Source organism: Athene cunicularia, assembly GCF_003259725.1.
Source record: "Athene cunicularia isolate RWA chromosome 2 unlocalized genomic scaffold, athCun1 chr2_part1, whole genome shotgun sequence".
NCBI classification, from domain to species: Eukaryota; Metazoa; Chordata; class Aves; order Strigiformes; family Strigidae; genus Athene; species Athene cunicularia.
The window spans coordinates 134,788,291-134,860,379 of record NW_020799095.1 but is presented as its reverse complement, the minus strand read 5'-3'; the positions used below and the strand labels follow the sequence as shown (position 1 = coordinate 134,860,379).

At 40.6% G+C, this 72,089-nt stretch overlaps 1 protein-coding gene across 1 annotated transcript; it reads right to left on the bottom strand.

Annotated features, from left to right (window-relative positions):
* Positions 1-20,975: 20,975 nt before the first annotated feature.
* On the bottom strand, positions 20,976-38,998 carry TRHR (thyrotropin releasing hormone receptor). Its single transcript, XM_026843473.1, has 3 exons — positions 37,916-38,998; positions 24,968-25,354; positions 20,976-24,131 (listed from the first exon to the last, which is right to left on the bottom strand). Exons 1-3 carry the CDS (start codon positions 38,714-38,716, stop codon positions 24,126-24,128), a joined length of 1,194 nt encoding a protein of 397 aa, XP_026699274.1. The 5' UTR covers positions 38,717-38,998; the 3' UTR covers positions 20,976-24,125.
* Positions 38,999-72,089: the final 33,091 nt, after the last annotated feature.

The following is a 72,089-nucleotide window of genomic DNA, read 5'->3' as shown; positions in this document are numbered from 1 at the left end:
TTTATACTGGAGGAGAGTTCTAAAAGGGTGATAATGCAGTTTAGCTATAACTGGTCTTGAATATCAGCCTGTAATGTGGAAATCTTAGAAACTCAAGATTTGATAAGATATCCTGAGGCCCAGCCTAGCCTGGGAGGTGGATCTCCCTGCATGAAATGCACCGTTCGTGCCCATGTGTGAGCACACGGGAGAGAATGCAGCCGGGCAGGGGTGTTACAGAGCACATGCTCTGTAACACTGAACACAAAAAGGAGAATAACTCGCATGGGCAGAAACACCATCATACAGATGTAACTCTGTCCCCGCTTTGCATATGCTGGCACATCTGAAATGCAAGAGGATTTTTCAGATTAAATGAGGACTAGAAAACAAGAGCACCTCTGCTTTGATTAGTGCTTGGCTAAACGTAATGAAGAGAAAATGCACACTGAAGTGCCCAAGCATTTAGGTGGTGTGCCTTTATTTACTGAGTAAGGGAGTGGGATTGTTCAGGCTCACTTTCAGTGGTGATGACAGAAAGACATAAATTACACTTTAAATTATTATGGCTAAAAATCTAGCTAATTACCTAGGTCTGAAATTAATTAAACCTCTGCCTTTTCTGGTCCTAACCCAGTTGCCTGTTGGGTTTTATTTATTTTAAATCCCTTTCCTGCTGCGTATATCAGTTCTGGATATTGTCTGCTTTCCCCTGCAAGTCTTGGATGATGCATCAAACTACTTTAAATCTGGTCTTTCCTGGAGGTCCCCTTCCCCATGCATCTCCACCCTGCCTGACAAGCCTGTTTAGAAGCTGAAATGCCTAAGAGTCACGGGTAAATTGCAAATCACAAAGCTGCCTTAACACATCCAGAGATAACAGAAAATTTTTCAGGACTATTTCCTTGTTGCCCAGTACAAGGTTGGTCACCATGACAAACAAAGTTTGCGCTGTGGCTGGGAACACTAACCTCATGTCACTCCTGTGCGTTTATTCACTCCTGTGTGTTTATTCTGTCCCGTGAAGGAATGCAGTAATGAAACTGGCACAGACACGGTGCTAGTGTCCCTAAGCCTGCTCTCAGGGACAGGTCTTACCCCTCAGGAGAAACACCGGGAGCCCAGGCTGGCTGCCCCAGCCCTCCGCCTCTGAGCCACTGGACACCAGGGAGCTGGCACCCGGCTGCTGCCCAGGGATGCACACAAGGGCTGCAGGTCCTGAGGGCTACCCAAAATGTAGGGCCTTGGAGACAGTTGTGAGCATCAGTTTCATCCTGAAACAACAGTGTTACAGATTGCGGGATTGAGCTCCTTTGACTTCTAGAGCCTTCTACTGTCAGAGAGCGAAGCTGCATGGTCCTGAAGTCCTGACACAGTCACCACCAAGGGACCTACACTTCAGTGGTGGGTGAAGCAACTGTTGTGCAATATAACATACATACCGTGTTCGTAGGGCACCTGAGGGCAGAGTAGCCGAACGGATTTAAGGCTGAAGAGTAGTTGTGCAATATCAGTTATAAAGCCAAGCTTCTTGTTTTCATTAGATATTCCCATCTATATTATGAAGAGGAAAAAGCTCTTAATTGTTTTTGTTTTCTCTGTTGTTTTTGCGTTCCTTGTGTAATGTGAAGGAAAGGAGGAGAAATCCCTTTGAAGAGAGAACAGACATTTGATAACAAAAATTCCAGCTTGAAAGCAAGCTACCAGGGAAACAATTGTCTTAAGTAATAGTGTCAGGTAACAGAATGTATTTTAAACTAAAATTTATTAAAGATGTGTAATTTTGTCTTCCAAAGTTAAAATGTGGTGCTGCCTATTTCAGAAAAGATTGCTGCTGAGAGTTTTAGAAAGACATTTGACAGTGGAGGTACAGCTACATAGTGGAAGCACTGCTAATACCTTCCCGAGCTGGAAGACAGAGAAGCATGCCAAATAGCTGACTGTTATGCACAAATTTAACTTTAAGTCAAATGGAAAGCAAACTCCTCCTTCTGTGAAGCAAATGGCATTTGGGTTAGGAAATCTAAAGACCTATCATACATCTGGTTTAAAATGTTTCTACTATTTTCAATTGTAAGTGCTTCAAAGAAGAAATATTCCAGTTTTATTAATACAATAAGATTGGTTTTCAAGCTTTAGATATGGAAAAGTATCTAAAATTTTAGGCAGATGTTAAATTTCTCCATGTACATTCTCCCTGGGCAATATCCTCTTTAGTAATCCTGGGTCGATGTGTCCCTGTCCTAGGTGAGAAGATATTTCAGATTTCTGTGGAAGTAAATTTGGCCCTGTCATGGTTTGAGCCCAGAGGGCAACTCAGCACCATGCAGTCATTCACTCACCCCTTTCCCCTCAGGAATGGGAAGGAGAAAAATAAAGTGGAAGGCTTCGGAATTGAGATAAGGATAAGGAGGGATGAATCAGCCATTATAGTTGAGGGCAAAAGACAGATTAATTAGGGGAAGAAAAAATGAACATCAATTTAATTCAGACAAAGTAGGACAGTGAAAAGCCTTGCCACATCTTAAAAATACTTTCCCTCACTGCTCCCTTCTTCTCCGACTCAGCTTTGCTCCCAGTTTCTCTACCTCCTTCACCTCAGCAGTGCAGGGGGCAGGGAATGGGGGGTGCAGTCAGTCCCACTGCTCCTTCCTCCTTAGGAGGACTCCTCGCGCTCTTCCCCTGCCCCAGTGTGGGGTCCTTCTCACAGGAGACAGTCCACAAACTTTTTCCAATGTGAGTCCTTCCCACAGGCTGCAACTCTTTCTGAGATGCTCTGGTGTGGGACCCCCCAGAGTGTTGAAGTCCTCACAGTGCCAAACTACAACAGTGGGGGCTTCTCCCCACAGCGTCCCAGCCTTCTTTGTGTGCAGCCACCTGCTCCCAGGTGGGGTCCTCCACAGGCTGCAGTTGGCATCTGCTCCACTGTGAACCTCCCTGGGTGAAAGGGGGTGACCCTGCCCTCTCACCACAGGCTTCAAAGAGATTATCTGCACTGGTGCATCTCCCCCCCTCCTCCTCCCAGGTTCCCCTTCCTAAATACGTTATCGCAGAGGTGCAGCTGCCATCATTAATTGGCCTCTCCTTGGTGCAGAGGTGGGTCCGACTTGGAGCTGGAGCAGCTTAGAGAAGCTTCTCCGGGGGGGGCCACCACTGTAGCCTCTTCCCCTGCTACTACAAACCCTGCCACACACACAAACCCAGCACAGGCTTCTGCTGCTCAGGCAACTGGAGTGCTCCCTTACAAACTGCATAACGCTCCCTAACAAAACCAAAAAAGTATTTTGAAATAATGGGCAACTGTCACACCTTGGGATGTTTGATGGAACTGGGATTTAGTATCCAGCTGTGTTCTTCTCCTGTGTCTTCTATCAGCAGCACATTTCAATGAGCACCCCAGCATGCAGAATACTTGGAAGTGAGGTGCCAAGATGATGAATGTGGCCCAGGTAATAAAGGACTTTGTAGAGCGCAATTCCTGTTAAGACACCAATGGAAGTGGTAAAATTCTGTGCAGATTAGACAGATCTAAATTAGTTCTTCAGACATGCTATTTTATGATTATTTCTGCTAATGTGAGAGGTCCTTTTGGTATTGAAAAGGACTCATTTGGACTTAAATTTATTTATTTATTTATTTATTCTTTTATTTTGGACTAGCATTCTTGGCTGCCTTGGGTCAGCCCAGTAGTGACTGCAGTTAATTGGGATTGCTACTGGGGCAGTTTCCAGCTTAGTTCTATCCAAAAGGGATCTATACTGCGTGTTCCAGAACTTTCAGTATGCAAGCGGTTATGAATGCAATTGAGAGATTTAACTCTAAGGTAACTTCTGATCCAAACTAAAACTCTTTTAGCAACTCCCTTTGTTTTTTGAAATGCCTGAGTTAACGTCTATATTTGAGATGAGTACCTGTGGGTTTCTCTTTTTACAGTGTAATTGAAATGTAACTGAAAATTCATTTATATTTGCTTTTGTTTATACTTACTTTCTGTCTAAGGAGACCAAATACATGTTTACCAATGACATGTTGAACCCAAAGGGATAAGTCTGATCTTGTGATATTTATTAGTAGTGTATTAGTAATCTTTTTGCTGTCTTTGATGATTTGTCTTCTTTGAAAACAATGTTATCAAATGAGGGGGTTATAGTCGGTAAATTTTGGTGCCAGCCAAGCAAATATTACTTCTACTTTTAGCTGGGTTATTGTGGTCATACTCATGGTCACAGTATTAATTAAAGTGATTTGGGGAATAACCTTAATGTCAAACACATGCATGTCAAATATGTGCATCAATCCAATGTGGAGCAGTTTCAAAGCTCGCAGATCTCATGAATTTTTATTGGTGTCTGTATAGTATAGAGATTCACAGACTAGAACAAGCCTGAATTAACAAATGTGAAACTACATTAATGTTCTGGGTGTTCTGAAGTGAATCTCTTGACTAACCCCATTTATTGCAGTCTGGTTTGCACAATGGAGGGATCTCAGAAAGGGAAAATTGGTTTCTTTTGGATCCATAGCACATCCGTGTTAACAGGAATTCATTCAGTCCGTGACACCAGACTAGAGCTAGTCCAAAGGAAGCTGTATGAACATCAGGTGTTCAGGAGCTCCTGTTATAACATAGCACTTAATAATGTAGGCATGAAGTCAGCTCTGTGCATTATAGCTAGACAGATTCCCAAGCCAAATAAAGCTTCTTGGTACCACATGTGAAGGAACAAGAATGATTGAAAAAAAAAAATGTAAATGCAAACAGCCTTCCCTCAGAGTAGCTTGGTCTGCTTTAATAAATTCTCTGGAGCTCATGCTGCAGGATATCAGATTATGCCTACAGCTGAAAATCCCAAGACTGAACATAGCTACTCCTGAGTAGCCATATGTACAGTCTCCTGCAAATGCATATTTAATCTCTGGTGAGGAAGATTTAAAAACCTCCTTGCTGGTCTGTTCCAGCATTTTGTCGACTTAAAAAATATGCTCCAAAATAGCTAGTTTAGAGCATCTGTGATGCAAATTAGGATATTTTTTGTCATGTTCAGCACCCTCTGACTCATAGATGGGGATCAGATCCCTGTAGATAGAAAGATAATTATAATGTCATCCTGCAATCTAACTTTTCCTACATCAAAACTCAAATCCTTCAACCTCTCCTTTATGGGTCACTGGCTTTTAAGCTCTTATAATTTCTAACAATTTACTTCGGGTTCTTAGTTTGTCTACACCTTTCTTAAAGCTCGGCATTCAGAAACAGACAAAGTGTTTTAGCTGAGGCATTTCTAATGTCAATGAGACACTGAAGGTTGCTCGCTAGGAAAGATGCTTTTCAATGAATTTTGTATTACATTATGTTGTTTCTTCTTGAATGTGATTTCTTGGGTGGCTGATGAGGACATCATCCCATACAGTGTCAAAACCCCCTCTGAATTCCAGATATAAGTGTAGCTGGTTTTGTTTCTCATTATTGACTTTTAACAAGAACATTATGGCTCCTGTTTTGTTATCTGGCTAGATCTACAGTTTCCAATGCTGCCTTCTTCCCTTCTAGATAGGCATAAGATAAAAGATAGGCATTGTATCTAGTTTTCTGTATTCTTCCTGGACCTTAGTACAGTAGAAGTTCTTAACAAAGGTCGAAACAGAGAGGAAGCAGTAAAAAAAGCTAACTTTTAAAAGTTCTGAACTGTTGCAAAGTAACCAACCACAGTTGTCTATAGAGGGATCCTTGTAACTAACTGCATTGGATTAAAATCTACATTTATAGTCGCAAATTCTACTACCTTGGTATTCATTTGTAAACCCGTAGAGCCTGTGGTTCTCATTCCAGTGAAAATCAAATGACACTGCCATGGGAAAATTCCTTGTCCCGTTAACATCTGTGGGGATTCTGCCACATATGTGAGGATTTTACTCGCTCTGTTTAATGAAGATACATCCAGCATCTACATTTCTTCTTGTGCCTAAAGATCCATATGTTTAGCTCTGACAATGCTTGGTCTGCAGTCAGCTTTTTCTGACTTTCAGAAATACTAATTGGTAGGACACTTTTCTCTAAAGGATTGGAATTTGAAGAGGAAGTGTCTTAATTTATCTTGGTCCAGCAAATTGACTTGGAATTTTTTTTTAATCTCTGCATGCTGCACACAGAAAGTGTATAAGGGATTAATAATGCACTGGGATAAGAATACCCTGTTCTTCTATAATTCTGAGAGAAATGCTTTTGATTTAAATTATTGTCTTTATGTCAACATAGAGACAAGTGCCAGGGATAGATAGCCAAGCTAACTTCAAACAACCAGCTCTAGAACTGAAAGTAGCATACATATACCCATGGTGTGACATCGACATTAGTCTACATGCAATTCTTCCAAAAGAACCTTCCTGAAACTACTGTATCTGAATGGCATTTGCCACCAGTTTGGGTATTTTAGTGCCATACCTTAGTATGATTTGACTCCATGCAGCCTATGAATGTTTAGATTACATTGAAATATTAAATGGTAGCATGACAGATTTCCCTGTGTAGTCTTGGGAGTCAGACATTTTGGGTATCTACTGCTGACTTTAAATCTTACTCAATTTTTTGATCTGAACATGTCAATCAAAATTCTTGTATTTAAAGGTGGAGAATCACAGGGAGAATCACTCTGGAGTCATATATGCACAGACTTTATAAAGAAGCCACTTTTAGAGACCAGTCTATAGCATAACCTTAATACCTCCCAGTGAGGATTAATTAGTCTTGCAAAAGACAGAATTGAAAAGCGCTCCACAAGTACCAGGCACTGATGATAAAAATTGACAAGTCCCCCATTATCCTGCTATTTACTGTGACTGAAGCAGGTGCACCTGATCATATAGAATTTTTTTTAATCTTTTCTGTCTGAAACAGATGGAATCTCTGAGGAGCACAGCCACTGTTTAAGAGGCATCTTCCCCCAACTTTGATTACTTTGAAAAGCTAAACTTCTGATGAGGAAAACAAACCCTAATTTAAAGCTTAGATACTTATGAGGCCCTTTAGTTCTTTCTCTCTATCTTGACAGAGTCTTCAAACTGCTAATACTTAAATATTTTGCAAATTAGGCCCTGAGTATCTCATTTTCTACAGGAAAACATTCAATTTTAATTATTCAGTTGGACATGAAAGCATGTCTAGCTCTAAGCAACCAGGCAGTCTGTAGCTCTGATTAGCCACCCAAGCGTAAGCGCTTTGCAGCTTTGATTACTCATCCAGATAGGAAGAGTTTCTAGTCCTAATATGGAAAGATGATATTTACAGTAAAATTAAAGCAAAACTTTGATTTGAAAATGACAGAGATGAAGGTTTATTTCTTCCTCTCCAGAGACTTGATGTGCTCTGGCACATTTGATATTACAACATAGAGAATGAAATATATTGGCTCTATTGTAGAGAAAGCTACAGTATTTTTTGCTGTAGGAGATTCATCTGATGAGGTGAAATTCTAAAAATTACACCAGAAATTCTAGCTGGCACTTAGTGCTGCTGAGACCTGCCTCCATTAAGGCTCTTCAAAATTTCATATTTAGTTCAAGAGATTTTTGTTTTGAATATGGTTTGGACTCTGTGTATTGAAAACAAGCTTCTACTTTTCTGTGGGTGGATCTGGGATGCGATCTCTTGAGCTCCATGACTGGTGGTTTGGGATCCCTCACATCACCTTGTGTTTCCTTTGCAAAAACTAAATGAGGCAGGTACCTTCCCTGCTTTGTACTAGTCACCTCTCTATGGTACCCTTCTCTTCTACCTACAGCAAAATACAACATGTCTACTTGCCCAGGTACTTCAGTGTCTACCCTTTGGATCAGTGAGGCTGTCTTTTTTGAATCTGCACTTTCATCCAAGATGAGGCTACTAAAGGGATGAAAAATTGTCCTCAAACTTAATTTGTTCTTGAGTCAGTGCCAGTTGCAGTTGTCAAACCCAGAATATTCCCAGAATATTCACATATTGATCTTATTTACAAAGAAACAAAATCAGTCCAAATCTCCTTCAGCAAGACTACCCATTATTGATATCTCATGAAAAGTGAGTTGTCACTCATTCAAAGTGGATAGTTTGGCTCTCCATAATAAGATATTTCCTCTAATTTCTTAAGTACTTAAAGGGTTATCAAATTAATTGACAAAGCTGGCATTTAACAATATTATCATTGTCACCTTAATTTTAACTCAGTAAAAAGAAGGGTTAGGTGTTGGCAATTTGAAGCTGCTGGTTTTTTCTGTCTGAAAAATCAGATAAACACTGATGCCTTTATAATTAATGAATGTGTTCCTCAAAACCAGAAAATCAAGGCTTATGTTTTCATCTATAAAACCTTGTGTGTCAGAGAGAAATTGAGATGTCTGGGACTCCTTGTTAGTGCTCCACATTACCAACAGGGTATGCTCCTCTACCACTGGGAAGGTACTGATGTAGTTGACAGATTCCCTCTCCTCTAATTTAAAATTGATTAAACTAGAGATCCTTTGCAATTTCCAGAATTCAGTCCTTCTTCATGAAGTTCTGTTGGGCCTGCTTGAACCTCCCAGCTTCTCCATCTTGGGATACAGCAGGGAAACGTGTGCAGCTCCACATGCCAGGCCCCCAGTCCTGCAGAAACATACAGGTGAGTCTCAAGATGTCCCATCTGAGTCTCCATCGGGAGGAAGGTCCACACAATTAGACTATGTCTTCTTTGGTAGCATAGCTTCTCTGAGAGCCTCCTTACTGAAAGGCAAGCCTCATAGCCAGATGACACTTCGGTGTCTCTGCTGCATAACTTCATATACTGGAACAAGCTCACCATCTGTAGGTGACTGTAAGTCACCACAGCTGGGAAAAGTCCAGGTACCTTGAGTGGAGTGGATAGGCAAGAAAGATGAACTGAATTAATTTCGTGTGTCGTATGTAAGACTTAATATAGCTTTATTGCATCCTCAGGGCTTGCAGTACCAGAAGGTGACTGTTTCAAATAAGTGATATGCTTTTTATATTAATCGTCTTTCTATTCCATTCTATTTAAAAGCAAAATACTTTGCTGTGTTGGGTTTGGGTGTGGTGGGGGTTTGTTAGTGGGGAGGGGCTACAGAGGCAGCTCCTGTGAGAACTTTCTCACAGTACCACTGACTCCAAGTCGAACCCCCCTCTGGCCAAGGCCGAGCCAATTAGAGACAGTGGCTGCACCTCTGTGATAACTTATTTAAGAAGGGGAACCTGAGAAGAAGAGGGGTTGTGAGGGAAATATCTATGCAAACACTGAGACAAGTTGAAGAAAGGAGGCGGAGGTGTGCCAGAGCAGAGACCCCCCGCAGCCTGTGGCAGAGGGCGGGCTGTGCCCCCGCAGCCCGTGGAGGTCACCAGTGGGGCAGAGCCTGACCTGCAGCCCATGGAGGACCCCACACCGGAGCAGGTGTCTGCGCCCGAGGAAGGCCGGGACTCTGAGGGAAGCCTGTGCTGGCCTGTGCCCCGTCTGTTGCTGGGAGAACTGCAGTTCATGGACGGGACCCAGGCTGGAGCAGTTTGTAAAGAGCTGTAGCCCATGGGAAGGACTCATGTGGGAGAAGTTCATGGAGGACTGTCTCCGGTGAGAGGAACCCCACTCTGGAGCAGGGGAAGAGTGTGAAGAGTCCTCCCATGAGGAGGAAAGGGCAGCAGAAACAATGTGTGATGAGGGAGGAGGTAGACAAATTGGACCGAAGTTGAGCCCAGGAAGAAGGGAGGGGTGGGTGGAAGGTGTTTTTAAGATGTGGTTCTATTTCTTGCTATCCCACTCTGACTGGCAAATTAAGTAGTGATGGTGGTGTTCAAATGTTCTTTTTCCTTCCCCAGTTGAGTCTGTCTTTTGCTTGTGACCATAAAGGGTGAGTCATTCCTCTCTGTTTTTGTGTCAAGCACCAAGCCTTTTGTTTTATTTTCTCCTCCTCATCATGAGAGGGAAGGAGTGAGTGAACAGCTGCTTGATGCTCAGTTCCCTTCTAACATTAACTTAAAGTACCCAACAACTCACAGGTCTTTACCCACAACAGCTTTCAGTGAGCACTGAAACTGCCACATAGACTCAGATCTGAAATGTAACCATGAGGTGTAATTAGCATATGAAGTGTGGCGTCAAGCATACAATATCCCCCTCCTCAGAACAACTGCAAAAACTTGATGGCTTTCTCCACTCACGTAGTATTGTCTTTATTTTATTACTTACTGAGAGTTATTCTCTAGTAGTGAGTAATACTTTTAGGTCCTGAGGCTAAAACCACCTGCTAGCAGGTCTAATGCTCACTCCCTAGCTACATCTGTTTAGTTATCTGGGAAAACTCACCACTGCACTGCACTTGAAGGCAAATATAAGATCTGATATTGCAGACTGTAATAACAGCACTAAATTTTCAATTTTGCTATTTTATATTTTTGAGATGCTCAAATGTGTTATCTGAAGAAAGTAATTTCTGAACTATCAAGATGTTTTGCTCAGAGCACATCTGCTATTTATCTGTTGTGAAAGAGTCTGCAACAGAAACAGCCTGTGTATAATCAAGGATGCTCCTTGACCAATCCTCGTGTTGAACTATTAAAGAAGCAGTGGCAACTGAAGGAAGAGAAAGGTAGCTGGAAGTGGTGCATGTTGTGATAAACCCTGATGCCTTTAAGGCCTTGGGGAGCTAGGTCTAGAGACTCTTTTTTCTTCAGAGTCAGTTTGCAAGTTCTGAACCATGTTCTTTATATAAAATTCAAATTAAAAAATATTTCCTATTGAGCTTTATCCTCTGGTTTCCTCTGGCATTATTAAAGGACACATACTGTAGTGCAATCTTGTTGTTTCTCTTGCTCCAGCCCTTTGCATTTCTGAAACTATTCATCCTGAAAGGCAAATGCTATGCTATACAAACTTGCACTGTTTTATTTTATTGCTACTATCAGCTGGATCAACTGTAGGAATAATTGCTCTGTGTAGAAGTAATTAATACTGCATCTTTCAATCAAGTTCTGAAACTCAGATCTCAAGCCAATTTTTGATCTATTTATTGATGGAATTGATGGTAACAGATGTAGAATCAGAAGGTGGTTCTGCCTTGCCCTTCCATTCCTAATCAGTACAACATGCTTCTAATTTTCATTTAATTTCGATTTTCAGTTAATTTGCTCAAATGAGGGACTATGAAAAGTGACATTCTGAAGACTGTAGCAATAACGGATTAGAGTTGTACAGCTCCTAGTCATGCTGGCAAGGAATAATTCATTTGACATTCCCTCTTCATGTCACAAAAATTCGGTTTTAAATTCCTTGGTCACTCTGTAAAAGAGGACATGGTAATAGAACCCTTTGACCTTTACAGTGGTCTATAATTTAGAGAGAAAATTTCCCCCCCTCCCTCACAATACTTGTTTATCTTTTACAGACTTGCTACCCAGGGAAAATAAGCAGCAGGGGTAGCTGTACTGATATCAGCACCTCTATTACTCCTTTCTCAAAGGAGCTTTTCAAACTTTAAGTACGTAAACATCATAAAGACACAGTCCCTGTTAATGCAAAACACCTGTTGATTAGCCATATGCTTTGTAATTCATACCTTAGCCTGTCCCAGCCACATTATTGAGGAAACAACAAAACAACATCTCAAGAAAATAAGTGAAATAATGCCCAGGACATAAATAAACACTCCACATGGTCTCTTTAAGTATTGGAAACTTTCCTGAAAATTAATATGCAAACTGGGAGAAATTTTCTGTTGGAATTAATCCAAAGGCACGAAGAAGACTGAAAACTTTAACTGCAAGAAGAATTTGTATGTAAATACAACTGCCTCATCTGCCTCATCTGAAGGCAGGAAAATCCGCTGAGAAGTTGATTTTTTCAGTGTCTTTGCACAGACAGGGTTCCCCTGCTTCCCCCAGCCCAGGTACCTGTGGTGATGCCTCCGACCCTGCCCTGTGGCTTGGGGCCAAGGGACGTGGCCAGCCTAGCCACCACAGCCCTCCTAGTGCGGGCAGCACCAACATGGGGTCAAGGGTGGATGCAGCAAGCTGCCTACATGTCTGGTGATAAACATGTTGTGTGCCTTCATCACAGGCGCAGCCTCAGCCTCTCTCTGCCTGTGCTGTGGTAGTAAGTGCTGTCAAGACCAGGAGCTGGTCAGAGACTGCAATAACCGGAATATAGAACAGCAGAGAGATAAGTGGCACTCGTGGGAATAAATGTTCAAAGACATTTTTTGTATGAAGGGTCCCATAAAGACTCGCTGATTCTTATAAGCATAGTGGTAGAAAGCACATGCCATGGGTAACGCCCTGCAACGTCCTTACTGATACCAAGATCAAGAGATGCATGAAAATGAGGCATACAATTCATGAAAATGAGGCATACAATTTATCAGAGGCATCCACCTGCCAAGTGTAAGCCTTGTACAAAGTCAGTCTCTTAAAACAACAGTTTCACAAAGGAGCAATGTTCTAGAGAGTAGAAGGGACACTTGGCTTGTGGGGGCTTGTACTACTTTTTATGTGCTCAAAGACTTTCACTATTTCATCTTAGTGACCTACGGAAATGAACCAAAGTCAGAAATCAAACTCCAACCCCCTCCCAGCCTCAAACCATCAAATGGGATTTGCAGCTTGAACAGCACAGTTAGGAGATAATAAATGGCCTAGAGCAAAAGGGAAAGGATGCATCAATAGCATCCTTTGGGGGAAAACAAAATTAAAAAAAAATCCTTCTGACAACAGACTAAAGGAAAAAACATCTTCACTCAGAAGTCTGGAGACTGAATCCCTGCTGCAGAGCTCAGAGGTTACCTGTTCTTCATTTCTCTTGCAGATGTCAGTGTCCACTGTTAATAAGGATAGGTTTTAGTGGTTAGCCTTAAGAGATAAACATTATATACTTACATTTAGCTACCTCACTGATGGTAGGTCTCCTACACATCCAGACTGTTCATTTGGGTTTACTTCAAAGGGTGTCTTTTGAGTACTGAAAGAGAAAGAATTAGAAGAACATATTTCCCATTTGAGATATTTTTTGATACAGTCTTTTATTTCCTACTGTGTATCTAATATGTTCATGTAAAATTGCTGCTTCTGGCACAGTCTTAGAGATTAGATTTCTGAAATACTGACAGAAATCCAGTTGGGTTTTTTTTTTGTAAAATTATCATCAGAAAAATCTGAATTCTGACAGCTCTCATTAAGTGCGAAGAGATACTTCATCCCAGTGTCTTCTCTTGCTGTGATAGTTGTCCCCGGAATAAGATTAGTGTTTAGGACTAAGATCCCATCAGGCTTGAAAAGTCTATGATGTCTTATTATTGGAGTAAGGCAGAAAAAAAACCCCAAACCTATTCCAGATTTAGTCTTACATTTTAACAAAAGACGGAGTTTATCTGTTGTTTGCTATAAGCATCTGATGAATGGTGCTACAGTTTCTGGTAGCATCACAACTCATCTTTTATCCAGGGACGCTGCAGTATACTCGTGACAACCAGGAAGGGGGAGTGGGAGGAAGGGGGACATGTTCTCTGCAAAGGTGCTGTCTCCATGTAGGCAGTGGTGATGCCCCACTGTGCTGTGAGGGGTCTCGGGCAGAGGTCATGGTCTTGAGAACTGATGTGCATGGTCAGGGTGGAGTTGTGCTGTGGCTTCCTTGGCAGAAAGCGAGACATCAGTAGTAGGTTTTTGTGCCAGAGGCAGCAATGGAGTTGTGAGCTTGACCTATGGGTTGCAAAGGGAAGGGGATTCATCTCATTGAAATGAGAGTACTTATATGTACTTTCTTATTTAAAAATAAAGTTCTAATTCATTAGCCAGTGCTGTTCTGCAAAGCTTTTAGGCACATAGAGGTCACCAAGCATATGTTTGTGTTTGATGAAATTTGCGGTAGGAAGAATTTTGATAGCACTTCAGCACAAACTTGGAATCTTTGAGAAAGGCACTTACAAAGCTGTAATTAGTTACTGGCATAATTGGATGGCATTTATCCCTTCTATAGTGGTTTTTTAACTGTGTTCAGTTGGTCTTTCTTTGCATTGTACTGCTTATTTCTCTTGTCCTTTTATTAACTCCTGGTGAACAGCACAATCTACGAACAGTATAAAAGATTTATTCTATGAAATATATAATTCCATATTATACTAAAGTTTTTTTTCTTCTTGTTGTTTATATCAGGATGATATTTTTTAGGGACAAGTAATTTTTTTGTTAGTCCAACTACCATCATTCAAGAAAGATGACAAACATTCTAGTACAGAAGTCTAACTTCAGATCTGAATGCGCAGGACCAAACTGCCGGCAGAGAACAAGTGCTATGAGTTTAACTTCTTTATGGAGACAGGGTACAAAGGTGAATTACTTCCTTTGGAGAAGAGAAAATATAAATCAAAGACTTTAAAGTCATTTAGTTCCTATAAAATAGAGCAGCTGTGCCTATGCTGACACTCAAAACTAGACTACCATCTGCTTGCTAGCTTCAGACCCAACAGGCACCGCACAGTCCGTGTCCGTACCGTGTAAATTCTATTGCCCTTGCAAAGAGGGTGGCAACACCCAGAGTCCTTACTGGGAATACTACCAGGCCAGGCTAACTCCTGACCTTTCCCTGTGAGATTGTTACTTTCCATGGGGTCAGGCATGCTCCAGAGACTGTACAACAGCTTAACAGTGTTGATGGCAGCAGAACAGTGCCTATGCCAAGCTGCCGCTTAATTCATTACTATTCGTATGCAATTATCACCTACAAAACAGTTTTCCTTAGCACCAAAATATTTAATTTAAGAAGTCAAAATAACAAGTAGCCTATTGAACTTCAGTCTGACACTCCAGAATGTCATATCACTGGGGAAATTAAACTAGAGTTTGTAATTTAGAAAAATATGAACTTACTGTCTGAGCTCACTCTATACTCCCTTATGTTTTTTAGTACATCAGACACAGTAGTCTCTTTCAAGCATCTTGTCACATCCTATTTTAGTGTAACAGCAACAGCTTTTGAAGTTTGTATGGTGTGCAACTTGTTACTAGACATGACCTCTACAAACTTCGACTAAACTTTTTCCACTGCAGTAGAGATATTGCCATCTGCCTCTTCCACATGTCTATCGTATGTTCTCACCGTCTTTCTTGCTCTTTTAATTGTTGTTCTGCATAAACAGGGTAGGGCCCAGTATTAAATTTTTAAATTTCATGTTTACATTATAAAGAGTCAACTTTTGAAGAGGCTCCCACACAACAGAGCTGTCTTTTCCAATTTAGTCTCTAAACATGCATCTTATGTGCTGAATAACTCACTGACCCTATGTAATTTTTGCTCATTGTCCTGCTGAATTACAATGTCTGCTTGAACACAGTACATTCTGCCTTTCAAGAAACCATAAATCTTTCCATAATCTCCTTCTAGATGTGCTTGCTGTATTTCAAATATAGACTCTACCTGTTTTCTATACTTTTTTTATTGGAAACTATGAGTCAAGTGAAGTTTTGGGTGAAACCCCCTGATTATAATCTTTATTTTAACTGTTGGACTAGATGATCTTCAAGGTCCTTTCCAACCTAGTTGATTCTGTGATTTTCATGTTTCCTTGTTTAAATATATCCAAACTATAGGATGCAAATAGTTGTTAACAATGAGAAGGAACATTTATCTACTTTACACTCAATCTAAATTTATAATATGAGGTTGTTATTATTTTCCGTGGTTTCTTGCATTCTGTCTGTTTGCCCCATGCTTTGGCTTTGGCAGACCGAGAGCTTTTCTCTCCATTTGGATCAGAAGTGTGTGCAGAGCAGAAATATCTTGCTGTCTGATGGAATTCCGTTCACTCAGGGTACAGCTCTGTCAGCGCAGATGAAGCTTTGCTTTCCCTTATTTTTTCCTTGCTAAAAATTTAGAACTTCTCTCAGCTCATTTATTTTTCTATGTAAAATGTGTAACATATATTTAACTTCCTAATGAAGCAGCAAAGACCTCTAATTAATACTAGTTATTGTCATTAATTAATAATTATTAATTAATTAAAATGTAATGTTATTTAGCTACTTATTCTTTTGGACATGAACAGTGAAGAAGAGGTTGTGATTGAGGAGCTTTCCTGTGTGCACATAGGCACATACCTTAATTACAAGTCTAAAGGACTTTAAATATGAGTGATAGCTGGAGAGGTGAAAAGATAGCTAGTACTAAGGCTTCACATGGATGAGGCTGGGTGTAGTAGTGGCAGTGGCTTCAAGGCACCATAAGGACATGTGGCCCAGCCCCAGTGGGTCATCTGAGCCTGGAGGGGTACAAGGGTGACCACTGCTGAGCAGGACCATCTGGGAGCCCCGAGGCTTTGTACAGAGATGCAGCCAGGTGGCCCGACCACAGTTACAGGACACTGACTGACCCAGGAAGCACAACATCCCTCCGGTGCGGCTAGTGGGCCAGTCAGGCCCTGAGCGAGTGTGAACATGGGGGATGTCTCTGAGCATGTTTGCAGTCGAGTTTCTTCCCTCCATCAGCTACTCTGAATAAAACTGCACAAGATTCAGCTTGCATCTGTTAGATGTTCCTTTGGAAAATATCTCCCCAGGTGTTTACTTCCAGTGAATCAATGTCAGAAATCTCTGCTGCTTGTCCTACTAGAAGCAGCAGATTTCCCTGAAGATGTGTCTCTGCACAGGCCCTGTTCATTCTCAGCAGATTCTCACAGGAACTTAGCAGGGTCGACTAACCTCTGGATGACACCTCATCTGGTGCTAAATCTGGTTTTGTACCATAGCACTAAACATGTCTACTTACCAAAAGAAAATCTTAATATATTAGGCATTTTTAAGAAATAATAACTATATAAATGTATGAACTGGTCTGGCTAGGATGGAATCAACCTTCTCTACAGCAGCACATATGGTGCTGTGTGGCTAAACGTGTGTTAGTAACACACCAGTACTTTGGCCTGTTGCTGAGCAGTGCTCCCACAGCATCAAGGATTTCTCCTTTTTCCAGCTCTGGCACATAGCAACTAAGCCAGGGACTGGTAAATGCTGGGAGGGGACACAGCCAGGAGAACTGACCGGAATTGGCCAAAGGGATGTCCATAACAAATAACATCATGCCCAGCAATAAAGACAAGTGGTACAGAAGAGTGTGAGGTTTTTTGCTTCCAAGGTGGCTGTGGCTCAGAGACTAGCTGGACATTGGTCTGCTTGTGGGAGGTGGGGAGTTGTTGGGATTCTAGAGGGCTTTCTGCGAGAGAATGGCCATGTGAGCAATCCTGCATGAGAACAAGAGTGATAAGAGCCTCAGCCGAGCAAGAATGCGATAAGGATGTGACCCTGAATGAGGGGGGAGAAACTCGAGGAGACAAACAACCCCCGGAAGGGGTTGGGACAGAAGAGGAAGTTCCACAAGGCAGGAAGCCTGGCAAGGCTGATGTGGCACCTTTTATCCAATCATAAGAAGGTTTAAAGCGCGGGCTAAGTTAACTGTCCAATCTTGAGGACTTGTACTGCATGTTACTCACGCGTGCAGGAGAACATTATAAAAGGGCTTTCTAGTTGTAATAAACGGGCATTGCTTGATCACATTGGTCGTGTGTGTGCTCAGCTCTCCCACAAGCAGTGACTGCCTTTTCATTGCTTAGTTTTTCCAACCTCTTTCCTTCACCTAATGAATTGTCTTTATCTCAACCTGCAGTTTTCTTGCTTTTGCTCTTCACATTCTCTTGATCCTGCTGCTGTTGTAGAGGGGAGTAAGCAAGAAGCTCTGGGGGCTTAGCTGCTTGCTGGGTGCACCCACCATGGTGCACCATCAGCACATACAGGGAACATGTAGTGCATTGGGGAATCAACCCATCTTTATGGTCAATCCAGAGAAATTGGTTTTGGTAGTGTGAAGTTTACTTCTGGATCTCTACATTTGCACAGAACAATGCCATCACAGGTTAATATGTCAAGTTACATATGGCTCCTCATTCAGACATTCACTGAAACTTTTTTTTCTCACTGTGGTCTTATTCACCAGGTGAGTTTGGTTAGAGCAGATTTACAGTTTGAACATCTCTGTATCCTTTACAAGTCCATCCATGCTCATTGTCTCCTCCAGTCTGAAAAAAATCTATCTGCCTTCTCAGGCAATTATTTGAGAAAGTCATATCAATGACCTTCAGCTGGCAGAAGGGACTTGCCTACAGTATATATAGATGCATTTCAAAACTTATTTCTATGCCTGTTTGGGAAGAGGTTATAATAGTATTTGGGTTTTTCTTTCAACCAAGTGTTTGACGAGGCACAACCTGGTGATGGGGCTATGCAAGTTTGTCCCTAGTGGTGGATCTTGTGACCAGAAGCTGCATTCTTGCACCTGTGCCACTTTCTTGAAAGACTTTTCAAGTTATCGATATCTCTCCATCTTCCTGCACAATCCACAAGCTCTGTAAGGTCTTACCAATACTTTTTCTTCAGATGAGAGTCATCATATGAATAATACTAACATATGACCAGCAGGTACTTTCTGTAAGTACATCCCTTTTCTTAAAACTGTCATGGTTTATTGGGGGTTATGTGTATGGTTTTTGGTTTTGGTTGGTCGGTTAGTTTTGTTTGCTTTTTAATTTATTTTGGTAATTTATTGCTTTTGTAGAGGTCCATTCCTCTACCTCATATGATTTTATTAAGTCATGACAAAATCCAGATGGCTAGCTGGCCTGTCACCAGCCTGTTAAGATCTATCTGATTATCCCTCAGGAGATTTACCCAGGTTTTTTTAAAACACTCTAAGCAATGATTCTATTTCTTGTTCTTTCTTGAATACCAGCTTTAAACTGAGAGCTCAAAAAATCCACCATGCTCATACAAATATGTGCAATAATTGCAGATTTGAAAAGATGTAATTTGACAAATGGTAATAGCATTTTCTATTTCAGAAGATGTTGGAGCAACACCACTGGTATCAGTCTTTGGTGTTGGTGGCTTTAGCATCCTCACATCTGTGTGAGCAGTAATAGCTTCAATATCATAAATCTTGGCTGCCACAGTCTGACAAGAGCATCTGTGTCGTTGTCCTGTTTCCTTACAGCACTTCACTATGGCATGTTGGCAAGCAGTGTGTTGGAGGCAGACAGTGCTTCACTAGTTCTTTATCTTTTCAAGCACTTGTTTTTAGCATGAGAGGAGACCCTCTCTCAGGTATGATTCCCCTACCCAGATGAGTCCATTCCATGACTTCTAAGAAGTCTGAGAGACATGTAGACATATGCTTTTGACACAAAAGGATACAAAGCAAGCTATAATATCAAATATTGTGGTATCTTTCTCTTACTCAAAACTGTGGCAACATCTAATACTGAAATTAAACTGAAGCAGCTCTCAGAAAAAAAAAATATTTCATAGATTTATGTGCAGAACTGGCAATAAATGGGAACTTGTATCTTTTGAAGCAGCACAAATCTATTATACCTTTAATACTAACAACATGTACCAAATGCCTTTTTTGTCCCTGTTTATGCATCAAAGCATCAACAGAAGTACATGTGTGGAAAGCATCACAAAGTCTCAAAGCAATTAGAAAAATTACCTCTTACACTTGCAATAAAAGAAAGAGAAATGCAATGTACTGCAGAGGAATAGGACAATTTTGCATCTCCACCAAATAACAAAGTTTATCTGAATGGGAACAAATAAACATTCAATTGATATAATCTGAAAGCTCAGAGTGAGGTTTGTAACCCTAACTTGATAAACTCTCTGGGAAAATTGCTCCAGTGTTTGGCCACCCTCAGAGTAGAAGGTTTTTTTTCTAATATTTAAGTGGAATTTGCTGTGTTTTGATTTGTGCTCATTGCCTTTTGTCCTGTCACTGAGCAACTGAGAAGAGCCTGGGTCCAGCTTCTCTCCCATCAAGTATTTATACATGCTGGTAAGATCCCCCTGAGCCTGCCCTTCTCCAAGTTGAACCATTCCAGCTCTCTCAGCCTCTCCTCATATGTCAGATGCTCCACTTCCTTCATCATCTCTGCAGACCTTCACTGGATTAACTCTAGAATGTCCATGTCTCTCTTGCACTGAGAAGCCCAGCACTGGACACAGTCCCGCAGATGTGTCTCTCCAATGCTAAACAGAGGGGAAGGATCATCTCCCCTGATCTGCTGGCAATGCTGTCTAGTGCAGCCCAGGAGGTTTATGGCCTTCTTTGCTGCAAGGGCTTATCGCTGCCTCATGGTCAACTTGTTCACCAGGATCCACAGTGCTTCATATCTGCAGATCTGCTCTCCAGCATGTCAATCTCTACTATGTACTAACGTATAGGGTTAATCATCCCCATGTAGACAACTTGAGTTGAGTACCAAGTAAAAAGATTAAGACATTTACTACCTGGACTTCACAAAAGTCAACTTGATTTTATGGGACAATGAGCCATCTGTCTTTAGTACTAGTGATAGTGCATTTACCCAAGAAATGGGAGATGTGCTTTAGTCTGGCCTCTAGGGAATTCTGCCTTTGTGTATATGCTGCTCGCCGGGGGAGTGAATCTCCTATGCATTGCCTGGAGGCAAATCAGAGCAGGCCACTCATCCTCTTAAGGCTGGGTCCACCAGAAAAGCAAGGCAGTACTCATCAAGTAGGTAATCAACAAAGTTGATTGTGGGGACCAAAGAACAAAGTGACTTCTAGTTTCTGTCCCTACTCCCGGAATTTTTTTTTCTCCTTTTTTTTTTTTTTTTTCCCCCCTTTTTTTTTTTCTTGTTTAATGCTGTGCTGTGCAATGCAAAATGCATAAATAATCATTGTAGGAAGGATTCACATGAATCCCCTCCCACTTAAGCACTGTAACTTCTAGGCTACTGGCAAACTGCTCTTCCTTCAGGAAGCAAAACTTGCTTTTTTAGGACGCTCATTCCCCTAGAGATGACAAAAAATATTGTTACATTATCTGTCCAATTCCAAGGGCAGCAAGGCAAAAGGTATTCAAGTGGTTGTTAAAAAATTAAAGTTGTAGTAAAATTATCTTGCTCAACATTTTATTATAGTAGCAACAAAATCGATCACAAATTAATTTCCACAGTGGCATGCATCAAAGAATTACAAAATGCTTCTTTTGAACAAAAAATGTTCTTCATTTTTAGAAGGATTACAGTTACCAGCAGTACATTTCTCTGAACAATTTCACGATCATATTAATAAACAAATTCATAAACCACATGCAGTGAATGAATGAGATCAGAAAAAGAAATTCCTTCTAAATCAGCTGTTCTTGAGTAGTTTGTGTGAATTCAAATTACCAGGTCAGCTCCAAAATTAAGGAATTCTGGACTCCCAATCACTTTGCCTGAACCAATTCACGAGCGTTTCTGTATCACTGTATCCCAGTAGTAAAGAATGAGGAGAAAACAATCTCTTATTGAAAAGAACAAAACAGCAAAGAAACATTTCTGTCTGAAGAAGAGATAACAAAATACTGAAAGATCGTTTTGAAATTTCACTACAGTTTGTAACAAATAAAACAACTGTACACAGTAGAGTTCATACAATAGTGGAGAAATAAATAAGCATATGCAACATTACTGAAAGCACAATTTAGCTTTGCACATTGTTGAAATAATGTTTTTTTCCATGGTGACAATGCTTAGATCTGATTGCTTTTTAAAAAACAACCCAGAAATATTTGACTGCTTCCAAATGCCAAGTGACTGATCCAAGCATTCACTGTGTAGTAGGGCAGCAACTCCTGAAGCAGTATCAGTCCTTCAGTCGGTTGTACGGGATAATTGTTTTTGAAGGGAAGCTAGTGAGACTTTCACCATTTGACTTGTGCCATTCCCTTCCGCAGGAGAATCATAAACCCCTTCAAAATACATCGGAGCTGCTTTGATATATCCTTAACTCTGACCACAAAGAGGTCACGCACTAATTTGAACCCAAGTGTGTTTTCAATACACCTAACCATTCTCAGCTGCACAATTTACCAACACTGAAACTTCCAACACCTTGGTATTTCACACGGGAAGCTGTGTAGCTCCAAAAGTCAGATGCTACAGCAGCATCTCTTCTGTTACAAATAAAAATGCAATCAGAATGCAATCTCTTACATCAAAGCCATTAAATGAGGATATAGACATGGATTTCAATATTAGTAGCAATCAGACAATTCTTTCAGACTAAATGTTGCAAAGGAATTTGTTATCTGCAAAATAAGTATATAAAGATAGTTACATTACTGCAGTCAGTAATTGTGACATCCAGTTACTTTTGCTTCTAGCAAAAAAGTTTGCTATAATATTAATAAAATCACACAAATTTTTAAGTAAATACATGCCCATATATCCAATCTACAACATCTAGGTACAAAAAAAGAGGTTGGTTGCTGTTAGAAGAGCAAACACAGAAAAAGATCTAAAATCATATTATCAAGATATCTAGTAAAGTTTCGTAGTGTTAGGTGTAGGAATCACTAAAAAAATTAGCATGGATTTCATGAATAACATCCTTAAAGCCATAGTCACAGCACATTATGAGTTAAAATCACACCTTAACTTAAATCTGCAATTTTAGGTACTGTAGTTGTGCACACAGTTTTGTGTGGATAATAACTTCTGTTTGCACAAATAAACATCAGCATGAAATAATTCCTTAATTCCTTTTCATTTGTTATTCCAAGTGATGGTGCATATAAAATCATCTACGTAGATTTTAGCCCTTGATGAAACCTCACTAAGAATATGGGCTTAAATGCCTCACCTGAGCATCTAAAAAAAAAAAAAAAAGAACTATGGAGACAGAGACTGAGAAAGGAGAAAATTACTTTTTGAGCAAAAAGGCAAATAAGGTGAGAATTTACTTGTGATATTCTCAGTCTGTAGGAGTTGTGGTTCAGTCTGTACTCTGAAAAGGGTAAAGATAAAAGTGTATATTCATGTTACTGTTATTACACAAATATTTAGCTCAGTTCTTATCCCAGCCAATTGTGTTTCTGAGAGTATAACCAGGTTTGCATGGTACACATGATCTTTGCCTGCTGCTTGTCCTGGAGGTCTGATCACTTTTTAAGTAAGAAAAGAAATGGGAGCTAGGGCCTGGTCTGAAAGCACTGAATAGATGCCTAACTGATATCTCTCCTTGACTTTCCCTTATGGTGGCAAACTGTAGCTTTAAGGAAGTGTGAGCCATACAATGCCATAGAACTCTGTAATTTCACATCAAACTCTACAAAGCAAAGGCTTGTTCAAAGTGTATGTCACTGTTATAGTACTGTATCTATGAGATGCGACTGTTAGGTACTAACTCTACGATAACGTTGATATTCTTCTCTTTTGAATCTTGAACTGCAGTCAGCTTTGCCTGCTTATCTGCCATGTGACTTTGTCATTATATTTTTTCCTTATTATTTTAAAAGCAGCAAAGAGTCTGGACATTTCCCTTCCAGTTGTCTGGGTGTTCAGACACCATGGTGATGGAGCATCTGCACAGACACAAACCCCACTGCACGTATCTGATGGCCTGTGCTGCTCAGGCAGATGCTGGCAAGCCTCAGGCCCCAGGTAAATAGGGAAGAGCCCCAGTGCAGAGGACTTAGAAAACACTGCAACACCACCTGCATGGGTTCAGCTGCTGGCTCTGCTCCAGCCAAAGCTCTGCCAGCTCCTGTGCTTCATAGGCCAGGCTTCAGGGGCCAGCCTGCCCCCGGCCAATGCCCACAGGTATCGCATTCTGCCTGGTTTTAAAACACTCCCCATAATTTGAGGTAGAAGTCCTCAAGAAGAAGGATACCCCTGTGGTCTTGCTCCCTCTTCTTGCTAAAATGAAAAGGCAAGTGCTTTTCATTCGTAATGTGGGACATCATCCACTGCCCCGCTCTGCATCCATGGAGGCGTCCTCGGCAGCCTTGCTCTTTCTGAGAACGCAGACCACACCAATACATGAGACAAAGGATTTGGGTATTCCTCTGAAGTCAACTCACCTGTTTAAAGTTATGTTGTGTTATGTGCTTTGTTCAGTTAGACTCAGCAGTATATTCTTTTCACTTCCCAAGAGGCTGCATTTTCATGTAGGACACAGACAAGTGTGTAGAGATATATGGTAACTCCTGCAATTCTGTGAGCAGAAATGCCTTTACATTTCATACAGGTTGGTGGAAACAGAGCATCCAAAGGTTTTACATGACTGTGTACTCAGAACAAGGTGGGCTTCAGGCCTGAAAATGAGGAGAGAAGAAGTAAACTGAGAAAAAATATTTTTCCATTCTCATATAATCTCCAAAATGAAATAAAAACCTCAGTCTCTCTGTGGAGCATTTGTACGTAAGATCTAAAGTATACAGGTTTACAGACAGCATTTAAGTAGTGTTGTGTAGGAAATCATCATGAAAACAGTAACATACATCATCATGTAGAAGAGAGCTGGGTTAAACAAATGTGCTAAATACAGGGATGGTGCAGGCAGCATGGAAACAGATGTGACTTTCAGCACTCTCAGGACTAGAGTGCTGGTGTGGGGGACATCCATGTCTTCTCTTAGCACCAGCTGCATGGTGTCACCAGGCTAGTTAACCCCCAGCTGGAGCCAGGGGGTGAGGCACAAGAAAATATCTCATTGACCTCCTGCAGGTAGCCAGAGCATGCCTAGGAGGAATCGCTCAGCTCAGGCACCACTGCCCACCCTCCTGCCAGACATTTACATGAGGCACCATGCCTGAGTACCACTGTCTGATGCTCCACCATTGCCCTCTGCTCCTCAGGGAGAAAGGCTCAACATACATGCTTCTCCTCATCCTTCCCCATACCCTGGATCCTCCCAGACACATCATGCTCTGCACAAGGCTCTTTGAGAGCATCACTTTCTAGAGCCGGGCAGTTCTCCCTCCCCACCATGCCCTGTTTGGTGGTGCATCATCTGTCATCACCAGCCTTCCCTGGTCCTTTGCTGTGCTGTCCCGGCTGAAAGCTAGCCCAGCACAGCCCCATGCACGTGAACATGGTCTGGTTCATGAGGACCTTACCCTTGTAAACATTAAAATGTATTAACTGTTACCTCAGATGACAAACATCTATCACCAAGGGACAATTTTGCCGAGGACAGATAGGTATTGGTGACAGTAATATCTTCTAGTTCAGTGCTGAAATGATCAGACTCTTTGATGACATTATAATTTAGGGCTACACTGTAATTGGCCGGTTTCTTCTCCCGTTTCTGCTGGCAGTTGCAGAGTTTCTTGAAGGCTGCTCGGAATTTCTGGGACATGAGATTGTAAATTACAGGATTGATAGCACTATTTAAATAAATACAGATTCTGCAGAATAGCAGGAACCAGTTTTCTTGGAAAGGGCTGGAGAGAAAGGAATTAACCACGACCAGTGTGCGGTAGGGCATCCACAGAAATGCAAATAGGATAACAACCACAGCCAACATCTTGGTAACCTGAGGGAACACAGAGGTAGACAGAAGAAGGGCAGAAAGTTAGTACTCATCTTGGAAGGAGCATGTGCATTCCTACAACTCTAGGACCAAAGCAAAACTATGGACAGAGTCTTCATCTGGGAATTTCTGATATTTGATTCAGAAAGGTTTTCTATGGTAAGAAGGACAAAAAAAAAAAAAAAAAAAAAAAAAAAAAAAAAAAAAAGGTCCAAATTCCTCCTAGTTTTTGTTAAATGACTCTTTCCAGGTGATATCCCAGTAAGCTAATTGTTGTAGACCTTAGACTTTGGAACTTCTCAAGCTGGAAGAATGTGTTGATTCAAATGGGGATTTAAGTAATTTTTTCCAACAACATTAATCTCCTCCTTTAGACTAGTATAATTCATAGAGTAATTGAACCTGAAGCCATTAATTTCATTATTTGAGGTTTACTCTGAAATGACAAAGTTTACAGAACCAGGAAGAAAAAAAAAGTATTATCAACAAAACTTCATTATAATAAGAACTTTCTTCTATTGTGTAAATTCATTTTGAATAGAGAAAAAACATCCTTTGAGGATACCCAGGATAGCTGAAAGGAAATGAACAAGAAATAATTAAAAAATTAGGAAAAAAACCTCACTGTAAAAAGTCTTTCTCTTGTAAATAATTTAATTCTCGTATGTATGGTATTCTCTAATCTCTACATTAAAGAATGTTTGAAATATGTTAATAAACATAGAAAGCACAGTGAGAGGTGACAGTGGGATAGCATGGTGTCACAGCCTCATGTACATCAGGAGATGACTTGGTTAACTTGGTGAGTTACAACTGCTTCTTTTGATTCTGTTTTTTCTTTTTTTACTGTTTTCTTCTTGACATGAAACTGTTGTTTTCTATTGAGAGATTAGTTTAAAGTACTTCTTTTTATCTTTGCTTCATTCCTTCTTTCTGAGTACCTGAAGCTATGCTTCAGTAAAACAGAAACTCCTGTAACCACAGGATACATTCTGACTGTATGGGTTATAATTTCATTGCTTGCAGAAAGGATAGATGTAGATCAATAAGAGTTTCAGTTGTTTCCAGGGGGACAGACAGATAACTCTGCTAAAATCACTTATAAATACATGCTAGTTTTAGGTGTCTTTTTGAGTTTGAAGTTATAGGAGAGTATGCAATTCTCTTGTCTTCTGATCAGATAGCTGGTTATATAGAAAGTGCCATCTCATTGCTTAAGGGATGTATTTTAACTATCCATAAAGACACATATACATATAACCCAGTTTGTTGGGTTTTGTTACAGATAACGAATGAGATGAAGAGCAAAGTTATGCTACAAAATAATGCATCTTTGTCTACTTATCTTTAAATGTACATATTAAAAGGCTATAATTTTGTCCTATAGTTCTCTTCCTTTCACCCTCACTTTTGATTACCCTATATCTGTATTCAGTAGAAGTAAAAAAGGAGGCTGAGAAATATTATCTCCTTTTTTTGTCATTTGACTCATACATTTCCTTACAACTCATAGACTACTTTTCTTGGGTTTTTTGCACAGTCATTGTAATAGAGCAATATGTGAATGTGAATGTCTCAGGTAGCCGAAAGGATGATTTTTCCTCATTTCTGAACCAATTCTGAAACAACCAGTCCCATCAACATGGCTTCAAAGAGTGAGGTGACCCAGTACTGACCCACTCTGGCTGAGGAAGACACAGGACTGCTCACCTGCTGCTTCTCCTCCCTCCAGCTCCACTCCAGCCTATGCCTCCAAACTGAGCATATCCATTCAACTGAGAATAATCATTCATAATGGAAAAGAATTCACATTTAAAGGAAGAAAGTAACCATTTGTGGAGCTTGGATTAACAATGGGACTGAGCCCAACTAACAGATGTGTTGCATGAGCTCAGACATTCAGAAGGCAAGTGGATAATTGTCTACACCGGCATCAAAGTACTTCGCTACCAGAAGATCAGCAGGGAACTCTATTATTATACCTACTGATCATTGGCAATTTAAATTTCTTCTGAGCATGTCTTTAATGAACAATTGCCCGGAGAATCACTTACAATGGTGCAGCTGCTAGTTTGAATCCTGGGTTGAGCTAGAATTAAATTGATCGTACTATCAGGAACGGGATATTTTAGTCACACAACTAATACTTTACAGCAATGAAGAAATGCTGTTACTCTTCAAGTGACTGTGTTCTATATGCCTAAAAGACATATATGTATGCAGTGTGCAAACTATTAGCTAAATTTATGTATACTGGCAGCTTGATATGCATTTTCCTACTATCTAACACCACTCGCTTGTACTGCTGCCATGTTCATCCTACTGAGGCTGTGATTTGACAACGTATTAGAACTGTCTCTTAACACCAGATAAAAAATATCATGATCACAACACAAAGTGCCCTGAGCTGAAATCAATTCAGTCTTCAGATCTGAATGTGATTTAAAATGCCAGGAGGTTAGCTTCTCACTGTCAGGTTTTATGCCAGGAAAGACACTGTCTTGCAGCACTCAGAGTCCACAATTTCCTGGTCTTGACATAAACTGAACCCCAAGTAAGCCGTGACTGCAGCGAAAAAAGCATCCTGCTCTCACCTCCCTCCTTGTGCTGGCCCCAGAAATGAGGGTGTGGGTCAGGTCAGACTGCTGGTTCAACTTGAAATTAAGCACCTCTCTGTTGAGCTGGCTTTTGGTTTGCTCAGGTCAGTGATCCAATTCATGTAGCCATAAGCTGCCACAGAGTCTACAGTCAGTGCAAGAGAAGAGGCAGAAACATGTGGCCATGGATGACACCTCTTTGGTGGCACCTCTTGGTGGTTCAGTCAGTGCAGGGCAGGGAGGAGAACTCACCATAATTTTAAACTGGCTGCAATGCATATCCTTCCAAAGCTGCCACAAATCACAAATCTGACACAAGCTCTCAACTGCCAGGCAGAAATTCCACTGTCTGATCTATCTGATCACTAGCAGTCGTTTCTCTGGGACCCATTGTGAGGCTGAGTTCAGATAATTATTTGCTCATTGGTAAATCCTCCCTAAGCTGGCTCTGGAGGCAGTGGCTTTGCATGCTTAGCTACATCACAGCATGACCTATGTGCAAATGGCAGCAGCTCCTAGGTGTTCTGGCACCATTCACTTTGTCCCCAGTGTGGTCAGAGGGCTTGTCACCCCACTGCAGGATGAGGCTTCTGATCCAAAGATTCTGCAAGCATGTCCTGGACTTTTTTCACACCTGAATTTGCCTTTATAGATGAACCCAGCTTCTAAACACATGATTTAGGCCAAATCTACTTTCTTATCCACACCAGAAATCTTCACTGGGGTGGATGGAGCTGCACAGAAATAGCTTAGGGAAAGTTTCGTCCACTTTGCTTAAGTAATCCTTTTTCAAATCACTTCATACGAAACATAACAAAACATCATTTAGGGGGAGCTAATTATGTGACGTCAGTGGAGTGCTAAGAGGATAAACTTTTTTAAGAACCTGCTTTTTATTACCTGTAAGGATACACCAAATCTCCCTGAAAACAGTGGCATTAGCATCCTCATTCATTACTCAGGTGAAGGCAAGCATACACTGATTGCTCTTTTCTTGTGGATGTCCACTGCATATTCTATACTCAGAGTACAAATTATTCTCAGTTAAAGAGACCGAAAACATGATTAAAAGGTTTTGAGCAAATCCATTTTAGTCCAAATTTCAAGTGTACTTTGAATGATAGTGAAGTGCTTGAGATTGTGTGTGTTCCTGGCCACATGAAACTGTTCTTCAAGCCCTATCTTTTGTTTTCTGAGAATTTTCTGAAAAATATTTAAAATGTTTTTTTACTAAACAGATTCCCAATATTTTAATTCTGAACCAATATTCTCCTTTTCCTTCCTGTTCCAAAACCTTGTCATTCTAATGGAGTGTTTTTATGAGACATTTTCATTACTCACAGTTTGGTAGTTGCCTCCTTCTCCTTTGAACACTAATCTTTCTTACAGTCTTACATAGGTAAAAGTAATAGTCATATTTACTAATTTACTGTGCCATAGAGTCACTTTGGTGTTTTAAAGGCATGTAATATTATCTTTCTTTCTTTTCCTTGGTGGTGTTCATTACAATGCACAGAGATTGTATATGCCAGTATGTGATTTTGTGATCCAAAAGAAGTTGTACAATGAGGAGGAGGATTAAATAAATAACAGAAGTGAGGTTTTGATATAATAACACTGCAAATGAAAACATGCAATATGATTGAGGATTTCATGGAAGCCACAGAAAATTTATCTTGCATTGTAAACTGTAATCTGTGCTTGCTCTGCTGTGAGAGAACAGAGGGATTTCTCTGGGGGACAGGTCATCATGTACTGCATCAATGTCTAAGAGAGGACTTTCTCTAGAATCACAGAATCATTCAGGTTGGAAAAGACCCTTGGGATCATCGAGTCCAACCATCAGCCCTACTCTACAAAGTTCTCCCCTACACCACATGCCCCAACATCTCATCTAAATGACCCTTAAACACATCCAGGGATGGTGACTCCACCACCTCCCTGGGCAGCCTATTCCACTCTCTGACCACTTTTTCTGTGAAAAACTTTTTCCTAATGTCCAGCCTGAACCTCCTCTGTTGCAGTTTAAAGCCGTTCCCTCTTGTTCTGTCACTAATCAGCTGTGAGAAGAGACCAGCACCAACCTCTCTACAATGTCCTTTCAGGGAGCTGTGGAGAGTGATGAGGTCTCCCCTCAGCCTTCTCTTCCTCAAACTGAACAGTCCCAGCTCCTTCAATCGCTCCTCACAGGATCTGTTCTCCAGGCCCTTCACCAGCTTTGTTGCCCTCCTCTGCACTCGCTCCAGCACCTCGATATCTCTCTCGTATTGAGGTGCCCAAAACTGGACACAATACTCCAGGTGTGGCCTCACCAGTGCAGAGTACAGGGGGACTATCACCTCCCTACTTCTGCTGGTCACACCATTTCTGACAAGCCAGGATGCCGTGGGCTTTAATCAACCAGGGAGGGACCTTAGATGATTTGTTTGGACTAAGCAATTAACTTTGTGACATGTGCATAGGGTTAAGTGATTGGATCCCATCTCAAGTATAAACAAACACATTTGCGATCTAAGGATATATTTATTTTTCACAGTCCCCTTGATACCAGACGAAACTAGGAATTCCTTTGGGGAAAGTATGAAATCTACCTGCAAATATGTAATTCAGAGTTCATATTATGGATGGACAAGAAAAAAATTTGGGATCCATTGGCTGAGCTACATGAGATAAAATGGAAGTGTGGGAGAGATCAATACAGCCAGAACTGGGATCTGATGTGGAGGACCAAACAGATGAGGAGCATATGTGAAAGAGAAAAGGAAGCACACAGCTCAGGTTGTGATTTCATGAGCATATCAGCTGCTATAAAAAGGGGACTAGGTTGCCTCCTTGTTTCCTATCTGCTTCCCCTGGCCTCTTGCCCTATTTTAAAAGGTAATGAGCTGCTTGACAAGGTAGCTCACACAACAGGTACTCTTAGAAAAAGGATTTAATTTTCCTCACATTTTCAAAGATTTCCTGTATAACAGACAAAACCCTTTTCTATCCTTCAGTTTTAAGTTCTCTCACTCTTTTATTCCTTCCCACAATGCCTAGGTCTTCAGGACATTTTCATGCTTCTGAGCAGGACAAAATGATTCAGATCTTCATAATAAAAAACATTAATGTTTAAGAAATGCTGAGGGATCCTATTACCTGTTCTGCTAGAAAACAAAACAAAACAAAACAAAACAAAAAAAACTGTTAGCAAAATTAAGCACCCACAGGAAAAAAAAAAAAACAAAAACAAAAAACAAAAACGGCGGCAGAAATACCTTTTCTCTCTTGTACTGTATGCTGTAATGAAACATCTAATGTTGGCTGGTGTTACTTATTAGTGAACCTTTGTATTCTCTGAATACTTTGACTAACACATTTTCTAGTCATTAAATGAAACTTTTCTCCCCCTGCTTTTTTTAATAAAAAGTTTGGGAATAGAATGCCTAAAATGGACAGGAGGGGAAACTCTGATTAGCCTTCAACTATTACCAACACAGGTACACGTCTGCTCTGCATTAATTCTCCTAAACAGTAACTATAAGTGTCTAAATCTTCCAAAGTTCAAATAGGAATATTTATTTCTTTTATTTCTTCAAGCAAAGACTGTTTAGAAGTAAGTGGAAATGTGGGGAGCTGTATATAAAAAAGCAATGAAAAAGAAGTGTTGGGATTTATTTTGATACTTACAGTACTTTATGGTGCAAAGATACAGAAAGGAAGACTATGGATAAAGACTATAGAATTATTAAGTTGAATTTCAGGCATATGTAAAGTTGAAGCTGTAATGTGTGTGAATGTAAGTTGAATATGAACTGCTTGATAGAGGCAATGAGCTGATTATATTGAATTTGGTTTGTCTGCAATTTTTGGTAATGGACAATCTGGTCAAGTCTTTGGTACAGGCACTTGTATTCTTTCCAGATTGAATTTATGCACACACATTCCTATTTATGTGTAATAAAAGACTGTAACTGCAGTTAATATTTTCTTGATTGAGATTCATTTTGATTAGGATACAGTCAGTGAATGTGTTTTCTGGATACTTAACAATATGGATGGTTTGCAAGTACCAATAACAGGCCGTTTTGGAAGTGCAAAGACAAGAATTGGTAGGCTAATACAATTATAATGCATACCTGATAAATGAAATATCTAACTGTTGCATCTGTCTTTGCAACTTCAGTGAAGAAACTAAAGCAAAGTGGCAGAAGAACGGCTAACAAGCCAGATGTCTTCAGCCTACCACAGCATCACTACCATTGGGGTTGGACTAGATGATCTCCAGAGACGCCTGCCAGCCTCAGTGATTCTGTTAATTTATAACAAAGTATTGGAGGGAAATTTCTTTAATCTAAGGTCCTGAGGGATCTGGAACAAAGTCCCTTGATGGCTCACGATCCTTTGTATCATGTTCAATCTTTCTTGCCACTGCATGCAGTTTTTACCGTAGTTCTATGACAACAACTACAGTCTCCCAGTGCTTCATGAGGTCCAGGATTCCTTACACGTTTGAATTTTGTCTTTAATTGGACAGCTCCAAATTAATAGTCTGTATTTTCTGGTGAGTGAGTAGAAATCAACTTCAGTTCACCTCCTTGGGACCTGTGATCATCTGTCCAAATGATCACATGATGTTAAATAAATCTTAATATTGAATTTGCATTGAAGTTCCATCTTGGGCTCTGAATCAAGCAAATAGGACTTTGAACTGTCTGGCATTAAGAGATATTCTTTGTCATGGCATCATCTTCTAATCATATTGATCTTCCCTTTGTCAAGCTTTGAAGTTTCATCTACCGTGACCTAGATTAAACTGAAGGGTACTTGAAAATTTTGGTTTCTCAATTTCCCTCCCATTTAATTTGAGTAAATGTGTACACCAGAATTATTTCATTGTTTTCTCAGGTTCAAATTATGCAAAACACTCAGCAGAAATATTCTACAGTTTCTCTGTGGTCAAAAAGAACTCATCTTACTCTTAGTCACCTTTTCATCTGCTAGTAATCTTAGTGTTGGAAAAAACACTATGTCACTGTTTATTACTGAGCCCCCCTGTTAGAGTCAAATGCTTTGGTATTGTTCAGCTATATATGAACTTCTGTCTAGCAAGGTTATTTTCTTTGCAAAGCATAGCTGAAAGCCCATTCAACACAGTGATCACCAGCTCCATCAGACCTAATAGGTGTTTAAGATTTTTCTTTAGTCACAAACTAAACACAGGCTTGACGTTTTACCTGCATGTTTCAATACTAAATCGAAGTGTAACACTAATTGATTCCTCACAGCTTAATGCCACATAACCTTGAGCACAAACTGATTCCTCTGAAAATGGAGCATCTCCCCTTCTTCTGGCAGAGATCTTTCCTCAGGAGAAAGTCAGATGTTGCCTACCGACTTTTAGTGGCTGATCAAAAGCTCTGAAAAGGCAATAAATGACTTTTATGGGTTTCCCTAAAGAGATGATCAGCTGGATTTAGTTTCTGATAAAGAAGAGGCAGAATGAACTGTTTCCTATTCCTTCTGGGACACCAGGAGCCTGATGTACAAAATGAATTAGAAAGGTACTCCCATGTGTGGAGCGCCTGACTGTCAAATGAAACTCTATCACACCCTGCTATCCAGTACAGTTCTTCAAAACAGAAGAAATATTGCAAGAGTGGGATTGATTTAGGTCATCAGAAGTGGATGTAAGAATGGAGTTTGACACATCCTATGAACATGTATTGGTGCTCCTTTCCTTGGTAGAACTTTTGTCTGAAGTGTAAACAACATGTGATTTCAGTAATTGTCCAACATCAGCAGATGTTGTTCAGTGAAACAAATATGTCTTGGAAATGGAGATACTTTAAGAGAAAGAAAATCTTATTTTGTGTCTTTCCTTCTCTTTGAACATTTAAAAAAAAAGGACTGATTTTTATACCTGGGTTTTTTTGCTTGTCTTCCCTGTTCAGTATTTTCTTGCAGTGCTTTGAATGAAAACTTCAGGGTATCCTGAAGAGTACTTTGAAGGCTTTGTCCATTGGTGGTTGTTGATATGGGGGTACTGATCATTTAGTAAACAGATTTTGTTCCTGTTAGCTTTCCAAACATCGGAATGAAGTAAATATTTACTAAAGCTAACATAGTGCAGTAGCTTTTATATCATGTGGGTGGAAGGGTGAATGCAGGGAATGGAATGAGTAAGCAGAGGACCACTTTATACCTGGAAGAGCTGATTTTTGTTCAGTGGAGATGTACTACGGCTTCACTCTGAGCTCATTCCTACGCACCTCACATGGAAATTATGTTAAAATAGGCTTAACTCACCATTCTAAAATATATTTCAGGCCTTCCTTCTAAATTACAGAATATTATTTTGTAAATGGAACAGAAATCCTCTGACCACTTGTCAACTTTTTTCCACTTCAGTGATGGTGTTAAGTCTGTTTACATCAGAGACTGAAAATATCTCTTCTAATGAAACTGAACATGGTCTATCCTCCTTCAGAAATAGTCACCTCCCTCCCACCTTGTTTACCTCACTGCTGAGCTTCCCACTCCTCCCTTGCTTCAGCTTAGATAGCTGTCCTCCATAGTTGTAAGGGAATGGTTATTTTACTCTATATTTGCTTTTTTTTTGTGAGCACAGAGCTATTCTAAATGCCATATCAGGGTTGTTCCTCCCTTGCTCTATTCTTTCCATTGGTGCTAGGTGTGAGGAAGCATCCTAGCTGTTTAATCAAGGATGGCTTCCAAGCTGCTCTTTGCATTTTTAGTCTGTCAGCTTCTAATTCTGGGCTAAATCTCATACCAGAAACCTAAGTGATATATTGTCATTTTTGAGGAAAACAATTGTCATTGCAGAACTGTATGACTCACAATAGAAAGTATTGACTGTATATAGAAAACTAATTCTTAGAAGTAGACATAGAGATGCAAAACTGACAGCACATATATAGTTATATGCTCACAAATTAATACAAGTTTTTTTTAAAAAAAGTCAAAAACCCAACAGGACTATACAGTCTACTTCTGCTGTGAAACAGCTTCAGGTAGTGATCTTCTGCTAAAGCATGGCCACTGTGTGACAAAATAGGGGAGAAAATGCTTTCTTGGCCAGGCAAAAAGCAAGTTTTGACCTTTTTTTTTAACAATGAAACACTTTCCAAACATAGATGAGATAATGCGAAGTCCCACAAAAATTATAGACAATGGTATGACCTGGCAGTCTGGGTCAAGTTAAATCCAGATTAGTCAAGCAATCCAGGACAGACTAAGTGGGGAAATCAATTTACATACTGTCATGTTGGATTAATTGTCAAAAATGGTTATGAAATTCCTAAGCTAAATCTTCGTGAAGGTTGAGGAAACCTATCTAACTTACTGTTTCATTCTGGTATATTATATAAATGTGAGCTCAAAATAGGTTAATTATAATAACAATTAATCACAATCACTCAGTGGAACTATACTGAATTTCCATGTCCAGGTTTTTACAGTTGGGAGGTTGCAGGTGTGGCCTCTTGGAGAAGAGGCCTGGGACTGCCCTGTGCTGGACACAAGTGGTTCTATCTAGTTCCAGCTGACCTACCGCAAGACACAGATGAGCTGGAAGTGCCTCTGAAAATATATTTAAGAAATGACAAAAGTGCCAGAAAGAGAAAGAGAGGGGAAAACAAAACAAGAGTGAGAAACAGTAGAGGGAACATCAAAGTCAGAGGAGGAGGCGCTCTTTGGCAAAGCAGGCACCACCTGAAGGGACTGCAGCCCATGGAGGACCCACACTGAAAGAGTGGAAAGGAGTGAGAAGGAAGGAGTGACAGAGACAAACCTCTGCAACCCGACTGCAACTCACCCTGCACTGCCAGTTGCCTCATGGAAGGGACTGAATGTAACTTGTGGCAATAAACTGGCAATAAATTAAGCTCATCTTCCCCAGCTCAAGTCTGCATTGTCCATGACAATAACTGATAAATTATCTTTTTGTCCTTATTTGGACCCAGGAGCTTTCTTGCTCCTGTTCTTCCCATTTTTTCCCCTGTTCTGCTATGGAAGGGAATGACCAAGTGGCTGGCTGGGTGTTTGTCTGCCAGCCGGAGCCAAACCACTACAGGAACCTCCACAAATTTCAATTTGTAGAAATGTTGTTGGATAAATATGAGAAATGCCACGGAAGTACAAAGTGTACACTACATTTTCAGTCACTTTTTCTACAGATCACAGGCTGGACATCCTATGCAAGTCCATCACTGCAGTGCAAGCACAGTTCTGAGAAGGTATATGGACAGTTCACATGACGGCAGAACTCACTATGAGACCAAACTATTCTGTCAACTATACATGCCTTTGCCAGTGCAGCAGGAAATTTACACTTGTGTGTTTTATTAACTGTTGAGATTTTAGATTTTTCTGAATATGGACTTGTGTTTCCCCATTTGATGCCACTGGCTACATTTTACATGCTGCCATTACATAAAAATTATTACTAACAATACCACACTAACTTTGCTTTCCTTCCTATGTTGTACTATATGCAAATGCTAACTTTACTCATAATGGTACTTTAAACAATCAAGTTACTTAGGCTTTTAGAAAAAGGTTTTCTGTCTTTACAAGACATAAACCACATCACATTATAATCCTCACGTTTTGGTTTCAGAATATAACAGTATCCACATTCAGCAAAGTTCAGTGTAAAAAGCATGTATACTAAAGTGATACTGAGAACTTAAAAGCAGGTTATCTTCTTCTACTAATTAATGGACAAAGAAAACCAAAATTAAACACCTCTAATCTATTACCTATAATTGGAGACACATAATGAAATATAACCTAGCCCATGTTTCTGCTGTACGTTTCAAAGCACGGTTTTAGGGCTCTGCGAGCATTCGGTGGTCTAGCAGGCAGCTCAGTTAACTTCTGAGGCCAGTGTCGTCTCTAATAAGGGAAAACAGTCCCTCTCATTAAACAGTAGAAATCTAGACAAAATAAGAATATAAAGTTGACCCATCACCCAAGGGGGATACTCAGCTTGTCTGAAAAGGTGTGCACAGCTCAGCTTTGCATCCTGAGGGAACTGTACAGTGCCGGGAGGTAGAAGCACACTGCTTGGCAGAGCAATGTTCTAGTGTGCCGTGCAGCAGCTGCCAGGCGATGTGAGCGAGTCACTGAGCATAGAGCATCACTTGCCCACGCTCGCATCAGGCTGCCTGACCCAACTGGAGCCTGCTCCTGAAAGCCAGCTGAGAAGTGATGTGCCCTGCATTTCTCAACGCTGCACCTGACTGCGCTACCTGCTGCACGCTGTGTGAGTATGAGGCAGTATGTTTTATTGCAAATATCAAAAAATTAATATACTAACTATATTCTACTTGTATAAATACACACTGCAGCATACATATCTAACAATATAAAAAGAAGCTAGTCAAACCTATGCCTCAGTTTTGAGACATCAATACATAAAAATGTTTTATGACAATGAGACAGAATGAGAAAGATACTTAGGATTTACAAATCACTTTTATATACAGACTTGCTTACGTAGACTTTTCATAGGAGAGTTAGGAAAAGTAACAACTTGACTGCGTTTGTAGAGTGACACAGTGCCTTAGCTGGGACAAAACCTCAAGTCTCCTAAACTCCCAGGCTAGTTCCTTTTCTTCAGATCTCAAAAATAACTCAAGAGTCATTTGAGTATTTTGCAGGATTACTAACAGGCTGTCATATAAAGAAACTACTATTACAAAGATTTCATTCTTTATTGACACTTCCTAATTGTTTTTTGATATAGGAAATTAAATACTATTTGTTTTTCAGTCCTCCTTGCAGTAGGTAATAATGACTAGGCAAGAAAAAAATACATATGTATATGTATCACAGAATTTCAGCTTGATTACTTAGTGAAGAGGGAGAATATATTTTACACCCTTTCACAGGTTTAGACTAGTGATCTCTAAAACAAGTGGGTTGTAGGTTTCAGAAAGTTGTTACAAAGTGCTGTTCCTACCTGCCTTCGAGAAGCAATAGTGCTATTGAAACTCCTGTTAGTCATCTTGGAATTCACAGGCTTGCTTTGGTGAGCCACATCATTCCTCCATGTCTTAGAGTTTTCTTTTGGGTCCGAAGGGATGGGGTTCAGGAACAGTATTCTAGCAATCAGGCCATAGAGGACAGTCGCCAATACCATTGGTACAACATAAAATATACCAAAGTCCATCATATAGATAGGAGAGTAATAGCTCCTGGACACCTTGTAGCCACAGGACACAACAGTAGTGTCTTTGTAGACCACTGTATTAAGGTCTAGCAGAAAAAACCAGAGCATACAGTATATGGAGGTGAAAGCCCAGACAAAAATAATTATCTTTTTGGCTCTTGAAAAAGTACATAGGAATTGAGCTTTGATTGGGTGGCAGATGGCTATATATCTCTCAATGGTAAAGGCAGTGATGGAAAAGGAAGAGGCATTGATCCCTAGGTACTGGAGGTAAGTGATGCAGAGACACCCCACGTATCCATACACCCAGGATCTATACAGGCTTTCCGTGATGTTGGGTAGTCCTGCAGCCACAAGCACCATGAGATCTGCCACAGCCAGACTCACCAGATAGCAGTTTGTGGGAGTTCTCATGTGCTTGGTTCTGAGGACCACCAAAACCACCATGATGTTGCCCACGATGCCCAGTCCACAGATGAGGAGGACCAAGAGGATGGTAACCACTTGGTATCCAGCTGTAATGATCTCCTGGCTTGACAGAGGTAGCCCAGTTTGGTTCTGCTCATTCCCTGTGTCATTCTCCATCTTCATCAGCCCACTGCCGCTTCTGCCCCACACTCGGTCTCAGCACGTGTTCTGCACGGTGCCGTGCCAAAGGGTGAGTGGAGCGGAGTGTGGGAGAGCCGTAGCCCCAGAGGACATTCTCCATGTAGTCACAGTCCCATTCCTGTCCCGTCCTCCACTCCCCCGACAGCACCTGGACTTTCAATCTTTGTAAATTCAATTACCAGACAGGTTAATCCCTCCAAGACTCCAGCTCATTCGCACAGGCTAAAAAGCTATCTTCTCTGGTTTGAGGCACTGATGAAAACACAGCGTTTTCACGGGAGATGGGAGCTCCCCGCTGCCAGGGAGGCGGCGACAGGGAGGCAGCGCGCTGCCCGGGCTGGGCTGATGCACCCCCGGCGGGTTCAGCATCACCGCTCCCCAGGAGGAGCCACAGCGTACCGAGGGTGGAGACAACGGCCGGAGATGAAAGGAGGGGGGAGTTGTAAAGCCCCGCAGGTTTGCTGCTTCGCGCTGCTTTCGCTCTCTGCTCTCGGACGGCTGTCTCACCTATCGATCATATTGATCCGCCCGGGCAAACAAAGGGGAGACTGACTGTTAACGAAAATAACACCAGTCTCTAAAATTCTTACTTCCCCCGAGTCCTTGTCCTTGTGAAAGTGATGGTAATTTACACTTGACTCCTGCTTTGCAGGGAGCTGAAAGAGTCCTGAAAGAACAAAACGTATCCCCGTTTTTGAAAACAGCAGGAAAAATTGGGTTTCTTTACGCTATAGACAATTATTTTAAAACCCTCTATTGCTACTGCTGTCATCACCCCTGAGCTCTTTCAGCTCCTTTCTGGATTGTAGCACAGCAACAATAAAACCATCAGAGCACAAACAGCTTCTTAATGAGATCAGTCACACACATGTGCACACACACACTCACAGTGTTACTAATCCACCTCCATTTCCTCAATGAAGAGTCTCCTCTGGTTGAATAAACTCCTCCTTGTTCAGTCAGGTTGTGTAAAACCACAGGCATATCAAAGACAGGTGGAAACAACTGCTTTGAGACATGTTGATGAAAGCCCTACAGATGCTGTGGCAGTATTCACGAGCTCAGCTGCACCTAGATTGATGCAGAGCTTTCCTGGCTCACTTGCTGGCAACCTTAATGCCTCAGTGAGAGAGACAATAGCAAACCCTTCTGCAGAGTCTGTGAATGAGCCCTTGTCAACTCCCCACCACAGTCCTTCAGTCCATTGTTTCTCCTTATACTATTGGTTTAGAAGGTTGAAGATTAAATCTGCCTTAAAATCCCATTTTTTTCTCCTTTCAGGGCAATTATTTTTGCTCTTTGCTCAGGAAGGGTTCAAAAAAATAAAATGTTGCACAATTGGGGAAAGGCAACTTGGATTTCAAAACAGGTTTTAGTGTTAAGAGAGAAGGATTAGCACAGGCACATAGTGTATTGTTTCCAAAACTAGGATTTGAAATAGACTAAAACAACAGGTGGTGACAAAGAGAGAATGCCTGAATGAGAGCTGGAAATTAGACTCAAACAGTTTCAGAGGTTTGAAGCCACTCAGTTAAGTTTTCCAGTCATTTTTTCCATTTGCTTGTTCACACTTCAGCTGTGATCATATGCTTTTCTTCTGTACATCCCAAAGTACTTAACAAAGTAAAGCAAATATCATTACTCCTATTTAATGAAGAATCAGGGGCGAAAAGAATCAGATTTGTTGTCAGTGGCCCAGCATAGTCTGTGGGAAAATTCAAGTTACTAGTTACTTGGTCAATGGTATATCAACAGAATTATATCATTGAGATTCTGCTCCATACAATCTTCAGATCCTGTTACTCTGGACACAGCTGAAAAAACAAGGTCATCACTAGTGTAATGCCTGCGTGTTAGAAAAAGGATTCCTTCCAGCCCCCTTCACACTCCACAACATTTTATCCTTCAAACTGGACAGATTGCCCCTTAGCAATCTATGCTTTTAAAGCTATGTGGCTATAACAGGTGTAGCCCCAGACACTCAGCCCCATTGCATGAAACACACCGTGAGGGAGCCCAGGCATGACCTGTCACAGATTTAGTGTCACTAATCAGGGACCCAGCAGGGGCATTGAACCAGAGTTCCTTGACAGCCTGGATAAACCCCTAACCCTCATTGATTTCAACTGAATTGGAAGGTTCTGGCACCTCCATAGACTGATTTTTCTTTCAGGGGTGACTGATGCCTCTCTGCCACACCATCCCACCATGAGGTCTTGTTCCTCATGTTTCCACTTATTCTGCTATTGTTTATGTAGGCAATGTGAATGGTCTGAGTTGGGGCTGAGGAACTAGTGCATCTGAGAATGTGTAAGTGCTTGCAGTGCCAGAAGTAATGGCTGAGGACACAGGATGCAGAGAATTTTGAGAATATTTAAAAACCCACATGACTTTGAAGTGAACATGGGATGTCTGGAGGATTTGCAAGAAATGTATTATCTATCTGATGCTTGCTTCACTCCTCTGCATCTGCTACTGGTCTGTATAGAGATGGAATAGGCCATCTTGTCTCAGCCACTAGTTCACTTTTTTACGGCTTTTTGCCAAGTGTTGCATTCTGGAAAAGAAAAAATAAGTATAGTTGTCACTATATGGCTATAGGGAAGTATATCTATGGAGATTTTCAGAGGATTTTGATAGTATTGATTAACATCCTCTACGGAGCATTTCCATTTTCTTTCTACACAGTATTTCCCCAATCTACAATTTTTGTACAAAATTTGCAGTAATTGCAGAAGAAATTTCAAGATTATAAATATATGTTCCATGTAATTAAAGCATCTGGCAAAATGGATTTGACTCAAATATTGTATGATGTGCATTGCCTGATACATTCGGCATCCATTTAACATGATCATCGGTCAGAGATCAGATACTGAATTTGAGAATCAGTAAAAGACCAGCTTTTCTCCCAGTTAATGCTGTGATAATGAAACTGTCAAAATACACTGTCTGGTTTCAAAAGCAGTTCAGCATTAATACATGCAAGTCCAGCAGCTCTGCCAGAGAAATTTTGAGAGCAGATGGACCAGAGATCACAGTGAAACTTTTACTGCATATCTATTACTCCATTATATACACATACCTGTTGGTCCAGGCATCAACTGACATTACATGTACAAATGAGAACAGATGCAGTTAGCAAGTCAACAACAATAGGTAGAAAAACAGGTCCCTGAAATGTGCTGACTTTTGCTAATACATTTCTGTTGGTACAACCCTTCGGGTAGGAGGGAGAGGGGAAGGCATCATGGTGATACACTCTGTGCTGTATACTGTTTAGCCAACAATATTCTTGTCCAATTTTTTTTCCCATTTGTCTCAATTAAAATGCATCTCTGCTCAACTGAGGCACAACAAACCCATAACAAAATGTCTCATAACATTAAGCACATGCTGAGCGGGAACAACGAATCACTGTAAACACTTTACCCCACTAGCTATAAATTATTCTTAATTCTGTTTCTCTGACTCAGATCACTTCTCCAGCTGGCCTTTTCTGTTCTGAAAACGGTTCTGCAAAAATGGCAATTTCATACTCTATTACTTGTCTGTACTTAGGGTTCAGAAAAAATCATAACTAACTTGGATTCTTTACTCTGTGTCCACCTCCGAGGGAGTGCCAAGCACTTAGTGCTGTACAAATATCTCAAAGGCTGCAGTCTGTAGAGAACAAAAGTCGCCATCAGTGATGTAACTTCAGTACCATCCAAAGGCTGGCTTTTAAAGTTCGTAATTAGCTACCGGCATGATCAGCTCCAAATGTGTTTTGGATTTACACTTGACATGGTTAAATATTGTAGTAACTGTGGTCAACTAGAATTTATTCTCCTACATCTGCTGTACCACATAGCTGTGTTTTTGTGCTTTTGAGCCTGTGGCAAAGTGTTTGGTTTGTGGAACAAATCTGCACCTGGAAAAGCCTTTTATGAGTAAAGATTGTGAGGGGACCACGCACTTTTTCTGTCAGATAAATCTCATTACCCAAGGCGATGATCCATCTTTCTGACTAATTTTTTGCTGCCTGTCACTGGAGAACACCTCCACTGAAGTACTGTTAAAATCCTGGGTGGGTATTCCAGAAGTGCCTAAGTGATTTAGGACTTACGATGATTCGGGGATTCCTAAATGTATCTGACAAATTCTATCTGATTTAGGGGCTTTTAATCTGCATGTGAGTGCAAATCCTGTTTCAAAGGTGAGGGGTTTTGTATCATTATTTTCATTTAATCTGCATGTTGAACTGATGTTGGCTCAAGGCAAGTAATAAGAAATTTTTAACTTAATTGTTCTGAAAAAGCAATTGTCACAAAAGGAAGAAAAATGGATTTAAACAGTCAGTTGGCTCACATAGGAAATTTGGTTTATCTCTTGCTGATCAGCAAGGGTCACTGGAAATTGGCTAGTTGAAACAGATCTGAGATCACATGGCAAAGGAGACTGGAAGGACTTTAAAAGGTCTACTTTTTGCTTTACTAATTTCTTTCAACTCAGGTGGAGATAAGCTGTACAAGAGCCTGATGAAGCAGAAGGAATTTTGCCAGAGTAAGTATAGAAATATCACACAAAAAAATGGGTGAGGAAGATTGCTTTCATGAAATGTTTTGATTTGCTGAATTATCTGCACTCTTTTGGACTTTACCTCTTAAGAGACTATCAGCTAAGTCAAAATGAGGGGGTGCTCATCTGATAGCTCATCTGATCCCAAACTGTACATCCATCAGTACAAAGAATTAATGAGAAGATGGTGTGAAATCAAACTTTCATCTGAAGTGTATCAGCAGGAGCATATGCAACATGATATATGAACTCATCGCACACTGGACTGTGTCCAGGTTTGTGAGACACCTTCTGAAATATGGAAACAACTCAGAGAAGAGCTAGAGGCAAGATCTATGACATCAAAACCCTTGAGAAAATAATGAACAAGTGTAGGTCATCTGCCCTTCAGGAGATAAGACTGACACTGCAGAATAAAAAAAGAATAATCTGTTTTCCACATTCATGATGGAAATAGTAATCTGAAACAGCATCAGGGAAGATTCAGGATGGAAAAACCTTTTACCAGTAAAGACTGAATAATTTACCATTAAAGAGGCTTTGGAATAGACTGTGTTGAAAAGCTAGAGACTTCAGCATTAGGGATGAGTAAAAAGTCACCTGTCGTAGATGTGGTTGATTCTGCCTGGGAGCAGCAGGGTGGACTGGGTGCCCTCTGATTCTGTGACTGTAATCCCTGGGTATGTCTGTGTACGCTTGCCTTGTGCCTTCATAAAGAAGAAAAGTGGGACACAGAAACTCAGATTTTAAATGGGATTTGGAAGATCCTCAGGTGAAGGTTGGGAAAGACTGAACTAATCTCAGAACTCCAGTAACTCTAAAAACGTCCCTGCATTCTCCTGGCAAAACTGGCTGTTCACAGCTTGGATGGGCATACATTTTGATGGGTAAAAAACTGTCTGGATGGCCAGGCCCACAGAATTGTGGTTAATGGAGTTAAATCTCGTTGGTGGTCACGAGTGTTGTCCCCCAGGGCTCGGTGTTGGGGCCACTCCTGTTTAACATCTTTATTGATGATCTAGACGAGGGGATCGAGTGCACCCTCAGTCAGTTTGCAGATGACACCCAGTTGGGTGGGAGTGTTGATCTGCTCGAGGGTAGGGAGGCTCTGCAGAGAGACCTGGACAGGCTGGAGCCATGGGCTGAGCCCAACTGCAGGAGTTTCACTAAGGGCAAATGCCGGGGGCTGCCCTTGGGCCACAACAACCCCCAGCAGCGCTACAGGCTTGGGGAGCAGTGGCTGGAGAGCTGCCAGTCAGAGAGGGACCTGGGGGGTTGATTGACAGCCGGCTGAACAGGAGCCAGCAGTGTGCCCAGGGGGCCAAGAAGGCCAATGGCATCCTGGCTTGTGTCAGCACTAGCGTGGCCAGCAGGGACAGGGAAGGGATCTGAGCCCTGTACTCGGCACTGGTGAGGCCGCCCCTCGATTCCTGTGTTCAGTTTTGGGCCCCTCACTACAAAAAGGACATTGAATGACTCGAGCCTGTCCAGAGAAGGGCAACGGAGCTGGTGCAGGGTCTGGAGCACAGGTCGTACGGGGAGCGGCTGAGGGAACTGGGGGGGTTTAGTCTGGAGAAGAGGAGGCTGAGGGGAGACCTCATCGCCCTCTACAGCTGCCTGAAAGGAGGGTGCAGAGAGCTGGGGATGAGTCTCTTTAACCAAGTCACAAGCGATAGGACAAGAGGGAATGGCCTCAAGTTGCACCAGGGAAGGTTTAGACTGGATATTAGGAATCATTTCTTTCCAGAACAGGTTGTTAGGCGTTGGGGAGAACAGAGGAGAAATGCCTAAACCTTGGCAAATTATGGGTATGTTACTCTTAAAACTGAGGTTCCCTGTGCTCTGAATTTCAGTCCTGGGAAATTCAGTCCTGAGAAATTCAGTCCTTTCCCGGTGAGCTGGAAAGCATCCAAAAGGGAAGGTTGGACAGCTTTCTGACAAGGACCACAGGGCCTCTACTGAGATCTCTGCTCTACCACAGCACAGTGATATGCACATCTACATTTCACTGACATAGATATAAAGCAGAGCAGGTGCAGAAAAATAGCAGAAGAGTCATGGTATGGTAAATTTACCAGCCTCCTAAGGGATTAGTGTTTTCCAGACTTTCCTGCAAAGCTCTGTACCCAGTGATGTTGAATGCAAGTTACAAATAAATTTTAGAATCAAGAATAATTGATTTTTTATAGATCATATTTTTTATCTCGCCTTTTCAAGTCCAGGCCTCTTGTCTGAGTATGGTCATTAAAAGACTTGTCTAAGAAAGCACCCACCAAAACAATCAAAACTACTTCTGCCACTTGAATACTGGCTACACGGCTCTAGGAGAGAATTTAATGCAGAGAGATCATCCATCAATTAATTTCAATAGGGCTATGTTCACTTGAACAGTCTAAGGAGCTGAACATGCCTGTTTTCCTATTTTAAAAAGTGTTTATTATCTGAAAAGTGACAATAGGTATCAAAATAATATTGCAATTCTCAATAAGGAGTGCACTAGAAACATAAAGAAATTGTCGGTTTATAACAGTGAAAAGGAAAAAAAGAATACCTGCCTGGACATCAATTATATAAAGGATAATACTTTAGAATGTAACAGAAAATATTTTCTTCTAATATCTTTAATATACCGAGTAGAGATAATTTTTTTTTCACCAGGAAATAAAAAATCTGATTGATAATATTTCTATAAAGTTGTTCAGTTGTGCTTTGCATGGAAATAAATGCTGCAAGCTTCAGTGGTCATTTAATACTATTGTAGACTAAAGAGGATGTTTAGATTTTCCCTAATATATCTGCCACATGTGTTTAAGAGAGCTGTTAGCTATATAGGGTCGGCATACTGAATGCTGATAAAAAGGATTCTGGCACTACTAAATGACCCCAGTACACTGGCTTTAACCTTCACTTGTCTTGAGCACTACAAAATAGTATTCATTGCTAAAATGATAGGATATTTCTGAACATAAAGTACGATTCCAAGTATTTCATGTACAGATGATCATTGTCTTTAATACTTTAATGACATATAAAGAGAGCATGAAAATTGCTTATTAGTTTGGATTTTACTGTTTCTGTATTGGAAGCACTGTCTCATAATACATTTCAACAAAATGCCTTGCACAGCTGTCAAGACAGGCATCTTCGTGCAAAAATAATATTTTCAGTCTGAAGCAATTTGTTGAAGGGATTAATTGGAAGATAACGAGCCACGCTATGAACAAGGCATGACTTATAATGTATAAAATGTGCACATGTCAAATACTGTAGACAAAGCTCTCTAATTGTGTAATTTCATGCTCTTTGGGGTCTCAATTTCTTTTATTACAACTGAGATGAGGTTAGCAGCCATCAATGAAATTTACACTCAGTGGAACACGTACTCGGAGCTCATTGTTATATCGATAAGCAGCCGCTCTTCTCATATTAATAGTTCCTTCAGAAATCAGTAAACTCTATATATACATGGTGTAGCTGGATTATCTTTTTAAGACTCAAGCAGGTATATAATAATGATTATGTTTTGAATAATGCCTTATCTGCTCCATTTTCCTTCCTATGTACTCACATGCACCTGAGAATCAGGATACAGACAGGAAAACCAACAGTACCTGCCCCCCTCTTAACAAAGCGACAGTGAATAACTAACTACAGGGTGGGTTTAAATTTTAACTCACACGTTTCTAGAAAAGGAGAAGAAAAGGAAAGAAAATAGAAACTGAAAACACATGCAATTGACAGCAAAAAGTTGCAGAAGGAAAAACAAAGAAGAAAATACTTGTCAGTTTTGAAGCAAACAGAAAAAAAAAAAAAAAGGATCCTTTTTTATTTTGTGTTTTCAGCAGTGCATCACAAAGGCTTATGATAGAAGAAAAACACCAAAGGAGTTGAGGGACAAAACTAATGATAAGATGCTGACAGAGAGAACATCACTGAAGTAAAACAAGAGGCTGCAAATCTGAATTTTAAAAGAGAAATGCAAAGCAACAGGGAGAGAACCTGCAAGGCTTGTGTTAGGCACATCAGAGAGGGGATTGAAAGAAACAACCAAGTGTGAAGTATCTATGTATTTATCTGTCTCTCTTCTCTCACCGTGTGTTTGCCAGCAGAGGATTTTTGAGGCATTCTAGACATCACACCAAAGCTCCCTATTTGGAGGGAAGCTCAAAGGATTTTTGTCCCAGTACACTGTTCCTGTCTTCAAGTTCTGCCTGAGCTCATGATCCAGTGGCACTTCTCGCAGCAGTGGTAAGGTGTAATGGTGTGCAAATACCTTATGGAGCATTCTATTTTTGGACAGTTATGCAAGTGATAGCTCATCCTTACACCTCCCTGGGGAGAGAAACAAAGAGATTAGGTGTCCAAGCTCAGCCCACAGTAGAAGTCAGTGGGAACATCTAAGTGTAGGATGAAGGATTTATTGACCCTCAAACCACTATTAACCAGGAGAAAATGCCAGTGATTCTTGCCATGGTTTATTCCAAATGCACATTACTGCAATAATTTCTTGGGTCAGTCCTACCTGCTTTATGGGCATATCTCTGATGGATAATCAGCCCAGGGATGTGAGCAACGTGGTATGGGTGGAAGCACCGAGTCAGAAGTTGTGGCTTGGCTGTAAGCTAATCATTGCTATACCTGATTAGGTAAAGATTTCAAGTCATTATGGCAAGTGCTGAAGGGAAAAGGATGAGTCAATTTACTAAAATTATACTTGGGCACAGAGGATAGCTAGGCAACTGGGTTAGTATCATCCAAAGTTAGTCAAGCATTGGAAATTCCTCATGAACAGCAAGCGAGTCCAGAATTTCTGGGTATGTCACTGTCCCTCTTGTCCTAAACATAGTTACCTAAAGACAGAGGCCCAATACCTCTGAATATGGAGGAACAGTCCTGTACATTTATGCAGTTTGCAAACCATGTGTGAAAACACTGGTCTATTTTATGTCTTCCTTTTTTTTTTTTTTTTCTTTATAAATCTTGTGCACAGAAATGGTGAGAGAAGGAGGAATGGAAACAAACAGGAGTAGTGGAGCAGTGCTTCCCTAAGCTCCTGTACATGAGGGTGCTGAGTGCTGAGCTGGGTACTAACAAGATCATAGATACCAACCGAAGGCAAAGTTATTGCCCTCTCTCAGCACTCACATGGCCCATATAAGAAATACCTGTTTTGATCCTTCACTACAAGAGAGGTGTTGACAAGCTGAAGGATATCTGGCAGAAAATCAGTAAGATAGTTTGTAGACAAGTGCACATAGGATATGAGGAAAGTCTGGAGAAAGAGTTTGCTCAGCCTGGAGTAGAAAGCTGATGTAGGCAACCTAGCTGAAGCCTTCAGTTACCCAACAGGGAAGATGTTACGGAGAAGGCAGAGGCAGGCAGCTCTCACAGATGCTCAGGGCCAGGACAAAAAGCAAAAGCAACAGCTTACAGCAAGGAAAAGTCAAGCTGAACCCAGGAAACAGTTGCTTACCCTGGGAGAGGCTGAGGATGGGGACAGTCTGGAGAAAGGCTGTCACCTCCATCCTTGGAGAGCTGCAAAAGTCAGCTGGGGCTGAATGACTAGATCTAATTCTGAAGGCAGACTGCTTTTCAGAAGGAGGTTGTAATACATGACCTCTAATGTTCCCTTCCAACCTAAATTTTGTATAGTAGCATGGGGAATTTCTGCTTTCTACACAAAAGCTGTGGTTGAAGGAGCACTAACTAGTGTCCTGTCCCAGACAATGTGTCCTTAGGAAGAAGCTGGATTGCAAGAAAGATCCCATTGCACTTCAATAAACTTTGGACGAGCACCTCCCAACAATGAGTTTCCATCAAATACAACTTCATCATGTACGAACCAAAAAGATTATGTGAATTGAAAAGGCTGTAGATGGTAGACAGCCAAGATGAGCCAGGCACACAGGTGCTGCTCCTTGTGACTAACCAAATAGTTGTGCACCATTGTTTCCGTACCCCAGCTGAATGATCTAACCTATGAATTTTAAAAGTTTAGTTATGCTGAATTACTCCAAGATCAATCCCATTCATTAATAATGATGCAGATTTTTTTTTCTTGAAAGTCTTTCCCTATTGTATCCCTGGAAGCAAATGATTTGTGTACAGCATCTCATTATATGTAGGTTTTTCTGCAACACTGTTTATCATCTCTTGCAGGTAGAAAGGTGAATAAGCTAACAAATTTTTAGAAGGTAGTACTCATGTAATAGTGAAAACTTTGGCTTTTGTTTCACCCTTTAAAAAGAATTACTGTTCTTCCTTTCCTTAAGTGCTGAGATTTCATAATAGTTTTAATTATATTCCCACCTGAATATAGGTCACCTTGCTTTTAAAAGTAAAAAGATTTAAAAAATTTTATTTAAAACTTTATCCCATATCTGAAATGAATGCTATTTCAGAAAAATGATGGCAGGGGGGGTGGGGTGGGGTGGAGTGCACAAGGGAAGGAATGGAAACATCTAGGATTGGAGTCAGTGGCTGGACATTCTCTGCTAAGGAGGTTGTCAGCATCACAGAAAACAACAGAATCCCAAACAAACAAAATACTTCTGTGTGGGATTTCTTGAGCTTTCACCCAAAAGAAACACTGCAGAAGCTGGACATTATTCTGGCTTATATCTCTTCATCCTTTAAGCAACACTTATTATTGCTATTTGATAATGCATAATTTCAAAGAAGAAAATGTATACCATCAAAGTCTCAAATCAGGAGAATAAATGCTAATTCTACCATGACTCTGCATAGAGCTTTGTCATAAAGAATGTAGTTGCTTATCTATTATTCTAGAGGATAAAGTAATGAATGATCAGACAAAATTTCAGGACATTCATTTAACTTTGTAGTAGAAAGACTTGTCATAATTCAGCACACTGCCAGCCTCTTATGCTCAGAAGAAATGCAACACAAGGATATTAAATCATTCATTAAGATAGTGTGTTTTGATAATGTTTAATGCAAATTCTTCCTTGCTGTTAAAATTATTCATCTAACCTAAGTACCTTGATTACCAACAGGCAGTTTGGCACATCCATAATGAGACACTCAGTGGGTTCAAAATGCTAATCTAGTAGTTATGAAGGAGGCTGACTCATTTGGTCTTACAAAGCAACTGATAGCTATGCACTTTTTCCCTTAATGGATAAACAGCTCAACAAAATCTTAGAAAAAGTGTCTGAGAGAGCAGCTCTCAGCCAGGGTGGTATTGGGTTGGGTCCAAATGAAGCACAGACTGTCAGCTGCCCAAGTATGGAGGGAGAACATCAGACTGGGGCCAGATCTCTCACTGATGTAAAGATGGTAACTTCTTCCTAACTAGCAGTGAAAAACTGAATTATACCAAAAAACATGTAAGCATCCCGTATTTGACTATCCAGGTGTACTCAATTATTTGCTATTGATCGCTGTAAACACTATAGAAGAGACCTGCATGGAAGATGAGAGTTTGTGATCCCAGTTGGTGTCTTTACAAGAGCATGGTAAAAAAACCTGCTGAGAAGACTCCTGGCAGTCACCTGAAATGGTGAGGTGTGGGTGTCTGGTTGTTCACCTACAACATGGAGCAGACTGAAAGCTCTTAATATAAGCATATGAAACCAATATGCTGTTCTACATCCTTGGCTTCATGTTATATGCTCTATTATGCAAAGGCAGTGGAAAACCGGTTTATAGCATGACTTCTTGCACGTGGCACTGTGTAATGATGGGGGCATTGCTGGAAAAGCAGAGAGCTACTGCTATAGCTGAATGAAGGGATCTCTGAAAATGTTTTGTGTAGAAGCAAATGCAGATGGGATGACTGAAACAATTTTCAAATTTTTATCAGTCCTAATAAAGTACTTTTGTTGGGAAGAAAAAAATAGCAGTTGTATTCTGTCATTTCAATATGTTAAAGTATTTCTAATAATTCAAAAAAGAGTCACGTTCCATAGTTGAAAATGTAAGCCGAATTCTCCATAACTTCTGAGCTTCATAAAAGTTTTGAAAACAACTGTTTTGATTGAGCAGAGAGAGAGTGGTTGTGGTTAGAGTTAGGGTGAGTCCATGGCAAAAGAAACAAGAAATTACAGTATGATGCTTTCTTTTGTTTTCTCTTGGGCCTGTACCATATTAGACCAGTTCAGAATCTAGCCCACTGATCTTCATTCTGGTATGAGAAGCTTGTGCTTCTTCATCTGTTTGCTTGTTCAACCTAAGTAATTCTTAGGTTCTTTAATGAACATCAAACACATTTGACAGACAGGTTAGCAGTCTCAAATACATTAAGGCAGACAAACATTAAAACAAGTGGGTATGTAAAGGCCAGAAGCCTGAGGTAATGAGCGCATCTGGAATGGATTAAGTTTTGAAGACGTATATCAGATAACCCATGCAGGAGACAGCCATTATATGTACTGTAACATGGGGGAGAAACTTGGATCAGAGTTTGTGCCTTGTTAGACACCAGAGAATTTAACTAGAAGATATATTTCTGCAAAGAAGCAGGTACTTAATTTCTGCTGTTCAGAGAACTGCTCCCTTGATTTTATAAGTGTAGATTTGATAAATAGACATGTAATCTTAAGGACAACACAGTGACTTACCCATGTGAAACAGCTAATTAAAAAAAAAGTCACAATGATAACAGACAATCAGAGGAACAAATCACTTATTAATTAGAGATGAGTGAATAGGTCTGAATTAAACAAAATCTACTCAAGCAGTAATCCTGTGAGATAAAGATGAACAAATGTTTCCTTCCTGGAGATTTAATTTTGTTTTCTTTTATTCTTTTATGTCTTAGAATGCAGAGATACAAGATGTGGTAAGTTTCCTCCTTTTGAGCTTCGTTCATTTCTGTTGTATTGTGAATGAGCAGTATGTAGCTGACATCTGAAAATAGCTTTAATTCACTGTATAACACCACAGCTATATTAATATTGTTTAACCAAAGTAAGTGTGTTCACTAGGAGATATGCAAGACCACATTTTTCAGATGTATTAGATCTATTTATATGCATTATTATGGAATTAATAATTAAGAGTTGATGCATTATTTTACCAGAAATAAAAACATTATTTTGTTAATGTATAGAATGGTCTGAAGGACAATTTTCTAGCATACACAGCTCTTTCCCTCTGCTCCCCTCTCTTTTTCCATAAACCCCTCTGTGACTGTGTATGGTACAACATACACTTTTCAATCTAGTTTTGCCCCTTGCCCTTAGCTCTAAAAGCCATTTATATTTTTTGGACATTTTTCATAACCATCTTAGCAGGAGGATCATAGGCTATATTGTCAAAGATGGGTTCACAGCGTGCATCAAGGTCAGAGCAGGGATGCTCTGGATGCCATGCTCCCTGCCCCAACACCCCCCCCACACCTCTTTTTTTTTTTCCGAAGTGATCAGTAGCACAGTGGGGTGTCGGTGGTTCAGATGTAGCTTCCTCTTAACCTATCAACAGAGAAGATAAGTACAAGGCAATAAACCATTTTAAATTGGACAGAAAGTGAAGCAGGGCTGTATGATCCTGTGGTCAGTCACTGAAATAAATGAGTAGCACTGCAGTCCCTAGCAGCCATTCCAGTAATTTTATAGTATATGTAGATTTGAGAGTACAGTGGAGCTGCTCCTTATTTGTCTCTTGCATTCTTTTATCTTCCAGGTGAACTGCCAGACTCAGTCATCGTGTTCGAATGACTTGTTACCAGAAAAATTTATGTTAGCACCACAGGCTAAAATCAACTCTCCATAAATACCAACAGAGCTGTAACAGGGAACCACAGACCATCTCTCTGATGCCGCTTCCTACTTTTATAGCATGTATGTACAATGAACTAGGTCATGAGGGGTTATAAACCAGCAGGGTTTTGTTATTTGTCAATAACATGGGAGAATAAATGGCTTTAGTGAGAAAAAAACAACCATCAAGAATAGGTTTAGAACATACAACACAGAAGGGATGCTTCACACTGCAGATTCTTACTTCACACACGAAATCTAAGGGAGTTAACACTCTTCCAGAGGACAGGAAGAAAAATGGGAGTAGAATAAAAGAAGAAACAGTGAGCAAGGACATAGTTATCAGTGGGAACAGCTGTTATAGTCTGAAAGAAATATTAATCCCACACCTATAGACCTGTCTGAGCATCCATAAATCTCTGGCAAAGCACTTGTACAGGCATGGCTGGCCGTGTGCAGTCCCAGGGTGGTGCTGGGCACCATGCCCGGCTGTTCCCGAGGTACAGCCCAGCAGCAGCCACCCCTGTGACCTGGCTCACCCATGGACACTGTCAGGCTGACATCAGCCACTAAGGTGCCTTTAAGAGACGAGCCTGGCTGTTCAGGGAGATCCTCACTGCCTTCTGTGGAAGTCTTTGAATCACAGCAGAAGGGGATGATAAATAACTGCCAAGGAAACCTGAGAGGAAAAGATGTGGGAGACAAGCAGCAGGGAAGGAAATATGGTCAATAGGAAATGTTTTAGGGAGCTGGAAGGATTACAAAAGCTACATAAACCAGAAAATGAAACAGGGAGGGGGGACCCAACTTGGGCTTTGGAGTGGGTCTTGACAGCAGCACGGGAAGGAGACCAGATTGTGGGTGAATCAAAGAATAGAGCATCTGTTTAACAGTTGGCTGTGCAAAACAAAGCCTGAAGGACCTCCCAGATAAGGTGTTGAGGGCTGTTTCCAACCTCACACTCACCTCGTGTATGTGCAGGCTCAGCTGCACCATGGGTGGTCATGGGGAAAGACTTGCAAGGCAGCCCACCCTCCAGAGACACAGCCCACTGCCCTGTGGTGGTCAGTCCTCAGCATGTCACCTCTGGGATGCAGGCAAGGAAGGCCCAGATCCTGTTCCACAAAAATCAGTTGTGAGTCTGTGGTGATGGATGAGGTTGGGCTCTTTAGACACAGTATCATTGCACTGAAGGTTTTCAGGTTCAGAGGTGGGCAGAAAGCAAGACAGATAGAGCATTTTTTTCTTTCCACCAACAGCCAGTAAACCAGAAAGGGAGTAGAGCAGCCACCCATGCAGGCTCAGTGCTTTTCTGAAACAAAACACAGCTGTATGAAGAGCTTCCTTGCCTTCCCCATTCTAGAGCTAGACACTTTAAAAAAACAACAAAGAGAAAGTTCTTTCCTGCGCTTTCTTAAAAGCATTTCCAATGTTGCTTGTCTTCAGTCCTGCTTATGGGGCAGTGGTAGCCAAGCCATATGTGACCCGCCCAATACTAGCCACACCCCAGTTCTGCTTTCCTTCAGAGTAGGGAATTAGAATGATTATTTGCACTGCTCTGGTTGTCCTTCAGGTGGATTCCCTTTCATTTTAACAGTTACTTCTTTCCTTGGACATAGCTGACATTTTCCATGCTGTATGAACTTTCATAGTCAGTCTGTACATTTCTGCACCATTTCTGAAATATATAACTGTATGATATACAAGAAAGGATGGGCTTCTAGGACCAAATACTCTGCCAGTCTCGATTCATTCAATTAGATCTGTTAGCAGCAAATTTGGCACTCCTTGTGAGCAGGAGGCACCAAAACCAAACCAGCCCTCCTTGCTTTTGAGAAACCTCCTGAGAAAGCCTCCTCTTGAAGGCTTGGCTAGGTGTTTTCTGTGTGAAATGGAAGCCAGATCTTAACAGTCACATTCCTTCAAAGGATCTTACTAAAAAATCCCGATGATATTTGCCCATTTAGACGGCTTCAGCATCCTCTCTAATGTGGCCATACCCACCACTGAAACTAGGTAGTGTTGAGAGCCATGAGCTGCATATTAGAGATTGTTGTAACGGTGCTTCAGATCCTTTCAGTCCTCTGTGTTTCGGTGGGTGTGTGAGTGTACAAACACGGGTGGGTGTGTATCAAAGGCACATAGAACACTCTGAGGAGCCAAAAGCTGGTTGGGACTCTGCAAACAAACGGATGGGTACAAGGGTTATTTACTTGATGACGATTATGATATGACTTCCACTGCTTGTTTATGCTACGCTGCCAGAGACATAGCACAGGGATGCAGCAGGTCTTCCAGGACGGCTGCTCAACCCACAGCCCTAAGCAAACTTCCTGGGAGAAAATGTTACAGTTTCAAACAAGTCAGACAAATCAAAGAATCACTAAACTTAGATGTAGGGAGAGAAATGACTGCTGCTCACTGATAAGTTTTGCTTTGAAGAAAAGGAAAAAAAAAAAAACCTGAACAACTCTTGATTTATGTTTTAGTCTGTGCTTTTTACAATGAAATAACATGAGAAACCACCTGAAATACCAAGAGTCACTATTTACTGTCTTTTGAGAGAGCAGGTACTAATATATTTGATTAAAAAACTCCAAGCATTTCTACTTCAGTTAATCATGTTAGACTTCAATGTACAGAGAGTGTTCATCCACAGTGCAGTCACACAGGCATTCAGAGTAGCATTTCTGCTTTACAATACCATAAACTGCCATAGGTAAACTTTGTCCCTCTGCTGCTCACACCCTCCCCATCTGCAGTTTTCTACTCCCTGCACCATTGCTCTGTATAGCCATGAGCACCAGGGCTCAGATCCTGTCCATCCTCCACAGGAATTCTGTGTTTCCCTTCCCTAAATGTGATATTTCTGCACATAATTTTGTATGCCAGTTTTCTCATCCTGACTCTACACATTCCCAAAAGAGTTACAAAGGAGGCAATAAAAAAACCCTACACACTCAAAAAGAAGCTTCTGTTTTGTTGCATTTATTGTGACTGCTCTTACATAGTCACACATCTCCAAGAATTTGTTATACATAACCTTTTTTTCCTAATGCATTGTTACTTTGGAAACCTACATTGGATTTCATCTGAGTAAAACTTACATGAAAATGAAGCTAGGACTTTCCTATAAACCACACAGTGGTTTCAGTGGAAAATATTTACAAATGTATATCATGTCATGTTAATTCTGTCCATTAAATATGGTTTCCATAGGAGCTTTCTCTACATGAGACTAGGCTGTTGTCTTTTGAATTTTTAAAATTCGTATTAAGCTTTCACAGTGTCTATGAAGGTGACTTGTAGAATTCTTTAGTATCAGTGGATGTACCATTCAGTGATTTCTTGCTTGTCCTTTGATAGCTTTTGTGGGGTGGAAACTGTACTGTGTGTAGTTATCCATGAAATGGCACTTATTTTCACTGTACCAGCCTGGAGATCTGCTGTTCCTCTGAGAGGATTCCTGTAGGCTTGTCATGCCAAAAGATTTCTCACTAGTCGTTGAGCTAAGTGTGTAGAGCGCGCTCCTCTGGTACAGTTCCTTTAAATACTCTGTTGACTCTGCTTGTTGTGCTCTTAGTGTCTTCTTAAAATTATGTTTCAAAGATAGGGGTGTCCGGGTTCAGCTAGGATAGGGTTAAGTTTCCCCAGTAGAGAGGGGGAAGGGATCTCCAGCCGGGTTATTCATACATCAGGTCCGGCGTGGCAGCGTGGGAACTTTTTCTTTTGTGGCTTTGGTGACGGGAAGCACGCGCAACGGGCTGGGTGTGTTCATTGCGGTATTTCTCTGTATATCTCTTGTCTTGTTTACTGTTATTACTGTTTACTGTTGTTGTTATTGCTATTGTTGTTGTTCAGATTGTTTATTACACTGTTGTATTAAATTTCTTCTTATTTTAACCCGGGTTTGTGCCTCACTGCCAGGCTGACAGGCTGCGGGTGGGGGAGGGACAACAGCAACGTGCTCTCCGGTCCCGGCAGGGCTTAAACCACCACAGGGGATTTGTAGGACACCTCACATTAATTGAGACATCCAACATGTGCATTGTTTGGACTAAACCTGATCAAGCAATGGTGACAGAGCTTATGTTATGGATCGTACGTACACTCAGCAAGGTAGGCAGGCATTAGGAGCCCACTTTCAGTTAATATATTTTTTAAAAAATCAAGAAAAAAGTCAAAAGCTGACCATAATGACATCAGCTGTTCTAAAGTTTATATTTCATTTGCTCTGGCCAAGTAGCCAAGCTGACAGAGGAAGACCAATCAAGGTTGCAAATCCTACTGGTCAGACACAGAAGTCATGTGGCTCTGGGGACTTCCTTGCATTGCCAATAAATCCAGCTGATGGCCTGCCCTTCTCTGTAAGTACTTTGAGATCTCAGGAGCCAGGTCTCCTTCTCCAGGAGCTGGAACTTGCAGACATCATTGGCAGAAAACCACTTGGGAACAACTGTGGGAAAAGAAATAGAGAATCAAGTCCATGTGCTGTCCCCAAGTACTTAATGGGAGAGTGGAGAGGCAACACAGCTAGGTTTCTTGTGGGGGGTGCACAGTGATAGGACAAGAGGCAACGGATGCTTAGCAGAACATGGGAAACTGATTGGATGTAAGCAAAAACCTGTCTTTCATGAGGGTGGTCAAACAGGAGAAGAGCAGCCAGAGAGATTTTGGAGAATCCATCCTTGGAGATATTCAGAACTTGCGTGGGCAAGGCCCTTAGCAGCCTGATCCACCTGTGAATGTCCTGCACAGGAGGTTGGACTAGGTGATTTCTAGAGGTGCCTTCCTGCCTGCCTGCTTCCATTACACTCAAGAGAGATATTGGAAAAGTTTCTGGTGCGTTCCTGCTCAGAGTACTGACCCACAGACTGGGAGGCTGTGCCAGGACCTATGTTTGGGTGCAGAGCAGATCTCAGCAGAATCTAACGAAGGATCACACCCCAGTGCATGTATGGTGTGAAGTCAGGACACAGTAGAGCAGCACAAGCAAAAGTACCAAGGTGAGATTTCTTATATATCTTCGCCAGCTGGATAAAATTCTGGGGTTTTGTTAGGCCCTTATTATTTTTCATGTAATTGCAGAGAAATAGTGAGTCATAGCTAGGTGATAAGGTTTGGTCATTTTTGAAAGCAATGTGCTACTTTTGCAAGACAGTTAAGTGATACCCTTGTTGCCACACATGCAGAAGACAGAACCATAGAATCATTTAGGTTGGAAAAGACCCTTAAGATCATCGAGTTCAACACTAACCAAACATTACCATCCACCACTAAACCATGTCATGGAAAATGGCATTTAAATCAGCAAAGAAAATCAACCTTTACCTAACACAAACCACATAATGTGAAATATAGTTCATACAAAAAAGCAGTTCAGAACCCCAGAATTTCAACTAAGTAAACACAAGATATCAACTCAGAATAAGCACTGCTATGAGAAGGTAAGAATTTGTGGCTCCAGGCCTCAGCAACCATTACTTGCTCAGGCAGCACATGAGATGAAGCAGTAACAAAAATGCAGATGTGGAGTGCGAGTTGGGCATATTTGTCTTCATTTAATACTCCAGAAAACAGAGCTATTTTAGTCAATTTCTAACAGCTCTTGTGAACATTGTGTGTCACTTCATGCTCACAAAGCTGGACAGCACAAAGACATGAGCCCATAATAGACTAAAATAGCTTTTTTTTTTTTTCATTTGCTACATGTTCAGTTTTTCAATCAGCCTCTTAGTTGCAGTGGCCATTTGCAGACATAGAAGTTGTTTGTCCAAAATGGTCTTCCTTTGCATTTCACACCATTGCTAAAGCTGCTAAGGAAAGATAATTAGTCCTTTAATTCACTATAATCTTTTTTTGATGGAATCAACTCATAAAAGTGGCAGGAAGCCTTAGAAAACCTCCACAAGACCTAGCACTGCACATGAGTTTGTTAATATAGTGGCCAGAAGAAGGGTCATACAACTGTGTGGAGGGAGCACCGAAGCAAACGGACCCCAACAATGTAAAATATAGAATGAGTTTTAAAGCAATATTGAGTGAATAGCTAATGTCCTGCAGCCCCATATATTTAAAACTAAGTTTAAAAATGGGGCTGCTTCCAATATATTCAACTGTATCAGTACTTTGATTCATGTTGCAATCAAGATAGACCAAGTCAGACTTAGCAACATACTACAAGGCTTATAAATCTTTAATTCAGTGCTATGCAGATGCCTTTGTGTACTGGGGTGGTGAGTCCTCATTTTTAAACTGCTTATGGAGAACCAAAGAGGCAAGAATCCTCTGCTCTTGCAAATATATCTGGAAAAGGCACCTTAGCAACAGGCACTTTATGAACTCTTCAATAAAAATAAGCTATTTGGCTGTGATCGATGTATCTGAAAAGGCCTGGAAACATGATGAATTCAGAGATGAAGGATGGGCATTCACAAGATGCAGTAAATAGAGTGCTTCTTTACATCTGCACGTCTGTGTGAGCACATGCTGGATGTCATTCAGGAATCGTTATTAATTGATGCCTTATTATTAGGAATAACCCATACTCAGTCAGATCAAATAGATCATATTTTACATCCATCAACTGCTCACATTTTCCTGGGGCAATTACAGCAAGTCCAAGTCCTGTACAAAGGATTTTTAGTTGAAAAAATTAGCACTGCAGTTTATTCACTACAAATTATCCTAGAAAACCAACACTTAAAAATAAAGCCCTGTTTTGTTTAACCCCCCACACACACTTATCTGCTTTATTGGCTTGCTGAAGGAAGGGTGGCACAGTAATTCTTTGATTCATCCTGAAGCTTGAACCTTAGGTATAGTCTGTGGATGGAAATCACCATCTGAAGATGACAGCTGATCTCAGTGAGTGTTCCCTACACCGCTAGCTGCACAGGTGCACTTCTTGTTGAGCATCCCATCTCTGAAACCACACTTCAGTCACGATCATTTGTAAGATGGTAATTTTGATGTGTATTGGGTAATTGAAGAAATGAATTTTGAAATGTGTGTCATTTCTGAGCTTCATTACACAGTTACAAGAATTACAAGAACTGGACACACAGCCACAGCCCTTTGTGTTGATGCGTGCCCATTAAGTCCAACTGCCTGATGTTTAGTCTCAGTAAAGTAACAAAACAGTGACTTTTCTGAAAACAGACTTCTGGATTACATCCATGGGTTCGAGAGCTCTAATATGACTGTTAACTATTTCAATTAGTTTTGTATCATGTCAGGGGAATGTCTTTCCTTCAAAATTAACGCCTGCCTCTGATTTAGAAGCCATAGTTTGTGTCTCTAAGCTTTGTTTGCCTGCTTTCCCTGCATGTAATGGCTGTTTATATCCTGGATAGGGCAGTCCACAATTTCTGTGGGAAGAGCAACCTGTTTCTCAAAACCATTTTCACATTTCCTTATGTATCTATCAGCTGAAGCAAACAATGGATAACCATGCCAAAACTGGCTGCTGCAGGGCAGAGCTGAGACACTTATAGCCTAGCTTTATCTGGGGGGGCTTATATCCACCAGCCCTCCTCTGTAGCAGTTCAAAACTGGGAGGGGGATGTCCCACAGGGACAGCAGGGCAGGCGTGGGCAGTTCTGCACACCATGTCTCTCTTCGATGGTGCAAACTCCCACCAAGACCAGGGGACGACACTGGACTTCAGAGTGGTTTGTGGCAAGGCAGAGATGACCTTGCATCTCCTCTCCCTGTTCTTGTCCCTCAGGGTCACACCGTCTGTCAGTCTCTTGAAAGAACACTGAAATAAATGAAAAGGCTTACCATTTCTATCACTGCTACATTTTTGGTTTTAATTTTACAGTAAATGCTAAGCCATTTTTTAATATGTTTCACTCTGACTGAAGGGTCATCACCATGAATAGGTTGGGAAATGCCAATATAATGGCCATATGAGAAAAAAGACCGGAAAAAAAAAAAGACAAAATCCTCTTATAACAGGTGATAAATTATAATTTTTCACAGTAGAGTCATGATAATGCATCTTGCTTCATATGAACAGATCTTTACTGTGAAGCACAGAGTTGTAGTTAGCCAGCCTTGCAGTATGCAGGGATCCAACCAATGGACCAGCACACTTAGAAACTGGGAAAACTGTCTGGTGCCAGGACTACCACACTTTTTTACAACTTCTCTCCAAAATGATTCCAACTATCCAAAACGATTCCAGTCAGTGTTCCAAATTTTTCCAACAGCCCTTTCCAAAACTTGGTATAAAACTTCAAAATGGACTTTTTACAGATTTTAAAGACATTCCTTCATGGCTGGCTCTTTTTTTATTTTTCTTTTTGGTCATGATCTTGTTTCTACACAGACTGGACCCAAAATGCAAAGTGAAAGAGAGTTTTCCCCATTAATTCCAGCATTCCAATTTATCAGATAAGACCCTGGCTGTTCAAAGAGTCACAAGAAAGACTTCTTATCCTGTGATTCTCAAGCATTAGAAATAAATATTTTCTTTCCAGCTGGACTGCACTTATAACGCACCATTCTCATAAATTTGTCTCTGCTGTTGCCACTGCAGTAATACGCAGCTACAATTTGCTTCCCTGTCTTTTACTCCCCAACAGCCATAAATAACCTAGAACATTTTGTCAGAGATCTTCTATAGGAGTTTAAAGTCCATCCAGTTTGAGGGGTGGAAAACACACGGAACACGATAACTGATTTTCATGGAGGTAGAAACAAGGAATTAATGTATGCTGCTTTTTGTACAGTATCAATGATTATGCGTGGGTGCTCTTTTAAAATGAATTGTTATCCCAAGCTTTTTGCTTTCCACACAGTGAACTCCTTCTGAGAAAGGCCAAATAATCTCCTTGACAACACAGCATTAATGGTCAAATAATTTTTTCACAGCTGAATTTATGTTAAATAGTGAAATACATACAGCTAAGGCTCATGGAGGCTGTGTGGATTTTTCTAAGTACCTGTAACCCTTTGGCACATGCATCCTCTGCAGTTTGTATGGACATCCAGAAGACTCAATCTTGCTTCACAAGGCAGCTTCATAGAGGCAGACCCACTGAATCCAGGGGGCTCTGAAGCAGCATGTTCAAGGCTGAGACATAGAAATGGGAGTGAACAGAGATACAGAGATACAGACTTCTAAGCATCACATCTCTTATCTTTCAAAAATAAATGTGCAGCAGCTATCTGTTAGACTTCCTCTCTCCCTGCTGCTGGTGATGCAGGTCACAGACATCCCGTTTACCCCTGTAGAGTTGAGAAGCTCTCCTCACTCACAGGGAATGAGTCCATTTGGAAAAGGCACTGTCTTTCTCAAGAAGTGTCAGTCAGTTTTCTGAGTCCTCAGACAAAAGAGACTGCCATTTTTCTTTACATCAAGATTTTGTTATGCAAACATAATAGTGGTAGCCAAAGCTGGAAGCATTCCAATTTATCTGCTGTTTCAACACCAGTCAAACAGCAGATAAAAATCTATGGGAACTACCAAAATGATTCAAAAGCCCAGGATTAAAGCTCTTAAAATAAAAATGCAACTATGTGTGGATGTGCAACTGGGCACAGTGCTGCCGTGCCATGGCTTTTCGAAAAGCAGCACAGAGCTGAAGCAGAGCCGGCAACCTTCACATGTCTGAATTTCCATGAATCTTTAGCTTTGCTGGGAGTCAGTAGTGATGAAGTAGCAAAGGCCTCAGGCTTTTTTCATTGCCACATCTCCCTGCATTTTTTCATTAGAGCTGGCCCAGGGTTGCTCCAAAACATGATGAGCTTGTAGTGAATAGGCAGGTTGACACTGTGAAGGCTCTCGCAAGCAGTGTGTAGGAGGTCCCTTTCAGCTACTGTAATCTTCCAAGAGTCCTTGTCCTAAAACCACAGTGAAATCCCCGAGAGAGAGACACAAGGGGCCTGAACAAACCATCAGTCCTGGCACAGGAGTGCTTCCATAAATCCTAACTCAGAACTGCAAATGCCATTGCTTCATGGGAAAAGGGATAAACCAGGATGAAGCTTTCTCAGTAGGTCATGGCTGCACCAGAAAGGTTTCCAGAATGCTCTGGAAATTGCCCTGTTGCATGTCTGAGATGCTTGTGTAGACTACAGCTTCGTTTTGCCAATTAGAATATGCACATTAATCATAGAGGACTCAAAACTTACTTATCAAGCTAGTAACAGTACACATACCATTAACTTTACAGGAAAAAATGATCTGAGCAGGGTAATTTCAGACAGAAGCGATCAACTTGTTTTAGAGGAATTTCAATTGCTCCTAAAAAATCCTCTGAAAAGTCTATTACATGCTGCTTATTATGCAACAATAAGTGGATTAGGATAATACTTTGTTTGGATACAAAAAGAAGATATTTAAATAAATTGAGAGTAAGTCCAGAGAAGTCTCCAGAATATCATTTGCAGATTTTCTCTTGTCCATCTGTATCAACATCTCTTACCCAGGAAATGCCGGTATTTGTGATTTGCTCAAAGCAAATAAGGAAAAGACAAAAATCGGGGTCAAGACAAAGTAAAAGGTCTGCAACAAACATCTTCCATGGCTTTGCACTCAAAATTTTAGTCCAAAAATGCAGGAGAGGGAAGTGGCACAGTTGTAATGCAGGAGAGGGAAGTGGCACAGTTGTTGAACAGACAACAGTTCCCATGTCAAGGCAAAAATCCCAAAGAGCAAAACAGTTTCAAGGTACTGTAGAAAAAAAAATCTGAAAAGGAAGAAAGCCATGGAGTCAAATTCAAGAGCCATGCAATTATAGAAAAGGAAAACGGAAACGATTTATCAGCTTCAAGTCAATGAAGATATTACTGTGCAGAATGAGTCACAGCTGAAGAGATGCCCTTCTAAAACGCCTCTTCTTTTACAGGAGAAGCACAGCCTGCCAGCAAAATAAGAAACCTGTGAAAATGTAATCGGTAGCTGTTACTACTTTTTTGCTATATATTAAAGGTGTTTGGAAACACTTCAGTGACACTTCCATGAGTCAAAAAAAAATTATTATTCCTTCTAAACAAACAAAACAAAACAAAACAAAACAAAACAAAACAGTGAAAATGTACTGGAAGACAGTGGTCAGGGCTTGTGTTGGAGAGCTGGACTCAGCCTCCTCACAGACTTGAATTCCCCCATGTGCCCTCTCTTCAGGTGGGCTGCAGAAGTTTGTGCTAAAAAAATAGTTCCAGGGAGACTGACCCACCAACCTTCTGCTTAATTGCTCTTCTTAGCTCACTAATTTTAACACTATGTCCTGTCATTTCCCTAAAATCCAAAGATTTTAGTCCCTGCTCTGCTTGATCTTGAGGAGAAGCGGGTCTTGCTGTCAGTGGTCTACTTTTGTGGTGAAATGGAAGTAACAAGAGGAATCTCTAAATTTTTAACTAGAGATAATATTTATCATGCAGTTCTATCATGTATTGCCCCTTAACAAAGTAACTTCTTGCTCTACTGGATGCTGTCATTTCTATATCCAGACCTAATGGTATTCAGCTGTAACCAGCTATTGATGAAATACATTGATCCTTATCTCATAAGGATTAGGAAACCTTTGAGTAAAGTAAGTGCTGACAGTTCTTAGTTTGTTATTTTCCTAAAACAGAATAAAGGTATTTTTGGCTAAAAGCGCACCAATTTCAGACTTGTGTTTTGTGCATCCATAAACCTCAGGTAAATAAAATATGCCTCATAAAAAAATGTGAATGACACAAAATCTTCCAAGGAGAGTAAGGAATAATACATGATTTTAAGTTACTGTAGATATTTTTCTACGTGATGTGTCAGCTTGATGTGAGAATTAAAGCAATAACTTTCTCAACTCCTTGTGGAAAACAAAAGAGTTTTACACATTTCCTCCAGGGAGGAAATATCTTGTGAAAAATTTGAAATTTACTCAAATACTGTGAGCTTTTGTTGTGATTTTTAGAAAAAAGAACTCAGGTATTTATTTTTAAATTGAATTGTATTTTAAAAATCAAGTATAAGAGCAATCTAAAAGAAACTGAAAGAACAGTTCCATTTGCAATAGTTCCTGTAACAAGAGAAATAGCTTGTGTTATGTGAGCAGAAGTTAGCAAAGGGATCCAGCCTTCATGGTTGAATAGACATTATTACTTCTGTAAATTCATGTTTTTCTGGAAATAACAGTACAGATCAATGTATGTTAAGAAAATGAGAATCTTTTAAAAATAATTTTTTTAAAGCAATCAATTGTTTGATTCTTCCTGCCTTCCTACCTACATACTTTTCTCCAAGAATTATAAAACAAACAAGCATAGAATAGAATGGGTTGGGTTGGAAGGGGCCTTTAAAGGTCATCAAGTCCAACCCTTCTGCAGTAAGCAGGGACATCTTCAACTAGATTATGTTGCTCATCCAACCTGGCCTTGAATGTTTCCAGGGATGGGGCATCTACCACCTCTCTGGGCAACCTGTTCCAGTGTTTCACCGCCCTTATTGTAAAAATTATTTCCTCATATCTAGCCTGAATCTAGTCTTTTTTAGTCTAAAAGTATTACTCTTTGTCCTATCCTTGCAGGCCCTATTAAAAAGTCTCTCTATGTCTTTCTTAGAAGCTCCCTTTAAATATTGAAAGGCCACGATAGGGTTCTCTTGGAGATTCCTGGAGCCTTCTCTTCTCCAGGCTGAACAACGACAACTCTCTCAGCCTGTCCTCATAAGGGAGGTGCTCCAGCCACTTGATCATCTTTGCAGCCTCCTCTGGATGTGCTCAAGCAGCTCCATGCCTTTCCTGGCTGAGGACTCCAGAGCTGGACACAGCACTCCAGATGGGGTCTCATGAGAGCAGAGGGGTACAATCTCCTCCCTTGACCTGCTGGCCACACTTCTTTTGATGCAGCCCAGGATACGGTTGGCTTTCTGGGCTGTGAACACACATTGCCAGCTCATGTCAAGTTTTTTATTCACAGAAATAATCCATCTAGACATTTTTACCCCTTTTTCCTTGCCTTTCTTCCCTCCATGCCTCTACACATTTCTTCCCTTGTTTTTATGCAGTTGAGATACTTTCATTTATAGCAGCTTTACCTTGTTGGAAAATATTTCCTCCAAATACATGTTAAAGCTTGAAATATGGGTTTGGATATTTCATGTTGAATTAGGTTATAATATAATACAAGATCAATCATACTAGATCAGACCATCATGAGAAGAAATACATCCACCTGTTTGTTTTGAATTTCCCAGGTGCTAGCTTTATCTGATTCTCTTTGCTTCTCTTTGCAGGAAAGACAATGAACAACTATTCCTTTTTCTCTTGCCTTCTGTTTGTAATCTGACAGAATTTTTTAGCCTCCCATGTCTGTATATCGATTTGTGTAGTGACATAATGACAATTAACTGTTCCTAACCACTGAAACTAAACATAAAATGATCTACTGTAATTCCTAAATTTCCCTCATGAATATGAGTAGCCAGCTCAGAGCCTTCCATGATGTGTGCAGAGTTAGTATTGTTTTCATGAATTCACCCCGGTGGGACTGGACTTGAAAGAATCAGACAGGACGGAGCGCGCTGCTTCACTGTTGTTATTGGAAGAGGATGTACTGGAACTTGTAGGCCATTAACCTTGGGAAGCCTGATAAGGGGAATAAAGAAGTGCTGATGTGGGGGAGAGTTACTGCCCCCGTGAGGCATGCGGTGCAGGAGAGAAAGAAAACTTAAAGTCTCTGGAAAACAACTTAGTCTCTGCAAAAACAACTTAGTCGTAAACAGCCCAGTTGTTAGAGTTCAATTAGCTACCAATCAACACGCTTTGATAAAGAATGTTGATGTATAGCAACCAATCAATGTAAAACACGCATTTTCTGATTTCTTCAATTCTCTATATAAATGAGTGTTTTCTGTAATAAACTCTCTCTGACTGCTTGCATCAAGCTGTGTCCCATCTCTCAGTCACGGCACACCCCTTCACGTTCCTCAACAGAAGTCAACATTCACTTTTACCTGACATTTTTCTCAGTGCTGTGCATTCCTTATGCAACTCTTCTCAGTCAGCCTTTGTTTTTATTGCACAAAATAGTTTAGAATTGTCAGCAAACTACGTCACCCTATTCTTACCCTTTCTAAACTTATCATTACATTAATCAGCACATACCCCTGGGGAATTCTGATGGTCACTCCCCTGCTTAAACTGACCATTTATTCCTGTCTTTGAATTCATTATGTATTCAAGAGAAGACATTCTTTCCTACCCCAGGGCAGCTCCCTCGCATCCTGAAGGTCACCCTGCACAAGGCATGTAATTTGAGATCAGTAGTTCTGGATACTATTTTCCTCTCTGGCAGTAATTTGCTGCGTGATTCTGGGCAGTCTTTTACATACTTTTTAAAATCCATTCATAAACTTAGACCTTTCCAGTGATTCTACAAACCGTTATGACTGTGCATAGCTTCAAGCCCCTAGCTTGTCCTATGTACTCAGAGAGTACTGTTCTCACAAAAAGAAACAAAATATGTAAGAGCCTGGGAGAATAAGTCATTGATACAAAAGCATTTCAGCCACATTTGCTTTTGATCTTTTTGTTCTGACTGCTGCCCATTGCTTTTTGTGTGTGACTTATCATCCCTTATGGCAAACTTTCACCCCCTGATGAGGTGACAGAAATTGAGCTAACAAAAGTGGAGTAAGCGACATTGGAAACGGCCCTTCATTTTCTCTATGTAAGAACCTTTATGCAGACAGATTTACATGAGTAATCCTAAAATGTTTTTTGTAGTCCATGAATATGTCATTGATCAAAGGAATCACATGCATGAATGTTTATGGAAATCAAAAAGAAAGCTCATGATGAATATTTTATAGTTTTGTGGGGTTTTGGTTTGGGGTTTTTTGTGTGTGTGTGTGTGCAGATTTTTCAGTTCCAAGCATGAGGGTGAATAACAGACTGAAGCCTGAACCACTCATTAATATGAGAAGCAGAGGTGGAGAAAACGTCTGAAAGAGTGGAGTTTTTTGTATGAAGCTTCAGAATCTCTGAGTCTCTGGAATTATTCAAGAGTTAAGAGGAAAATTTTTCAGTTGAACCCCAGGACTCAAGGGGTATTCATTGTGTTTGGGGATTTTGTGAGGAAACTGCAAAGGAAGCCTATATTAAGGATATTTTTGTTTTCGAGCACCCATTAGTTGAAAGGACTCTGAGCGAGACACAAATTTACTAGATAACATTTGCATGAGTTCTCAGCAAAACATTTTATCATTGTTGACATAGTAACAAAGCTGTCCAATTAGAAGAAAAGATTAACCCAAGTAACCTTAAACATGCAAGTCTGTCTGAACGTTGTCTTGTAAACAACACATTTTCAGCACAGGAGTGGGTTTTGGCCAGATGAATTTGGCATTACTGGACTGACAAGAATAATGCAGACCAACTTTCCAGCCAAGATGGATTCTACAGGGTTAGAACTGAAGTCACTTTAAAACTGTGAGCAGGGTAGCAAGATTCAAATATTAATTCTTACAGCTCTTAAAGAGAGTATTCCCATTGACTTTTAGAAAGGGTAGATAATGACTATTTTATTATTTCATTATATATTTTTGACTTGCTATCAAAACTTCAACGATAGGAATTTGCAAACTCCTGATTGTATGGATGTAGTGCACAGACTTCATTGAGCAATATTTTAACCTCTTGGGATTCTCTCTTCGAACTTCAGATCTCTTACGACAGACCTTGACAACGTGTGAACAATGCCAATTCTCTCATGTTTGCCCAGATCCATTTAGAAGTGTAGGGTTTCATTATAATATAAGGGATGTTATTTCCAGTATATATGTATAGAAAAAAAAAAAAAAAAAAAAAAAAAAGGAATAATGCAGTCTATAAAGGTAGTTATATGAATCCAACATGTTAGAATGGGATCAGTGAACTGAATACCATCAAGCTTGGGTTTTCTTCCTGCTAATTTGATAATGTGCATATTTGAGAAGGATGAGAGAGAACACAGCATATTTTTTTTCTTTCATATGACAAAACTACAATATTCAGTTATTTTATGATCTATGCATGAGAATAAGAAATTTTTGTCTGCACCAACAGATACATCATTTATTTAATCATTAAAGAATAAATACAAAGACAGACCTGAATTTTTTTCTCTCCTGGTTTACTGCAAGAAGACGAGATAATCTGTAACTACTCAGGCTTGTTTCAGGCTTGTTCCGGCTTCTTTCAAAATTACAAAAATGCTTATAATAGCGTAGGAGGATACACTTGCAGTAGGGCACTAGATGGCTTCCAATTAGCTGAAACCTTCTATACATTATGTTTTGAAAGTCTAGTAAAAGCAAATATCTCCCACGGAAGTAAAGAGAACATCTGACATTAAATAAGTTAGAACTCATTTAATGTATTTCATCTGCTCCTGGCTCCACTGTCAACACTATGATTTTACAGAAGTAATTTTTCTGCTTTAGTTCTTTTTTAGCCTGTGAGTACATGAGAGAGTCAGAAAAAAATCAAAACGACATTTGACTCATTCCCAGTCCTCATCTCTTCTGAAGTGTTTATATAAAGCACAGTGAAACGTGCAAAATAGACCTGTGACAATCAGATTGCTTACACTTCAGCCGCTCAGTGATTCACTCTGCGTTACGCAGCACATGCTACGTGACTGTGACATGGGACTGAACTGTCCCTGAGGAGTAAATGGTTGATATGAAATGGACTTTTTTTGCCATCTGTTGCTTTCCTTTATGTTCTTCTGAAGGTAAAAACATGATCAACATTGATCTTCAGAGTTTAAATGTCTTTGTTTACATATGTCCTTTGTTATTTTTTGGGGTACAGCTAGAGAAGACTTTGCATCATTAAGAGAAGTATTATATACCATTGTATTATTGTAGCTCCTCAGGAGATGGTGATGGCAAAAAGAGCAATTGCTTCCTGTTCAGTCAGGGGATAGAGCTCTGCTACCTCCATAGCTCATGGTGGTGGAAAGGGCCACCCTTGCACCCCACTACTGCTTTCCCTGCTCTGACCCCCTCTGCACAGCCTGGCCCAGCCCAGCTGACCACTTATGAAATTTAACAAATTGAGGAATATAACTCCTCCCTTCATTTTAAAAAATCATCAAAAAAACGCAGGCCTTGCTAAACTTTTCAGCTTCCAGACAGAAAAGTCAGAGGTCTCCCGTGGTGACAAATTTCAAGTCCATCAGTTTGATCGTATGCATTTGTTTCAAGTATTAGCTCATCAGCGTTTAACTCAGTATCACAGGAAGCACTGGAAAAGACATTGGAGAAGAGGAAGAAGGAGAAAAAAATGGCAAAGAGAAAAAATAGTTTCTCAAAGAGATTGTGTTTTCTTGCTGTCTTACTGTGCTCTCTCATATGACTCAAAAGAGACTGTGAGCACTGGCTTTTAACCTTTAAATATCTTTAGCTACTTTAATTTTCTTTTGCTTTGGTAAGACACTTCTGAAAATCCAGCAAAGTTTTTTTTTGTTTGTTTTTCCTATAAAGCCCTACTTTTTTATACATACTACAAATCCCTGTTTTATATACTACCAATTTTTCTCAGGAGGATAAGATAGACACATTCATTATTAATTTTCTATTTCCCAGGACAGAATAACTGTGGCTGAAATACTTTTTCTTGCTTTAAGGGGAGAAAGGTGCAAATCAGAAAAACAATATTTATGATAATGTCTGAAAAATGTATGACTGCCTAGGACTATATCCCATTACCCCATGCCAACATAAAAAAGTGATCTGGTAATAATGATACTTCTGGTCCAAAACCTTCTAATTTAATCTCACTTATTCATCATACTAAAATATTACCTTAAAAAGAACATTTATGATAATTTGTACATAAAGGTAAAGAGTAAGACTCTGGACTAAGAGCTGAACTGGATCAAGAAATATTTATCCATACCATCCATGACCTGAGTAAATGATTTAGCTGTTCTGTGCCTTGGTCCCCAGCTGTAACTGAGGGTACTATGTCCTACTTTTGGTCTCTCTTGTCTCTTTAGACCACTGTTGGGCAGGCATCGACCCTTATTGTATGTTTGCGTAGCACCAAGAACCAAGTAGGATTGCAGTAAGCGTTGATCTAATGAGTGAGTAATAAAAGTGTGAGAAATTCAAGCCTGTTACTGCATTTTGCATTTTCTGATTAAACTAACTATATGTTTTTGTGAGAGGAAAGAACCACATATTTTTCTCCAGCTTAAAAATGCAAAATAGTTGACTAAAGCTACTCTCGTCCCCTCTCTTGAAGAAGCTATCACTTCTTTCCATCCCCAAGACCTGACATTTATTAAGGTAAGTAATTTGCATAGCAGCTATTGTGATATAAACAGTTTTTTCTATTTCAGCTCAGTAAAGCTGTCGCCAGCTCTCGACTTCATTTGCAATGAAAGGATTTTTCATATCTAGGTAGAGACCCACGCCAGGATGGGCACCTTCTGTGGATGGGTACCTCCACCATAGCTGTTGTGCTGCCTGTTTTGAATGCTTCAGTGAGTTTTCTCTCCTTTAAGCTACAGTTGTATGCAACTGATAAAACCTTTTTCTACAATAATTTTATGCTGCTGGCTTGTTTAGCAAGCAAATGCCAAAAAAAAAAAAAAATCCAACACATTTGTTCATTGCAGATGAAGCAAATGTTTGTTGATTTTTCTGCAAAATTATTAGTGTCTTTGAGTCTCACCTTGATTCTAGTGGCCCCTTAGGATGCAGCAAACCATACAGGTATGGTACATACTGGACATATGTCAGGCACAGTGGGATTAAGCAGCCTGCTGTTCCCACTGTCTGCAGAGAAGCTGTCTGGGTGGTTTTGGAAACTGCTTTCCATACCATTCCTCTGCATGGAGAAAAGCACCTCTGATTCTTACCCTGTGCCCCTCATTGCACCTTTCCCTCTTGGGCTGACACAAGCATGGCAAGCAAGGTGCTCAGGTGCCATCCTGCTCTGCCTCCCAGTGCTGGATCTACCCACTGGAGAGGAGGCTCAGCAGTGCAAGGCATCTTCCACCTGCCAGTGCTCCTCCCTCCTGGCTGCCAGGGCAGGTAGAAGTCCACCCACTCCTCCTTTGCACTAGATTGCTAAAGATGAGGG

Coding starts and splice junctions, on each gene's coding strand:
- TRHR (XM_026843473.1), bottom strand. CDS start 38,716: ATGAAGATGGAGAATGACACAGGGAATGAGCAGAACCAAACTGGGCTA. Junction 25,355..37,915: donor CTATTGCTTCTCGAAGGCAG/GTAGGAACAGCA, acceptor GTGTTCCCTCAG/GTTACCAAGATGTTGGCTGT.